General features: G+C 45.5%; 7 protein-coding genes across 7 annotated transcripts; 2 read left to right on the forward strand and 5 right to left on the reverse strand.

Annotated features, from left to right (window-relative positions):
* Positions 1-19,914: 19,914 nt before the first annotated feature.
* Positions 19,915-22,226, forward strand: LOC124693430 (2-(3-amino-3-carboxypropyl)histidine synthase subunit 1-like). The gene is made up of 2 exons (XM_047226906.1): positions 19,915-21,295; positions 22,065-22,226. Exons 1-2 carry the CDS (start codon positions 19,915-19,917, stop codon positions 22,094-22,096), a joined length of 1,413 nt encoding a protein of 470 aa, XP_047082862.1. The 3' UTR covers positions 22,097-22,226.
* Positions 22,227-23,430: 1,204 nt separating this feature from the next.
* LOC124693431 (alcohol dehydrogenase class-3) lies at positions 23,431-26,940 on the reverse strand. The gene is made up of 9 exons (XM_047226907.1): positions 26,848-26,940; positions 26,602-26,738; positions 26,176-26,222; positions 25,749-26,074; positions 25,326-25,408; positions 25,174-25,249; positions 24,371-24,528; positions 23,654-23,815; positions 23,431-23,567 (listed from the first exon to the last, which is right to left on the reverse strand). Exons 1-9 carry the CDS (start codon positions 26,885-26,887, stop codon positions 23,451-23,453), a joined length of 1,146 nt encoding a protein of 381 aa, XP_047082863.1. The 5' UTR covers positions 26,888-26,940; the 3' UTR covers positions 23,431-23,450.
* A 749-nt stretch (positions 26,941-27,689) lies between these two features.
* LOC124693432 lies at positions 27,690-30,702 on the reverse strand. The gene is made up of 9 exons (XM_047226908.1): positions 30,452-30,702; positions 30,294-30,353; positions 29,877-29,924; positions 29,668-29,800; positions 29,492-29,568; positions 29,002-29,097; positions 28,843-28,913; positions 27,931-27,985; positions 27,690-27,824 (listed from the first exon to the last, which is right to left on the reverse strand). Exons 1-9 carry the CDS (start codon positions 30,683-30,685, stop codon positions 27,708-27,710), a joined length of 891 nt encoding a protein of 296 aa, XP_047082864.1. The 5' UTR covers positions 30,686-30,702; the 3' UTR covers positions 27,690-27,707.
* A 1,494-nt stretch (positions 30,703-32,196) lies between these two features.
* LOC124688776 lies at positions 32,197-32,972 on the reverse strand. The gene has a single exon (XM_047222411.1). It carries the CDS (start codon positions 32,848-32,850, stop codon positions 32,392-32,394), a length of 459 nt encoding a protein of 152 aa, XP_047078367.1. The 5' UTR covers positions 32,851-32,972; the 3' UTR covers positions 32,197-32,391.
* Positions 32,973-36,471: 3,499 nt separating this feature from the next.
* LOC124688778 (acyl transferase 1-like) lies at positions 36,472-38,055 on the forward strand. Its single transcript, XM_047222412.1, has 2 exons — positions 36,472-36,912; positions 37,045-38,055. Exons 1-2 carry the CDS (start codon positions 36,472-36,474, stop codon positions 37,954-37,956), a joined length of 1,353 nt encoding a protein of 450 aa, XP_047078368.1. The 3' UTR covers positions 37,957-38,055.
* A 3,791-nt stretch (positions 38,056-41,846) lies between these two features.
* LOC124688779 (28 kDa ribonucleoprotein, chloroplastic-like) lies at positions 41,847-43,950 on the reverse strand. Its single transcript, XM_047222413.1, has 4 exons — positions 43,462-43,950; positions 43,153-43,254; positions 42,745-43,017; positions 41,847-42,425 (listed from the first exon to the last, which is right to left on the reverse strand). The coding sequence occupies exons 1-4, from the start codon at positions 43,948-43,950 to the stop codon at positions 42,372-42,374; spliced, it is 918 nt and encodes a 305-aa protein (XP_047078369.1). The 3' UTR covers positions 41,847-42,371.
* An 8,455-nt stretch (positions 43,951-52,405) lies between these two features.
* Positions 52,406-53,747, reverse strand: LOC124688780. Its single transcript, XM_047222414.1, has one exon. It carries the CDS (start codon positions 53,745-53,747, stop codon positions 52,920-52,922), a length of 828 nt encoding a protein of 275 aa, XP_047078370.1. The 3' UTR covers positions 52,406-52,919.
* Positions 53,748-70,387: the final 16,640 nt, after the last annotated feature.

Here is a 70,387-nt window from a genome sequence, read left to right on the forward strand (position 1 = left end):
AGAGAAATTATAGATGCTAACCATATCCATGTCTATCCTAGAGAATATTAGAGTAGTATTAAATTCTACTTGTTCAAACCAACCTTTAATCTTGGAGGTGAGAGCCATGTCTCATTAGTAAAACATAACCAAAGCTTATGCCATATCCCAATTCTAGTTGTGTATCATATTGGTGATCACAACTTAAACCCTAAACTACATGTGAATTCCAACCCATGGATTACTTTGGATTATAATTATAACCCTGCCATGCCTCATGCCTATTTAATACTTCAATTAGTGAAGCATCACCAAAACCCTAAACCTTTCACATAGGAATCACTTCACATAAAATATTAAAACCCTACCTTTCCATCCAAGTAGACCAAATGAAGTAGTGCTCTATAAATTAAACCATCATTAGCAAATGCATTGCTAATTATAAACATAGGATCCATCTTAATTAGTTCAAGCTAAAGTTTACTAAAACCAGATTAGTGATTATAGAACTTTCTTAACCATCTTCTTAAAACCTAAGAAATAATCCTTCACATAAAATGATGAATTCATCCCATTCTCATTACCATTTAATTTAAAACTCTAACCATAATATAAAATACATGGGAACCCTCAATATTGTTAAGTAATAACAAAAATTAATGACATGTTTACCATGCACTGGTTATAAACTTCAAATCATTTAAACAGATTTTGTTCCTAAATAAAAAGGAATAAACATTTAAACCATATCAAATTTTCAATTTAAATGCACTTCACAATAACACCAAGTTAATCATTTATTAATTAGTTGTTTGAATAAAAGAATTGTGCAGTGAGTATTATCATGAAGTAATGTTGATATTCAAGTATTTTAGAACCTGTAAAACAAAACAGAATTCAAATTTGAATTCAAATAGAAATATCAAAATAGAAAATAAAACAGAAAATAAATAGAATAGAGAGGAGAGGGAAACTTACCCGGCAGCCCATTACTACCACGTCGCGAGCCCGGATCCGCACCGGCACGAAGCAGGCCAACGCAGCCCGGACGCGGCCCAGCCCAAAGTCACTTACCGTTTCGGCTTGCTTCAAAAATCGTGCGAGGCAAGTCGTCGTCTTCGTTCTCTTCTCCGGCATCGACGAGCGCGGAGGAAGAATAGGCCACCTCACCGCGATGGATAGGGACGCCCGGACGTCGCGGACCATCTCGTAACCGCGCCCAACTCTTCTCGCGTCCGAGCTTATCTAGAAACATTTTGATTCGTGCTCGTTTGCAGTATCAATGTCACCGCCACATCTCGGCCGTCGCCGGCGGTGAACTTACCAATTTGACCTCGCCGAGCTTTATAAATAGGCCCAGAGCTTCTCCACGAAACCCTAGAACCTCGCCGCCCATCCATTCCCTCTCAGTCATCCTCAATCTCTCGCATTCTTCCATTCTCTGTCGCCGGCGTCGATCAAGAACACGGCGGTAGGAGCCACTTCAGCCTCCGGCGTGTGGACGAGGAGGTGCGCCTTGGCGTATAGATCATCTGGGAGCAAGCAGGCCTCAAGGGGAGCTCGGAGCGGGCGAATTTGATCGTTCCTTTCTCAGTACGTCGCCGGGAATGGCGAATTCGTCACCGTCTCCGTCGACAATCGCCGGAGATGATCGCACCTTGAGCTTCAAGGTGAGCTTGCGCTTCTTCCGAGCTACCTATCGCATCATAGCTCGTCTCTATCTCGATTTCGATACCTCGCCGGAGAGCACCGCCGCGGGCCATTGTTTCCGATGAAGTTCCGGGCACTAATAGTAGATTCCGCCACCACCAGAGTGTTCCTCATCCTCTTCTCGTTCGAACGCAATTCACGGGGGGCTCGGGGAGACCCTGTAGCGGCGGCGCCGTCGTCTACTGGCCGCCGGCGTCAAGCCGTCGTCGTAGCTGACGTGGCGGTGGGGTCCCAGATGCATGTTGACTGGTCGTTGCCATCGTGGCAACCGACCTAGTCAACGGCCCCACTCGTCGATCATAGTGGCTAGCGGTGAACCGGTACCTTTAGTATTTAGTATTAATTTCAAATTCCGTAAAATTGCGAAACTTTGTAAAATCATAGAAAAATAATTTCAACTCAGAAAAATATGAATAATATATCAAAATGCTCACAAAAATAAACTCTATTCAAATAAAATATAAAACAAAAATGTGTGACAAAATAAAAATCCATTTATTTTTAACCTTATTAATTATGCCATTTCATTTGTTTACAATACAATTTCAATTCAATAATTAGTGAAGTTTCAAAATTAAATTTTAACTATTCGAGTAACTAAGTAAAATGTTAAGCTTAATTTTCTTTATCATATTTGCATTAACTTAATTATTAGTGGTAATCCATAAACCCTAATTAACAAATTACCATTTACCATTTTCTTTAAATAGTAATAACTCAAGAAAATATTATAAGCCAATATTATTTTGGTAAATCAAAACTTATTTACTTAAACATTCTTAAGTTAAAAATTAAATACTTTAAACCTAATAACAATGATTAAACCCTGATTCTTAATGAAACCTAAATATAAGTTGCTCTAATTATTAAATCTTATGAAAATCAATAAAATGTCAAACCATTACTAATTATGCTTCAAAGTAATTAGTTACCACATCTATATTTTTAATCATCATTTTAGGAGTTGTACCATAACTTAAAAACCCTAGTTTCAATTTGAGTAAGACCTTGATCTCATTATTTTATGTGTTCATCCTAAATAGTTGAAATCCTAAAACCCTAGGGGTTTAGCACATGTGATCATGTGAATGTCACCTTACATAGAGAAACATATTATGTGACCAACAAATACAAGTTATGATCCACTAGCATAAACCAAGTCACATGAGATTATCATTTCATGTCCATATTCTTAGTTTAAACCTATATGATCCACTAATGTCACCTAGGTAGAAACCCTAACTTGTTAATTGAATTAGTACCATTGATCACCACTCCTATATACCATACCATTAAGATCAATCTCAATCATTAAACCCTAGTAGAACCATAATGATAAACCACTTAGCTTAGAAACTATTAGAGATTATTTGGTAAAGCAAATATGAAGTCATAATAAACCCTAACTCATAGCAACACCTTGATAACCATCCTTTGATATGATGCTTAGGAGAAACCATAGTAATAAACCTACTAATACTTGCTACATGTAGATCACTTCTACTTAAGCACCAACCAGTCCTATTAGTAAACCCTAATAGCACTTAGCTCCTATGTATAGTAGTTCATATTCTTATTCAACTTCGTTCTTCAAAAGTTATTCTTTTGTAGTACAAATGTCAATCAAACCTTAGAAGCCCTATCCTTCTTTGAAATACTTATTATCACTTAATCAACATGTTCTTCAAAAGTTATTCTTTTGAAGTATAGTGTAAGTAATCATCAACCATGTTCTGTAGAACTTAAATTTGACAACTGTTCTTTACATATTATTCCACCAATATTCTTTATATGTATGATTGTTATAATGTCTTATATCACTTGGTTATGATGCTAATATAACCAAACCCTAATAAGAACCTTGTTTGAGAACCATTCTAAAAGTGCAACCAACCCTAAAGAAATCTTTACAACTCATACATCCTAAATCATCGAGGTTAGGTTACGCTCGGGACGATTGCATCTCATATTATGCATTATAGCATCTTTGCCGCTTCTTTAAACATTGTCCTTACCGGACGATGATGGTATTTCAGCATTTGGAGTTATCACGTATCGAAGCTTTTGCTCGCATAATCTTGCAGATCAAGAAAGGCAAGTTCATCGCTTGCTCATGTCATTTGATTATTTTTATCAAACTATATGCAAAGTACTATACTTATCACTCATGCATTGAAAAGCAAAGTATTATTTTACAATTATGAATATGACTATGTGGTGGGCAATGGAACCATGGTATGTGTTTATGGTGGAGGTTCCATTGCAAGGGTACTACTCATCTAGGATTAAGTACCAATGCCGTCCAGTGATTCTAGCGCCGTACATATCGCGTTAACCATAAGATCTATAATGGCTCAGGGGAAGTCAGTTGTATCTTTTCCCTCTCGCATACCAACGGACTGGTGATAAGGGTTGCCCGGATCGGTCTATCTTTGGTAAAGGTGGGGACATGTGGTCCCGCACGGTCTACCATTAGATACGGGAGAGGGTAGACTTATTATTGGTCTATGAAGGATTGTAAGGGTTGTCCGGATCGGTCTATCTATGGTGTATAGGACAGGGCATATTAATTGTTCGGAACGGTCTACCTTATTGGTAAAGGTGAGAACAAAGGCCCAGGTCGGTCTACCCATAGATATAGGAGAGGACGAGACTTACAATAGGGTGGGTCTGCGGGGTCACGGAGAAGGCAGTGATTGGCTTGGTTCTTATACTGGTCCTCACACCAAGGAAGTGTGGACGAGCACACGGCTCGGTTGGCAACAAGGATAAGTTCTCTTACGGGAAAAGTACTGCACCTCTGCAGAGTGTATCAAATTGTGGTTGTCACTCCCTGTTCTATGAAGGGAACTGCGAACGCGGCAGGAAAGGAACTCCACGAAGTTCTGGTCAACCTGTGAAGACTGACGGGCATAGTTTTCAGAATAAAATAAACCTTTTGAAGAAATGATTATGAAAACCTGCATTGGCCTATGACTTTCTGGTCTATGGCTGTAGCTAGTGCATGATACACCTATTTCCTAATATGAACTTGCTGAGTACGCTCGTACTCATTCTATCTCGTTTGAACCCCCTTCTTAGAGCAAGGCACCGAAGGAGAAACTACCGTGGAACTCGAAGACAAAGGAGTCAACTGCAACGAGATGAAAAATCCAATCAAAGAAGTCAATGGAGTCAACTTACGTATCAGCTATGATGGAAACCTAGACTAGTAATAGAAGGGAACCTTTCCCTAATCCTAGCACCTAAGTAGCTAGATTTCTATAGCAAGCCAAGTAGCTCTTGAACTTGAGTTAGCAATAAGATAGACTACGAGTCGTTCTTCGGAGCTTTATTTGAAGTTTTACCTCACTCGTAAAGTAGGAGGTTGTGTTGATCTTATGTAAACAGTTCGTGTGTACTTCTATAGACATACCTTGGACTCGCATATGTTTCTGTTGTACCACTCTGAGAGATGTAATATGGGTGGAACGGTGTTTCACTTGTGTTATGTCAACGACTTGTGTACTACACCATGCAGTGGTACGCTGGGTCATCACACTTTCCATCCACAAATTGCCGCAAGCCGAGCCTAGCTCGGCTCGAATTTCAGTGAGCCTGGTTGAGCCGAGCCTCGAGCCGGCTTGGCTCGGCTCGATTCCAGTGCGTCCAGAAGTTCGGGATCATAACCTTTATTCTCCACGCTTGCCACAAGTGTAGAGACAAAGATTCACCTCTTGTTGAAGCACTCTAGCTAGAGCGCCCTAGTTTTGGTGAAAACTAGCCGACATTCGACCATGCATCATTAATCTCTTTCCTTAACCGCGTCCAGTCGCTGTAAGCCTGTAACACAACTTGATCATTGTTAACGCAGAGCTGTACTTCGCGAGGATGCTCATCCACCCAGATGTTCGTCTGCAATCTTCATACTATAATCTCAAGAGAACATTTCAGTTGTCAGCAATTGCCAAGTGGATGCATATGTTATATGGAGTACTATTCGTCTATAATTAGACCACCACTCACAAGAGTTCATTTTATAGCTGTTAAAAGCGACCTGCCATCAGAGTTGACTACTGGATGAATTCCCGATACAGAATTTAGATCACAAAACAGGGTAAAGATAAAGGGTTTGTGAGATCTTTGCAGGCCTCCTAGAAATCGCAACTTGCTGGCCATCCTCGAACCAACTCCGAAATGACAACATGCCACTATAGTATGCCGATTGCAGATGAATCATCTCCCCTGAATATGAAAACAGTGCTACTCACAAGTTCACCCAACTCGGTAAACCTACCATGGAGTACCTAATTAAATGTGTTGTTAGTGCTCCAGTGGAGTATTCTTTAGAATTAATTTTAATTTTGCTGTCAAAAGCGAGGAGTTGACTATGAATGAATCATCGATACAGAATTAGATCAAGATAAACAAGATGGGTTCCATGTAGCTACCGATTGCAGACGAAGCATCATGTACTCTAAAACAAATATCAAAACAGTGCCTCTCCACCCCAGAGCATGCTGACCAGGACGTACGCATTCACCCGCGTCGGGCAACTTCGCGAGACAACGCTAATACAAATATCAAAACCCTACTCACAAGTTGACCGACCTCGGTCAACTCCTTAGAACAACGCTAAAATATATATTGAAACTGCGTCTCTCCACCCGGAGCACACCAAAGAACGCGTTCAACCGAGCGCATCGGTCAACTCCCCGAAACAACGCTGAAACAATGATCCAAACAATCTTTCCATAACACCTGCAGAGGTCCACCTGACCCAGTGGAGTACCTAAATGTGCTGTTAGTAGTGGCCCAGTTGAGTACCTAAATTGTTCCAGTGGAGTATTCTTTAGAATTGATGTTAGCTGTTAGCATCATAGGTAACTATGAATGAATCACAGATATAGAACTAGATCTATATAAAAAGGGTGGATTCCCAGTAGCTACCGATTGGAGACGAAGCATCATTTTAGGGTACAACAAGAAGTTGTGTGAGATCTGAGCAAGCCTCCTAGAAATCGCAAGCCCAGCCACACAGAGAGCTCGAGAGAGCACCATTGAGGCAAACACACACAAATTAAGAGGATCGATCAGGATGCTTCCTGTGTTGGCATCATCGAAATTCTTCGCTTTCCGAACAGAGGTCAACGGCAAGTACCTGCAGTCCGTGTACCGCGAGGATGGCGGGAGCCGCATTGAGGCAAGCGCAGGCACCATCGTCGCAGATCCGCGAGCTTGGTTCTTCGTGGAGCCATCGCGGAAAGGAGGGTTCCTGCATGTTAGGTCCTGCTACAACAACAAATACTGGCTGCCCGTGCAGGACAGCGGCCGCTGGATCATCGGCACCACAGATGAACCAAAGGACGACATGTCCAAGCCCACATCATGCACCTTGTTTCAGGCACTCCCTTTCAAGGACAAGGACAACTCCATCAGGTTAGTTATGTTTCCTTACCTCGTTACCTCGTACGCCGGTTGCAAAACTTTTGTCTCGGTTCCTCTTCCCGTATAATTCTCGTGCATGTATCAAATCCAAGAAAGATATAATTTCCTAGATTTTTTTCGTGGTATATCATGATTTTTAAGCTTCCAAGAATCTAAATATTTTAAACGATACTAATTATCAAAATCTCAATTTTTTGACTGAAGATATATAAAAATCACAAATGGAGGGACAATGGCAAACAAAAAAGGAATCATTATAAATGAGATTTAGTTAAACTGTAGTGCGGATCAGGCAAGTGATTTGAGAGAGAAAATATTCATTTTTTGTAATTAATTAATAGAATCTTACTCTATGAGGGTATAACGTTGGTTGCACCTAGCATATCCTGAACATTGGACGAGACAGATTATAACGTTAGTTGATACCATGACCAGCAAAATATGTACAATTACTTTACGCCCAAGTTGATACCCAGTACTATATAATCTGGTGTGGGCTACTGCCTCATTGGTGCTATGCTGACATGAAAATAAATAATTGCATTGAGGGAGAAATTGTTAGTGGCAGTTTTGGCGGGTCTAAATTATGGTGTTTCCTAAGCGGTGTGCGTTGAAACAACACTTTACCATCCTTCTATATATAGTATGGGAAGCTAAGTACGTTTTTTCAGATCTTACAGTTATTTGTTTCTTTTACACAATAATAACAGGTTCCTCCATTGTGGCCTACAAAAATTTGCTTGTGTCGTGTCCATTGGTGTTAAAACCTACATGCAATTAGATGATGGAGATGATCACGGAAACAAGTGTGACAATTTTACTGTTAGTTTCCCACAAGAATTGCCTAAGCACGTTGCTTTCAAAGGCATCAACGACAAGTACCTCAGCATAAGGCCCCTGGGCACAAAGGCAACTGTTGGACTTATGACACTTCATATAGTTGTTCCCATTCTGTTGGTCCCGTCTCTTATGAAGATGGTCGTATTGCAAAAGAATATACGATTTCAGATGAGAGAAATCAAAGATGCAAGAGCGATTTTCACTACTTTCGCCAATGCTGATGGGTCGGTCCGTATAATGTCCAACACTGGAGGTTTTTTGAGGCGCTTCACGGATAACACGATTCAGTTGGTACAAGAAGACGACAATGACCCTAACTCATGGTTCGAGGTGGTCACTGGGGACGGCTTCGTTGCACTCCGGAATCTGGGCAACAACAAATTCTGCAGAAGTATTAGTCCTGGGGATGTCCTCTCAGCTTGCGATGATTCTATATCGCAATGGTCAAAGCTGAAGTTGGAAGTGCCAGTTAAAGAAAGTGAGATCAGTGTTGTCAAGTTCCACTTGGATGAAGCAAGGCTTTATAACAAAGAGCCTACCAATGCTGTCACTATTACTCGCAATAACAAAACCAGCAGAGAGGTCAAGGCCACATTTTCTTTCGCCAAGAAAGTAGAAATGGTTAGTACATGGGAAACAAAGGTTGCATTGAAGAGAGGCCAGAAGTCGACATTCAACTTGGGCCCCTTGACGCCAATGATAACAGGTGCACATGTTACAACTTCCCGTGAAGCCACTGTATCACTGTCCAAGACAACATCTGAAAAAAGTACGGATGAAGTAACGGTAATAGAGGAGTATTATATTCCTCCTGGAACTAAAGTTGCAGGAACATTTCATGCAATGAGAGCTTCGTGTGATGTTCCCTACTCATACAAGCAAACAGATGTTCTAACCACCGGAGAAGAAGTAATTACCATCCACGACGATGGCATCTATACTATTGCCAATAACTACGATTTCCACTTCACTGTCACTGATGATGAAGAGGAGATCAGAAAGCTAGGAGGATAATACTGGTGAGTAAGCTCTAGCTGATGCTTTTTTTTAATGTTTGTTGTCGGAATAATCTTGGTGTTTAGAGTTAAGCTGCACGTAGTAGTACTCCTATTTTTTCGGCTTGGTCTGTCATGTCACCATGCTAAACGTGTTGCATGGGTCGCATGTATGTAAGCCTGAGATGTGCACATTCACATCGAGGCGTTGTGTAGTCAGTTGCCCAGTCCCCCACCTTCGGATCGTGGGATGGCACGACAAGATGGAGCTGCAATCAGCGAGTGTTATTATGTATTGTAATTGTGACCTTTTGCTCCTGAATAATAAAAGAAAAGCTACAATAATTGTGTGGCACAAATCGCGCGAGTTCTCTGTCTGTTCTTATACAAATTCGCTCTCCAAGCCACGTACTATGCATGAGTTGAAGCTGGAGCTTGTTTCAACATTACTCTTGTTGCAAATTCGTAATTTAAACCAAGAGGCAAACTCCTTCTTATAAAATAGTACTGAACAAATAAAGACCGTGCGCTACGCGATTCGACAGTGACCATGCTCCCACCGTCGATATTTTCTTCGACCCCAACTAAGGGTTTTCCCTCTTTATCATCCAAAGATTTGATGATCATTTGCTCTTAAGTACTACTGCTTAGTAGAACTAACTAATCGGTTAGTTGTGAACAATCACCAACGGATAGAACCTTTTGGAATGAACCTTTTGAACTGAACCGCTGAAAAGCAGAACTAAACTACTTGATTTGGAAGCGGGATTTTCACCCCTCCGGCTGCCGTCTGCAACGATCGCGTGTCTTCTTCCCGGACTACAGCGGCTCGTTTGCGGTCTCGGAGCGTTCCTCCACGGTAAGTCCCGGTTCTCCTAGATTTCGGTAGCGGTTAGGATTTGCGGCGGAAACCACCATTAATTTAGCTTTCTCCGGTGAGCGGCCAGAGGGTCGTTATGGCTGAAATGTTGATTGTAGGTTAGATTCTCGTGTTGTAGGTTAGATTATCAAGCTTGTACATGTGGATTGAAGATTTCTCAATTTAGGAAATGCAAATATTGGTCTATCAAATGAGTGCACTCTCCAATTTGAGAAATTGGAAAATCATTGCAGTTTGATCATGACAGTGTCTTGTAAATGTAGGTCTGGCAATAGCTTGATCTTGCCAATGGCAACACAGTGGTATGAAACCCACAGATCGTCTGTTTAGGGTTGCAAGTGTAGGATATGTCAGGCCCACAAAACATGATGTGATAGTATAAAATGCACTGGACCAGATGCTAACTTGCAACCCACAAAACATGACGTGATAGTATAAAATGCACTGGACCGGGCACCGCCTTGCAACCCTAGTTGCATGGCCAGTGGCCACGCATTAGGCAGATGGCGCGAGCGGTGACCCGGAGGATCACCATCGTCGGTTGGTTGCATGGCTAGTGGACACGCGGTAGGCAGCTGGCAGTGCTGTTCTAGGAGGCCTCCTATATAAATTGCCTACACCGATCCAGCACCCAGCCACAGCCCAGAGCCCCAGAGGCACCAGAACTTGATCGAGAGCAAACCACAAACAGCGTCGATTCAAAATGCTGCCTGATGTGTTGGCGTCGTCGGAGTGCTTCGCTCTACGGGCGGAGCACAACGGCAAGTTCCTGCAGGCCGTGCACCACGCACGACACGGTGGCAGCCGGATCGAGGCCAGCGCCGACACCACCGCCGGGAACGCGCGCGCTCGGTTCTTCCTGGAGCCGTCCAAGGAGCACCAAGGGCTCGTGCACATCAGGTACTGCTACAACAACGCGTACTGGGTGCTCGTGGCCGACAGCGACGACGACCGCCGATACGTGAGCGCCGCCGACGAGCCGCACGAGGACCTGTCCAGGGAGTCGTGCACGCTCTTCGAGCCCATCCCTGTCGAGGGCAACGAAAACAGCATAAGGTTAGTTAAGCAAACCCATCACCAGGGACGAAGCTAGAATATTTGGGGTCAGCCTGAACCCAGCGCCCACAAGGGAGCTCCGTCCCTGCCCATCACCGTTTGTACACTTGCTATCAATTGGCATATATAGTGTACACCTTCACATGGATAAGGATGTCTGAGATTGGCATATAGTGTACCTTCGCATGGATAAGGATGTCTTAGATTTATCTAAATTTAGATGTATCTAGACACTGAATCCTCTATGCGACGGAATGAGTATATAGATTTTACTTTGGAAACAAGAGTATTTAGTTATTGTCACAATATTCATACTTAGCACCATGACTACCCGGCCTGTCCAAATTTAGGGTTATTTATTTTAGTAATTTTGTTGTCCAAAGCATAGATTGCATAAAGAAATTGCTAAGGCGAATGCAAAAGTTCATTCATTTTAATTCATATTTGATAAATAACACTAACAAATGTGTACGGCGATGCTAAAATTTAATGCATTAATAATTCATATTCGAACTCAAGTGAAATGAAGGAAAAACGTTTATCAATAAAATTTTGAAACTAGGTTCTCTAAGTTTATGAGCACAACCGGGTTAACTAAGTTATCTTGGCCCAAAGAAAGAACAGAACTCAGATTGACGTTGTTTGCCTTAGAGTGACAATAACCTGCCATGATGCTTTGCTCCTCCTTTTGTCTCTCGAGCCAACTAGGTCTTGATTCACCACCTATTTATGGATTTATTCTTTGCCACAAAAAATTTCATCCTCTGCGTTTTAACAAATATGCAAATCCAAAAGCTTTTACACCAATATGAAAAGTTTGTGCCACGTTGGACATTCAATTCCCATCTTAGCCATAAAATAAATGTATTCTAAATTCCCATCAAAAGTTGTGCAGATATAACTCTTCGCTAAGCACCCCAAGGAGTGCATATTTAATCCCAGCAATATCATGTTCTCCACATTTGCTTTCATTCCCTCCTGCTTATGCACAAAGCCTTATCTACACCAGCAATTCATACACTTCCATATCTCTCTTTCCTCACTTCATTGTAATGCAACCAATCCTAAAGAAATGCCGTTGTTACGGTGAGCACCTTTAAGGTTCATATGCCAACTTTCTTGTTACTGGGTTTCATTAATATACTTGCCCAAATAATGTTGCTGCAAAAATAGATTTATGATCATGGTGTGAATTCTATATGTATGTGTTTTACTCGCGTGTTCAATGATTTTGTTACAACTTCTTTGCAACATCCCTTTCTTAAATTATGTTGCATTATGTTGCTTGTTGCTAGTACTAGTTAAAAGACCTATTTCTCCACATCCCTTACAATTATTCATTTACATGGTCATAGGATTCGAATTCCTCAAAGTGGATCAAAGGGAGGATATGCTTCCATGGTTCCCGTGTTTGATATATCCAAACCCTACTTGCAAGTTCATACAAATGCAGAATCATCCTTCACTGTCATTGGTTTGTTGCGTAAGAATGAATTGCCTACATTAGTTGCTTTAAAGAGCGACAATGGATTTTATCTCCGACATGTGGACACATGGCTGAAATTTGACACACAAGATATTAAAAACGAAGGTGTGGCTCATAGTGTTCACACCAATGACGACGGCACGGTCTTAATAAAGACTGACAAAGGGGGGTTTTGGAGTCGGCGGTCATCGGCTTGGGTCTCGGCTGATGGTACATTGGCTCAAAGCAAGGACCAGAACCCTGACATGGTATTCAAGGTGATCACTGGTGATGGCCAAATTTCACTTCAAAATTTGGGCAACCACAAATTCTGCAACAGGTTAAATTATGAGGGGATAAGCTACCTCAGTGCTAGCGCGGATACCAAATCGTTTTGGGCACGCTTTGTGTTAGAAGAGCCAGCTGCTCGTCGAGAGATCTCTGATTTCGTTTTCCACTACGATGAAGCTAGGATTTATAAACATGAAACCATTGCCGTGGACACTCATCAATATACCAATTACACTACTTCAGAGCAGACAGGAACATTTTCCTTCAGGGCGAAAAAAGAGGTTGTGACTACATGGGAAACGGTTGTCTCATACATCACAACTATTGACAAAAAATTCGCCTATGTTCCAACCGTAGAGGGTGGAGAAGTTAAACTCTCTCGTAAACCAGAAGGTGGTTCAGAGGAAATAACTGTAACACAAGATTATACAGTACCTCCGGGGAAAACAGTCACCGCAAAATTTGTTACAATGCGCGCTTCATGTGATGTTCCCTACTCGTACTCGCAAAATGATGTTCTGACCAATGGAGAAGAAGTTACTACGTTCCACCAGGATGGCATCTATACGTGTGTCAATACATACAATTTACCAATAGCTGTAACTCAATCCTGAAGACAAGGTCATGATGAAGTACCGTTCACATAATCCTGTTGTCGGCAACAGGCTGGTTTTTCTTCAGTTAAGTTGCAGTGTTAGTTTCTTTCAGTAGGAGAATAAGTCAGGCGTGTAGGCACATGTCCTAGTTTGTAACTAGATTTAGTCCGTTGCTTTGACTGATCCGTGGTGGGATGGCCCGATCTGAGGTCATGGCAACGAGTTCGGTGCACGAGCGACGCCGTGGGATGGCACGGCAGTAGGAATCGCTCTGTACCCGTTTTCCCCGTTTTCAGTTAGATCCTAGCGACTCGTTCCATGAGTTTGTTAGAGATGGAATAAAAGGAGAGAAACAAGAAAATCAAACTTCGTGTGTCGTGTCTCTTCTACTTTTCTGTTCTACACAAAACGAGAGAGTGAGAAGAGAGATGGCAACAACAAATGGTATCAGAGCGAGTATCGATCTCGACAACCATGTCCAAAACTCTGATGGAGAAGAACAAGGGGACGCAGGTGGGCACGGGGGCGGGTCCAAGCTGCCGCCGGGTCGTTGCACCTCTGTTCTGGAGCTCCGGACATGGGCGCACCCTGACGCTCGGCAGCAGCAAGGTCGTCGTTCATGAGCGCGCTGTCCAAGAGAACAACGGCTTCAACCCTTCAGTGGTGTTAGTGGTGTATAGTCCCCTGTAGTCCCCTATACTCCCCTATACTGTATATTCCCATAGTGTGAGGGGTTTTCCTGCATATTGTACTCTTGTACATGTACTGGCCTTTGGCCCACTGTGAATACTAGTTGCTATTCCAACATGGTATCAGAGCTTTAGGTTTAGCTCTTTGCACGCTGCAACTCCGTGCTTGATCCACGCCGCCGCCGAAGTTTATTCCGGCCCCCACTACTCCATTTTCTTCCGCATCTCCGGTCATCTCCGGCTTCTCCGGGCCGCTGCCGCCCGCTGCTGCCCCGTTTCTGCCTGAGGCAGACACTGATCCGGCCATCTCAGCCCGCAACCGCCCGCTGCCGGCCCTACTCCGGTCGTCCTCGCTTGGAGCCGGCCGCACCCGCCCGCTGCCGGCCGCTGCCAGCCCGGATCCGCCCGCTGCCGGCCAGAGCCGGCCGTTCCCGCCCGCTGCCAGCCGCTGCCGGCACCGATCCGCCCGCTCCCGCCCAGATCCGCCAGCCGCCGGCCCTACTCCGGCCGCTCCAGCCCGGATCTGCCCGCTGCCGGCCTCCTCTGGCCTGCATCGGCCTCTGGTCGGCCCTCATCAGCGCCGCTCGCGCGGCCCTCGTCCGTGCTCATTCGTGCCTGCAGTGTGATTCTGTCTGGCTACAAAAAAAATGATGTCGTCTTCGTCTGGATATGTCAGTATTCCTCGGTGCCCAGTGATCTTTGATGGTACCAACTATGGACAGTTTGCTGCCTTTATGCGCATTCACATGTGTGGTCTTCGGCTGTGGGGTGTTATTACTGGCGAGGTCTCTTGTCCGCCGCACCCCACTGCTCCTGTGCCTCCTACTCCACCGTCCGTGCCACAGGCTCTTGTTGAGGATGCTACTCAGGCTGATCGGGATGCAGCCAAGTCTACTGAGGCTACTGCTGATGAGGCATATGAGGAGCAGGTACTTGCTTATTCAGAGGCTCTTGGCTCTTACCGTGACAGTTTGGCTACCTTTACTCAGTGGTGTGATGAGGATGCCAGGGCTGCCGTTCTTTCTCAGAGTGTTCAGCCACAGTTTGCTTCTGAGTTCATGGGCCTCGCCACTGTTGCCGAGATGTGGTCTCACCTTCGTCAGCGCTATCAGCCTTCTGGGGATTCTCTGTACTTGTCTGTGTTGCGTCAGGAGCATGATCTTCAGCAGGGTGACTCTACTGTTGATGAGTTCTACACCCAGAGTGCGGCGATCTGACGCCAGCTTGACTCCCTTCGCAGTGTTGTCTGTGGTACTTTCCAGTGTTGCCGGACAGTACGTTCAGATATGAACTTCCAGAGGATCCATGAGTTCCTGTCTCGACTTCGTCTAGAGTTTGAGCCTCGTCGTGCTCAGTTGTTTGCTCGAGGCCGTGTTCCTATCTCAGAGGTGCTGACTGAGCTTCGTGCTGAGGAGACTCGTTTGCGTGGTGCTGGACTGCTTGGGACACCCTCTGGTCTTGCTGCTCGAGTTCCCACTGCTCCTGCACCGCCACTTCTTCCTACACCAGTGTCTGCTGCTTCTGGAGGAGCCCGCCCTTCTCGCGGTGGGGGTCGCTCTCGCCCTCCTCGGTTCTGCACTCACTGTCGGAGGTCTGGTCACCTTGAGTCCGACGCTGCCGGAGCGGCGGGGTGTGCCTCCTCGTGCTCCACCTTCGAGCGCTCGTCACCACCGGCTTCACTGAGCAGGATATAGTGAGACTTCAGCGTCTCCTTGCCTCCTCCGGCTCTGCTTCGACGGGTACTGCTGCCTCCGCGGCTGTTTCCTCTCCACAGTCATGTACATCTTCGTGGGTTCTGGATTCTGGAGCTTCTTTTCACATGTCTCATGATTCTTCCTCTCTTTCTTCTCTTCGACCTCTTCCTCTTCCTGTTAGTGTTCTTACTGCCGATGGTACTTCTCTCCCTGTTGCTAGTCGTGGCACTCTTTCTACTTCCTCCTTTTCTGTTCCTGATGTTTCTCATGTTCCCCGTCTTACCATGAATTTGTTTTCCGCTGCTCAACTCACTGATTCTGGTTGTCGGGTCATTCTTGATGTTGATTCGTGTTCTGTTCAGGACACTCACACTCGGGCCCTGGTTGGGGCTGGCCCTCGGTGCCGTGACTCCCAGGGACTTTGGGAGCTTGACTGGCTTCATGTTCCTTCTTCCACCACTTCATCGACCACTCCATGTGTGCTTGCTTCTTCCACCACCGCCTCCTTTCAGCAGTGGCACCATCGTCTTGGTCATCTTTGTGGTTCTCACTTGTCATCTTTACTTCGTCGAGGTCTTCTGGGGCCTGTCTCAGGAGATGTCTCGCTTCAGGGTTGTCAGGGTTGTAGGCTTGGTAAACAGAATCAGTTACCTTATCCTACTACTGTGTCTATATCTCAGCGTCCGTTTGATTTGGTCCATTCTGATGTATGGTGTCCGGCTCCTTTTGCTTCCAAGGGGGGCCACCGCTACTATGTTCTTTTTATCGATGACTTCTCTCGCCACACTTGGATTTATTTTATGACTTCTCGCAGCGAGGTTCTCTCGATATATAAGCGTTTTGCTGCCATGGTCCATACTCAGTTTTCCACGCCTATATGTGTCTTTCGGGCTAATTCTGCCGGTGAGTATATCTCCCAGCTGTTGCGTGATTTTCTTGCTGAGCAGGGTACTCTTGCCCAGTTTTCCTGCCCTGGCGCCCATGCCCAAAATGGCGTGGCTGAGCGCAAGCATCGCCACCTGCTTGAGACGGCCCGTGCGATGATGATCGCTGCCTCTCTTCCTCCTCACTTCTGGGCTGAGGCTGTGTCTATTTGCACCAATCTCATCAACCTTCAGCCCTCCACAGCCTTGCAGGGTGGTATTCCTCTTGAGCATCTTACTGGTCACACTCCTGATTACTCGACCCTTCGTCTTTTTAGTTGCGTTTGCTATGTTCTTCTTGCTCCACGCGAACGCATCAAGCTGACTGCTCAATCTGTTGAGTGTGTCTTCCTTGGATACAACCCTGAGCATAAGGGATATAAGTGTTGGGATCCTATTGCTCGTCGGATGTGCATATCTCGAGATGTCACCTTTGATGAGTCCCGTCCTTTCTACCCGCGTCCCGCCTCTTCTTCCTTCTCGGTGGATGATATATCTTTTCTCGTGTTCCCTGACTCACCTCCTCCTATGCCTCAGGTCCCTACATCGCCGAGTCTCTCACCACCTTCTCCTCCTTCGCCCACCAGACCCCCCTCTCCTCCCTCACCACCTTCTCCACTCTCCACATCTTCCTCTCCCATGTCCCCTTCCTCGCCTACGGCGGTTCCTCCCTACCCTTTTCACTACTCCCGTCGTTCACGTGAGGATGATGATGCTCCTTCTGATCTGCCCTCCACCTCAGGTGCGATGCCCTCTCCGTCTGAGCCGACTCATCATCTTCGTGCTCGGCCTCGTCCTCCTTCTGATCGCTATTCTCCCACTCACTATGGCCTCTCTGCAGTCCTTGAGCCGACTTCTTATCGGGATGTTGTTACTCATCCCGAATGGCAGCTAGCGATGGCTGAGGAGATTGCTGCTCTCGAGCGTACGAGCACCTGGGATGTTGTCACCCCTCCTTCCTCTGTTCGTCCCATCACCTGCAAGTGGGTCTATAAGGTCAAGACTCGCTCTGATGGTTCCCTTTAGCGCTACAAGGCTCGTCTTGTGGCTCGCGGCTTTCAGCAGGAGCTGGCCGCGACTATGATGAGACCTTTGCTCCAGTGGCTCACATGACCACTGTTCGTACTCTCCTTGCTGTTGCTTCTGTTCGTTGATGGTCTGTCTCTTAGCTTGATGTGCAGAATGCTTTTCTTAACGGTGAGCTGAACGAGGAGGTCTACATGCAGCCACCTCCTGGCTATTCTACTCCCGATGGCATGGTATGTCGTCTCCGGCGCTCTCTCTATGGCCTTAAGCAAGCCCCTCGCGCCTGGTTTTAGCGTTTCGCCTCTGTGGTGACCTCTGCTGGTTTTGTCCCTAGCGCACATGACCCTGCGCTCTTTGTCCACACATCGTCTCGTGGTCGGACTCTTCTTATTTATGTTAATGACATGATCATCACAGGTGACGACCCTGAGTATATTGCCTTTGTTAAGGCCCGTCTCCGTGATCAGTTTCTCATGACTGATCTTGGTCCTCTCCGCTACTTTCTTGGGCTTGAGGTTTCCTCTACCTCCGATGGCTTCTATATCTCCCAGGAGAAGTATATTCAGGACCTTCTCACTCGTGCTGCTTTTGGTGATGAGCGCACTGTCGAAACTCCTATGGAGCTTAATATACATCTCCGCTCCACTGATGGTGATCCTCTTCTGGACCCGACTCGCTATCGTCACCTGGTTGGGAGCCTGGTCTATCTTGCTGTCACCCGTCCTGACATCTCCTATTCGGTCCACATTCTGAGTCAGTTCATGGCTGCTCCCACTAGTGTCCACTATGGTCATCTTCTTCGTGTCCTCCGCTATCTTCGTGGCACTATCTCCCGTCACCTTTTCTTTCCTCGTTCCAGCTCCTTACAGCTCCAGACCTACTCAGATGCTACTTGGGTTAGCGATCCGGAGGATCGCAAGTCTCTTTCTGCCTACTGCGTCTTTCTTGGTGGCTCCCTCATTGCTTGGAAGACCAAGAAGCAGGTTGAAGTCTCTCATTCGAGTGTCGAGGCTGAGTTGCGAGCGATGGCTCTCTTGACGACTAAGGTGACTTGGTTACGCTGGTTACTTGCGGACTTTGGTGTTTCTGGTGATGCCCCGACTCCTCTCTTATCGGACAGTACTGGTGCCATCAGCATTGCGCGTGACCCGGTGAAGCACGAGCTCACCAAACACATAGGTGTGGATGCCTTCTACGTGCGTCATGCTGTGCAGGAACAGGTTGTGGCCCCTCATTATGTGCCTTCCGAGCTACAGCTTGCTGACTTCTTCACGAAGGCCCAGACAAGAGCACAGCATGAGTTCTTTCTCTCCAAACTCAGTGTTGTTGATTCACCATGAGTTTGAGGGGCGGTGTTAGTGGTGTATAGTCCCCTGTAGTCCCATATACTGTATATTTCCATAGTGTGAGGGGTTTCCATGCATATTGTACCCTTGTACATGTACTGGCCTTTGGCCCGCTGTGAATACTAGTTGCTATTCCAACAAGTGGCACCTCCGCTCGAAAATTAGGGGTATCGGTTGGCACCCGTTCGATGTTATTGTTTAGAAGCTCGGGAAGTTGCCCTCCGGATTCTTCGGACGTTTCTCCAGGCCGCGAAAATTGCAATACGATGTTAGTTTGCGGTGGAGAAAAGCCTAGCAAAAGCGGACACTCTTTTTAAGTTTCTCCAGTGGAGAACCTATAAGTAGCTCTAGAAGCTCAAAAGAAGGGGGTCTAAATGCGGTTTAATTTGCTTTATTTTTTATGATTAGGAAATCAATCTTGGATGAATGAGAGGTAATTGTATGCAATCATGAATTGGTACTCTTAATCTTACCAAACAACTGTGTTTTATTTGGGTGTTGGGCACTGCTGTTCTAGCTGTATCGATTTTGCTTAAATCCGAACCACAAGGCACAAGCAAGCAAGGCAGGAACTATGATTTTAGCACTGAAGCACAAGTCAAATCGCAGCGATTACCTGTTGGCCTGAAGCTGTCGCTGAAACCTGCACGCATCACTCGCGAGGGACGCGGGGGTGGGAGCCCCGCCAGGCTTGTCTTCACGGTGGCGCCGCCATGGATGGATGGGAGTGCGACCAAGTGATGACGGGGCGAGGCGGGGGGCGGAGACGGAGGTGGAGAGGCCGATGGATGGCAACGACGGAACGAAGAAGACGGCATCGACAAGTTAAACTGGCCCAAGAGAATCCCATTTTGACCCAGTATGCTGCTGGGCTTTCAAGATGGGCTTTCTCTTAATGATGGGCTCCTGCTCGGGAAGAGACCCGTTTCGTCCACGTCCAGTGCTGCTAGCACAAAGCAAAACCCCTCTCTCGTCCTCCCCACCCGCCGCCGCCGCCATGGACGCCGGCGACCCCTCCACAGCGCTGGTCGCCACTGCGGCAGACCCATCCCAGAGCACCAAGAAGAAACCCCCCAAGCGGTTCATCCACACCCCGATCCCGCCCTCCATCCTCTCCGACCCGACCCTGGCCGCCGCCGCCACCTCGCTCCTCCCGGCCGCCTACAACTTCGAGCTCCCGAAAACCGCCCACCGCATCCGCGCCTCAGGCGCGCGCCGCGCCGCGCTGCAGCTGCCCGAGGGCCTCCTCCTCTTCTCCCTTCCCCTCTCCCACATCCTCGGCCCCTTCCTCGCCGCCCACCCCTCCAACGACGTGCTCATCCTCGCCGACCCGACCTACGGCGCCTGCTGCCTGGGCGACCGCCCCGCCAGGGCGCTCGCCGCCGACCTCCTCGTCCACTACGGCCACTCCTGCCTCGTGCCCGTCACCTCCTCCCTCCTGCCCGTCCTCTACGTCTTCGTCGAGATCCGCGTCGACGCGATCCGCCTCGCCGCGGCGGTCCGCAGCGCCTTCCCGGACGCCGCCGCGGCGCCGCGCCTCGCGCTCGCCGGCACCGTGCAGTTCATCTCCGCGGTGCACGCCGCGCGCGAGATGCTCGCGCGGGACGGGTACCGCGACATCGTCGTCCCGCAGGCCAAGCCGCTCTCCGCCGGCGAGATCCTCGGGTGCACGGCACCCACGCTGAAAAAATCAGAGGGGGTCGGCGTGGTGGTGTTCGTCGCCGACGGCAGGTTCCACCTCGAGGCGTTCATGATCGCCAACCCCGGGGTGAAGGCCTACCGGTTTGATCCGTTTCTTGGTGTGCTAGTGCTGGAGGAGTACGACCATGTTGGGATGAAGCAGGCGAGGAAGGCGGCGGTGCTGGCGGCGAGGAAGGCCAGGAGCTGGGGAGTTGTGCTTGGCACGCTCGGCCGGCAGGGGAGCGTCAAGGTTCTTGACCGGATTGTAGAACATCTCGAAGAAAAAGGGTTGGAGCACATGGTGGTGCTCATGTCCGAGCTCTCCCCGACCAGGATGGAGCTGTTTGGGGATTCTGTGGATGCGTGGGTGCAGATTGCGTGCCCTCGGTTGTCGATCGATTGGGGGGAGGGATTCAAGAAGCCGGTGCTGACGACATTCGAGTTTGATGTTACACTGGGGTATGTTCCTGGGTGGTGGGAGAAAGGTAGTAGGGAGTGTGGCAGTGGAGGTGGCAGTGGCTGCTGCTCAGGATCAGGAACTTGCGGAGATGGTGATTGCAGTAGTGGCGACTGTGGTGGAAATGATTTTGGAGGGGAGTATCCGATGGATTACTATTCGCAGGACGGGGGTGATTGGAATGGCTGCTACATGAAGAAGAAACCCGCCACTGGCGAGAGAAGGCCACGAGTTCGAATCGGTAATTATCCTCTATAGTAATTTTGCACATGGTTTTGTTCTTTTCTTTCCTTGCTCATGTCTTCTATCTAGTGTTTGTCAGCGTTAGTGGCATTTTCATATGTTTAAGTAACTAGTTGAAATAATTTTAGTTTAAATTGAGAAACTAAAATAGATACATCTTGTCATAAGAGAAGATCCGTACCATGGATGTATACAATCCGTGCCTTAATTTTTCCATGGTAATCTCATTGAACTAGTGTTGTTTTTCTGAAGAAAGGCAGGAGTAAAATACATAGTAGGAGAAATATAGGTATCTCTGTACTGTGCTCATACCAAAGAGCATACTGTAATACAGCAAAGTTCTCTCTTAAATTTATTATTCATCACAGTTGGTAATTATTAGTTAGTCTCCTGAGAGAAAAAGTCTGAACAGCTAGGCCTCTGTTGGGAAAATTGTATAGTTTCTTTATGAATCATTGTTTGAGAATTCGAGGTGTTCACCTAGGCTGTTCGCAGGTAAAGATTACCACACTTGGATAAAAAAAACACTTAGTATTTTTGTGCTTTCTTTCGGAATTCGGATGTAGAGTAATGTTTGAAAGTGTCTGTAAACATCGGTGTAGAGTAATGTTTGAAAGTGTTTGTAAATATCTCCCATGAATTGGTCCACTGCAGTTTGACTGCTGGTTTATTCAATTAGTGCTGACAAATTGTGCTTGACACAAAATTTGTGCAATTTGTTATATTGGTCCAGCACTCACTGATACTTTACTAATTCTTATTGTCAGGCAGCAGTGTTCAAGTTGAGCAGAAGCAGTGAAATGAAACATCGTTCTGAGGTTTTGGAAGCCAGCCGAATCAAGAACAGCTTCATGGCATCCAGTATTTTTGACAGCAGAGTTTACTCCTAGCCTTATCATGCTTCAGGGAATGCAGTTAAGGAACTTACCTGCGCCAACAGGCTTATTTAAGCATCAGGATACTCTGTCCTCCTCTATCGAACAAGCCAATTTACGAATTTGCAATTGCTAATACTGTAGCTGAATACCTGAGATGTATGTGTATTTATCTTTCTTGCACCACACTGTAAAATATGTATTCTTTTACTGGCTGGATCTTTCCAAAAATATGAAATATGATGTGGCTCGAGTTATCAGACTATTGGATTTGATATTGCAAATATGGATTGGACATTGCAAATCTACTTTTTATAGAATACTAATTTCTAGACACGGTAATTCAATGTTTCGAATTTCTATAAACCTCTTTCTCGTGGCTTAATCGGAGGTAGTTGGAGGGTGGTTTCCAGATGGACACCCATTTGGAAAGCCAATAGTCAGCAGTCACCAAGTAGAACAAACTAGAGCTCTTACAGCAACAACTTCAACCAACACAACATATATTATAGCCGTGCTTCTTGTTCAACGGTTTCTAAGGCAAACGGAGCTCTACTTGAAGCATGCACAAGGCTGTATTACAGTTTTGCTATCTGATATTTTGATCTCCACCTTCCATTTTAGCAGGCGGTCACGTTTAGAAGCAATCAAATGAAGCATCGTAAGTTACGGGAACCAATCAAGATGAAGAGCTTCATTGCGTCTGGAACTTCGGCACTAGCGTTCAGCCTTAGCGTTGTGATACTTCAGGCAACAGAAGTCAGTGCCAGCTGCAGCCGGTTCTGACTGAAGCATCAGACAAGCCAATCGGCAAATGCTTTGATATGGTAGATGTATATTTATCTTTCCAGCACCATGCTGTAAAATTCGAGTACTGATATATTGTATTACTCGCCAAACCTTTTGCAACATGTGAAATGTTGCCATTTTATGGAACCTAATTACCAAAGCAACAGATTTGACACTGGGACATGTGGTTTATTTTGGAGTTAACTGGAGAGGGTGCGTTCCACCCGATATCCGACTAAGCTTAATTGTTGCACATATTTGCAGGAAGTCATCGACAGGTAAAAGATACTAAAGCTTTGATAGGAACAATTCGAACCATCCAACACAACACATTATTATACCAGTGGTTCACGTTCAAGACTTTCTAGGCCAAACCGGGCAAACGAGTTCTAGTCCCAGGTGGTTCATGGTCAAGACAGGATCTGCATTACAACTCCACATGATGCGAACACACTGGCTTCAAAGCAGCCACCGCGCGTAGCACAGTCCTCAGTGCTCCATCGCCAACACACAGCGTAGGCAACCGCCTTCGTGCAGCAGGTCAAACGCCTTGTTGATGTCGGACAGGTTCATGTTGTGGGTGATGTACTCGTCCACCTTGATCTCCTGTGGATGGTACGAGGTCAGGTTTTGTTTGTCATGAAAGAATACTCCTAGCATGCGGTTTTGGGCTGTTTGAGATGGTACGGTACCTTGTTCATGTACTTCTCAACAAGCCATGGAACCTGGCTCCGGCTCTTGAAGCCGCCGAAAGCTGTTCCCTTCCAAACACGGCCCGTGACAAGCTGGAATGGCCGTGTCGAAATCTCCTGGCCAGATGCAGCTACACCAACAATAACAGAGGTACCCCAGCCCTACAGGTAAAGCATATTCAGCAACGGCAAGATATTATACTTCGAGATGACTGGTAAACTGTAACAAGGCAATATATTTTACATCTTAATGACTAAAAAACAAGAAACAGAAGGGATGCACGAATGCGAATGTGAAAACAGATAGATACACCAACACCATGTTTCCATTTAAAAGTAACAGCATAGAAGAATACCATGGAATTTATTCTTTTCAGGTCAAGTATATTACATTTATTCAGAAATAGACACAGCAATACACTGATAGCATCATTTCAAGACTGAATTTCTTAGGTATAACATACTTGTAGGCACTGGCGGAGCTCTGTTGTGGCCAAACTGGGCTGTGGCCCGCCCAGCTCAGCCCAAAACATTGAAGAGCCAGGGAAAAATTAAGCCTATGAAAGACAAAAACTGGCCTTCTCTTTGGGCTGGCCCGCCTAACAATTTGGCTGGAGCTCCGCCAGTGCTTGTAGGACGAGTTGCGTATTAAGATGTGTGTTATCAGTTTGCAACAGTCCAGAATGTTCATAAACATAAGCTGCAAATCTAGCTTACCTTGTGGCAGCATTCAAGTGCAGCTCTCATGATAGAAACATTTCCGATGCATTCAAAGCTGTAGTCCACGCCACCATCTGTAAGGTCAACTATGACCTGCTGGATTGGTTTGTCATGGTCTTTTGGGTTAACAAATTCTGTAACGCCGAATTTCTTAGCTGCAAACAGCAAGGGGAGAAGAAAAAAAATATGAAACGAACTTTGTCGCTAAATGATTGCATCCAGTACTAAGGGCAATGAGATCAACAAGCAAGGTAACAAGTACAACATAAAGTTAATACATACTAGCATATCAACATGAGAAGAAAATATATTCCATGACATCAGATATCTAGATCTGAATTTGCTTGAAAAACAATGTTGTACATGGCGCATTGCCCTGTGCATTGAAAAAAGGCATAAAAGCCTGGGAATCTTCTGGTTTATATTAATCAGATTCTAGATATTGTATGTGGGATCTAATCATCTAACCCAACCAAAAGTTTCAGCTTCTACTCAGAGCAACCAAAAGTTCAAAAAAGGCTTCCATCTTCTGGCAGAGAACGCAAATGTGAGTTGTTCTCCTTCAGCAATTGAACAAAGAGATCGTGCAACTTAAGAGGAAAATAACATACTTCCTCCGTCCGGAAATAAGTGACTCGGATTTGTCTAGATTCGCATGTATCTACACCTAAAACACGTCTAGATACATGTGAATCTAGAGAAATCTGAGTCACTTATTTCTGGACAGAGGTAGTACTAGTTTCAAAGATTTCGGGGAACAAAATGTACGACGAAGAAATCTACAGAAACTTGAACCATACCAACATCAAACTTGTTGGTATCAATGTCAATGCCAATAATCCGAGAAGCACCAGCTGTTTTTGCCCCCTCAGCAACCTAAAATGGAAGTTCAAATGTCAAGCTAACTTTCCAGACTCAGTTACACAAGTACGTCGAAATATATTTCCCTTACTGCAAGTCCAACTGTGCCAAGGCCAAAAATAGCAACAATGGAACCTGCTTCAACCTTTGCGGTATTCCATACTGCTCCAAGGCCTACACAATTGTAATTTGTAAGATATATAGAAAACATAACTATTTTTGGAAATTATGTAATGGATAGTCACAAGATCGTCAAAGTGCTACAGGTGTAAACAACAGTATGGAATCATGTATCCAGATTGCCAAGAAAAGAGTACGAACTTTGCGGCACCATGACACAAATGAAGAAAAACCCACATTCTTACGCTTTACTATCTAGATAAAGGAATCCTAAATTAAGAAAGTGATCCTAGTAACATGTGAAATTATACAACAATCCTATTTGGTGGCAAAACTAGACTGCTGACAAACTAAAACACGGGATCTGCTCAAGGAAACTGTGGCGAGAACCTACCAGTAGAAACACCACAGCCAAGCAGGCAGACTTTATCCAGGGGTGCCTGCGGGTTGATCTTCGCGACACTGACGTCATGCACAACGGTGTACTGGCTGAACGTCGACGTCCCCATGAAATGGTAAATGGGCTTCCCATTCACCGAGAAGCGGCTCTTGCGGTCGCTCATCATGACCCCCACCCCCGTGGCCGCACGAACCTTGCCGCAGAGGTTGGTCTTCCCACTCTTGCAGAACTTGCACTCCTTGCACTCTGCTTGGTAGCAAGGGATGACGTGATCCCCGGGCTGCACGTCAGTCACCCCTTCGCCGACGCTCTCAACGATTCTATCAGCATAAACGAAAGCGAACTCATCAGTGTGCAGTTGCCTTTAGCTTAGCTAGCTATACATGAACGTAGATGAAACGGCGCAAACTTATAAACTTACCCGGCAGCTTCGTGGCCGAGAATGCAAGGGAAGAGGCCCTCGGGATCCTGCATAGAAAATCTGAAAATGAGACCTAGAAGTCAAGCAATCCTCAATTACTCGGTCAACCCGCTGTCACCCATCCAGTTCACAATGATAATCTGGGGAGAAACATCGGCAAAGTTGCAATATAATTTGCCACGATGTTTGAAGATCGTCGGTGTGGTGGACTACTAAGGAACGGAAAATCCAGTTCCATTCGGTGGAGCCACTGAACTACTACCAGCATCGGATAAGTGTTGGGGGACGGGTGGGAGAGTGACGGGCGGTAGTACCAGTGCAAGTGACAAGCCCTGCCCTTGGAACACCACCACGAAACCTAGATTCAGAGAAGCGCACGGCTACACAGCACGGGAGGAAGGGGGAGCGGAAGAGGGGACGAGATACCTTGCCGCTCCAGGTGTAGTAGTCGGTGTGGCAGAGCGCGGTGGAGAGGACCTTGATGCGGACCTCGCCGGCCTGCGGCGGCGCCACCTGCACGTCCTCGATCACCAGCGGCTGGTTCGCCTCGTACGCCACCGCCGCTGCAACCCCACCCACCCGCCGCTCCAGATCAGACCGAATAGTTCCAAAAAAACACCGGCCGGGGCTACGGCGGCCCCGGTTACCTGGCGCCGGGGTCGGAGGGGTTACCTTTGCAGGTGATGACCTGGCCCGCGGTGGAGGACGCCATTGATTCCGTCGGCTTGGGGTGGATGGACAGCGGCGTAGGAGTGGTGGGGATTGAGATAGGGGAAGGTGGAGACGAAGGAGAGGTGTGGGGTTTTTGCCTGGTGAAATGGGCCGGGCCGGGCTGGGCTGGGCTTGCAGTGGGTTTGGGCTGGCGAAATTATTGCGAGGCCAGGCTGGCAGATCGGTCTGAGATACTGACGGAAGATTCTCCGAGATTCCCTCAAAAATGAATCCTGAAGTTTCGTATGGAACAAAATGGAACCAGGATTACAAGGCGTTCCACTCTGCTGTCCCTAGGGAAGAACACTGTGCCAGGCATCCAAAATGGAATGAGATTGGCTAAGAACAATAATCTGGAACGTTGGAACTTCAGATAAAACTTAACTCCAAATTCTTCTCTTTGAAATGACATTGAAATTGGGATTACGGAGCAATAAAATCCCCAAAGAAGAAAAAGCATTAGTGTTCGTCCCCCAGCCATCACGTAGGAATTTGAGTTTTCGACAATCCTTGTAAATTCTTTTGGTACATCATAATAGTTCCCATAACAACAGTTAACAGAAATGTAGGGGAATAGATAGCATGCCATAAGCTGTAAGTAGTCAGTGCCACCTTTCCTCCACTTCAGTAACTCGGGCTAGCTTCAGACGAACACACAAAACTTGATCTTGTTTACAAAACTACACAAAACTCTATGCACCCAAGCGCATATGGTTCGCCTTTTATTTACGAAAGGGCAACAGAGATTTTTATTTAACTCATGGTAGCATTACAGTCTTCTAGGGTACGACACCTCAACAGTTTTAGAAACCGGAAAGTAGTTACTTCGGTTTGTCCTCGGGGTCAATCTGCTGGGCTAGCACGACGAGCCCTACAGCCGCGGCCACCGAGAGGGCGGTAGATGTGTAGCCAAGAACAACTAGCGCCACCTTGAGCGCCTGCATTGGAAAGAAAAACAAGTATATTGAGAGAAGGGGGCAGGATGGTGAACACAAAATCCCCATGGAACCAACATATATAGCCTTCAAATTCTCACGGCATTACCTGGGTGTCATCTGGATTGCTCTGCACGCCTTGGGCTAGTTGCCAGGAGAAAAACCTATACCGGAAAGTAAATGTGGGATTTAAAACAAGCAAGTCTTCGGTGGGATATTTAGTACATGAAGCATGATGACACAAGTCAACAGTGACAGGTGCATGCTACCAGACTTGCAAACTTGCATAAAGACAATGGCATATCTGTAAATTTAGTAAAACCTGCTGCAGATGAGCAATGATACTTCATTCCCGGTGCTACTTGCAGTTACTATATCAGCAATCTGTACATAACTATTTTCTTCAATAATTCAACTTGATATAGTGACTCCCATCACAAATCCAGAACAGTGGATGGTTTGGAAGGCTTTGACCTGATCTTTCGATTTATAACGTGTGAAAATCCATAGAAAGAGGGAAGTCATCATCATCCCCTTTATCGATCACTATGCATGTCACTACCATGGCAAGTGGGAGGACTGGCAAACCCAGGTTTTTTTTTATCATGATGTGAGAGCGCGCATGTGTAATGCACACGCCTGAGTGTCGATTAATTAAGTATATGAAGCATGATGTGCATGGATCCTTGATTAACTTATAATGCATGTTCATAGAATGGTATTGACCAACATATTGCATTAACATTATACTGGATAAGATAAGGAATCATTCACACAGAGTTAAATCGGCATAAAACATGATTGTATGAGATGCCTGCAACTAAAATATAAGGAGCATCCAGTAAAATACTTCTGTGAAATCGGTAACTATAATACCGCAGCTACTTATTTATTGATATTGGTCAGAAGTGCCACTACAAGTAGCATGTCGCATGTTTCTTATAATATTGTAAGTGATGCACAGCAGCTGACCAAGAAAAGGACTGATTCGATGACATGCAGTATGAGTCTGGAAGTTTACCCGAACACCAGTCCAATTGCAGCACCGATATAGGCATTTTGTGCTGTCAATTCAAATTGAAGCTCTCCAAACTGACAAGGTAAGGGTATGAGAATTAGACCATATACACAGTTCACCTGAAGGTGAATAGGTGATCAAAGTGCAGAGGGGCAAATTTACCTTCAGCTTCCTTTTTTCTTTCATGGCCTGTACTTCAGCCTGAATCACTGGGCGTTTCGACAAAAGCTTACCAATCTTGATCATTGTTTCGGAAATCTACAGAAAACAATGAGAGATAAATGCCTGGCTTAAGTCCACCTTTTGAAAAACCAATTATAAAAACAGGATGCAAGGTAATGTAGCAATGAGAATAAGCATGAAGCCATGCTGATGCATGGTGACACAATGAATCTGAGAGTTTTCTGCTGTCCCAACAGGTCAGACTCCTGTCAGTAACACACCAACATTCAGATGGTTTTAGCCTGCTGCAACCAATCTTACACAAGTACTGGACATGCAACTAACCCGCTCACTGGCATGGGCCACCAATTGTATGGTAACGACATGAACTCATGTTTGTGACATAACCAATTCATAATCCAGCACTAGGAAATGTACCTAAAGAATTTTTTTAATAACAGCATGGATAGATGATGAGAGAGTGGCTAACCTTCTTGAACTCTCCATTGCCGTACTGCCCCATAGTTTGAAACTTCTTTCCAGCTGACCCAAGACGCTTGCCAAATGCTACGCTATGTAAAGAAAACAGCAAGGAACACAACCTTCAATCAAGAAACCACGCCACGTAGAAAACAAAATCCTGACAATATCGGATGAAATCCGTGCCTGATTTGGCGCTGGCAGTCAAGTAGGGCGCCATCGTCGGCAGCTGCTTGGCAAGGTTATTTGATGCCGATGTGTCGGCCATCTCCCATGCTTTTGCCAGGTCCAGCAACAGATCGCCGACTTCTTGGCCACACTGTCTCTCAGCAGACAAACAACAACAGTGAACACGATGTTTATTAGATCCAATCAGTGAGTTCTGAGGTACATACCTCGTTGAGAACAGGCCCGTTGGAGAGATCGAATGCCGCATCATTGAGCTTCAAGAAAAAATCAAACAAAACTTGTTGGACGGAATTAAAATAGAAATTCTTATAACAATTCAAACTTGCCGTAGTGCTGCAATTTTAGTACGCGTTGTTTGGCATCACATAGGCACAATTCTGAAGAGCATGATAACATTGTATATCCAAAATCAAGTTTCACATTTGTTTAGCCACTAAGCAGTCAAAGAATAAAGGGGCGAATCAGTTCAGTTAAGCACAAGTTAGGCAGCTTTTGCCAGTTACATTCTGACGCTTACTGTGATTATCCCCAGTGAGTGTACATTCATTAACTGATTATCTCAGCTTATAACCCAGATAAATATGAGTTTGGGTCGAGTTGAGAAGGGGGTAGTGAATGCTTACGTCGAGCCGAAGGTCGCGGGGCAGCAGAGACAGGAATTTGGGAGGGAGAACCAAGCAATCCTACCAAAAGAACATCTCAATCAGAACCTCTCGAATCCACAGGCCGCACCAAATCTTCAAATCAATGCAGACACGAGGTGCTAGATATATCGGCTTACCGCGAGTTCCTGGAGGAGCGGCAGGACGGGCTCCTCGTCGGGGTCGGTCGAAGAGGAGGCGATGGGCTTGGAGGAGTCGGAGGAGACGGCGCGCACCGGAGGCGGAGACCGACGCCGCCGGAGATGGAGGCGCGTGGGGAGGTAGGAGCTGGAACATGAAGCGGAACCGGCGCCGGCAGCGGCGGCCGGGAGAAGCGAGGCGAGCAGTGGGCGGCGGAGCACGGCGGTGGCCATTCCGAACGGCTGAGCTATTTTTTCTCGTTTTTCTTTTCTTTTCGCTCTGTTTTTTGTTTTCGTGTCGGAGACGTACCTGGGCCCACGCTATCGCTTCTCTTCCAATGGAATTGGGCACAAATCTTGTTGTTTCTTCTGAGTTAGCCACGTCAGAAATACAAGAAACATGACACATAATATGTCTAGTAGGTTCGAGAAAATGATAGAAAATGCGTGCACCATTGATGTGTCAGATGTGAAACCGTAATATAACACGGACTGTGTTTTCTTGGATACTCATTTTTGAAGCAACTGTTTTTCCTTCGTGAATACGCTTGATACTTTTCTAGCTATAAGTCATATGGTTTTCGGCACTGAAACTAAAGAACATATATTAAGGCATAATTACACCAGGTCTCGATGGGATTACCCATGTGCATTTCAAGTTAGATAAATAGATAAATGAAATATAATCAAATATCTAAAAAAAAATATCTAGACAAGTGGTGCATTGCAATACACCCTATATTCTGGAATACTTCTCAAAAACTATACGGCTTATATCTAGAAGCGGAGGGATTATTTCGTAGGAACACCTTTGTTTTTGTAGCAGTTTTGAAATTCCTATAGTGCAGAGTGTCATAATTTCGCGTTCTAATGCAATGTGCAACTAGAGTGAGGAAAACGTAGTAGGGAAGGAAGAAGTCAAAGGAAAAAAAATTGAGGGATGGAGAAGGTATACGGGTGGAGGGATGGAGTTCATGATCGGTGAATTTGATGGATGTTACAATGATGATGACCTCCACCGATGTAGGTTTATACCTAGCTGGATGGGTAATGGGCATCCCTTCGATCTTGGAGGAGGGTCTTCTTGGTATGCTATGATGACCGAACACAACGTTATTGGTGTCAATGATAGCGGTTGTTGGGACGAAAAAAGAAGGGAGAGAGTATGATGAGCGGCGCAAAGACAAAGGTGGTGACGAGGAAAGAAGAACGTTTGATGGCATCTCAATGGGACAAAAGATGGGAGGTGGGGGAGGGGAGAAGAAACAGGTGGAGGAGTCGGCCGTTTTGTAAGATTAGATCACAACATAGATGCTCTTGTTATTCATTTCTCGGGAAGTTCTCGTTATTTTTTTTCTTCAAAATTCATGTCCATATAAAAAGAGAAAAATTGCTACAAGGCAACGTTATTTTACGTTGTTTGCTAAAATACGCCGCTCAATTGTGTCCTTATCAGGTATCATTACAATTTTCTGGTGCATTTACCAAAACACACCGTTTGTCCAAAAAAAAAAGTTTTGCACTTTTTCTTCAAAATAACTCATAGCATGGTCATCCCAGCCAAAAGTGTAAATTTTTTCACTTTTGACAGTTTGTGTGTTCTGGCCAATATGTCACATAATCGAACGACGTGTTTTGGCAAATGCTAAAAAATAACTGTGAAAAACCCCTAGAATGGAGAGGAGAGATTTCCCGTTGGTTTTCGGACATGCTCCATATGTCTTTATATACGGGCATACGATGGATTTTTCTCCAAACAATTTGTATGATTTTGTTGCATTCAAAACATAGTGGAACCATGAGCATCCATCACTATATATAAAACTTACTCATATTACACCACAAAAGCCATGAACAAATAACGAGATATCCAGGTAATAAGCACTAAACCCCAAACATCGCATGGGCCAAAAAATGCCACGGGGCCGACCCATCTCTACCTAGACCTCGGGCTTGAGGATGCCATTGACGACGGACAAGCCGACGAGCACCCCGAGCGCCTCGGCGCCGGCGACAGCCCCGGCCTGCACGAGCGCGTCGCCGGCGAGCCCCGCCTCGGCCACCAGCTGCATGCCCTCCCCGGCGACCTCCTTCCCGACCTCCGCAACCGCCTCGCCGCCGGCCTCCGCGGCTTCCACCACCTCCCGCGCCGCCTCGACCGCCGCCTCCTCCGCCCGCTCCAGCCTCTTCCGGACGCCGAAGAACCCGATGCTGCCCGCGGCGTTCGCAGACGGTGCCACCGCCGCGATAGACGACCCGGCTCCCGCTGCAGACAGGAGGAGGAGCACGGCCGAGCGGCGGTCGAACCGCGCCGTGGAGGCTGAGGCGACGACGTTGCGGCGCCGGGCGGCGGATGGCGCGGCGTGGAGGGCGAGGCTGGACGCGGCGGTGATGGCCATGGCCGTGTGTGGGGGCTTGGTGGCCTCGGCGCGATCGGCTCGGGCGTGCGTGCGGTTCGGAGTGTGGTGGTAGTGGTGTGTGTGGCTGCTGCTCCCGTAGTGAAGCTAACGAGGAGGATGTGGTGGTGGTTTGGTAATTTGGTTGCCTCTCGTGGCGCCAACGAGGAGGAGACGTCACGCTCACATTAGTGGTGCCCGATTGATCTGTTTGATTTTTGTGAGCAAAATCTCTCTATTTTCCTTTATGTTTCTAGCATCTTTAGGGGAAACTCTGCCATTTTCTTTTGTCTATTTCGATCCTAGAATCTTCATAAGATTTGAAGCCTAAAAACTTACAGTAATCCTTTTGGATTATCGTACTGAAGTACTAATCAAATTTCTACATACTGCATTCATGTACTCCTTGTTGTTCTTGAGTCTCGTCGGTTTTTCTTTATCTCCTTATTTCTCGTGCTTCTTCTATATGTATGTACAATTTAAACTCATCACTTATTCAACGATGCATGACATCTCAGTCATATTTTTTCTTTTGTTTCTTCATTTTTTAATTTTTCCATTCAAAGAGTACATTGTGTTCTTTCCCTCCAATGGTGCCTATGGTCACCGTACCTCTCAAAGAAAAAAAAACCGTTAAACATGGAAAAAATCAACTTCAGGTATGATCATTCAGCTATGATTGTATGGCACCCACATAATAACTAAGCTATAGTAAGAAATGGTATGTAGTGATATTTGTAAGTTTGTTGGTGATCTAGAGTTTGTCAACAGTTTGAAAAGTTGTTTCTGTTTTTCTTTTTGATGCAATATGGTATGTCATAAACTCAACATTGTGGCAAGTTGATCCTTTTTTTCTTTTTGGTGCAATATGGTATGTCATGGATTCGACATTGCAACGAGTATTTGCAAGCAATAGACAACAACATTATTGTGTTAAGTTGCTAATGAGTAGTTAAAATTGCACATTTGATCATCATGATTAATAGTTTCACCGAGTTGAATAAAATATAATAACACGCCGTATGGGTGAATAAATAATCAAGATGTAAAAGAGATTTAAGAAACACTATTCAAAGAGTACCAAACAATGAAAATATTTGATTTCACCTAGCTGAGAACTAATAAGTTAGTGCTCATTCAAGCCCTACACTACATCGTAATTTGTGCATACAAGTTGCAAGTTGGATTGCAACTGAGTCTTTTTAGTTGAAAGTGGGTTGCAACTGAGTTTTTTCATTTGCAAGTGAGCATGCAACTAAGAAAAATACTACGGACCGTTAGATTTGCTTTGTGATTTGTGCTACTCATGAGTTGCAACATGGGTTGTAACTGGGATTTGATGATTATCAGACTAAGAACTAAGTTTTCTCAATCGACTGAGAAGTAGTCACAAAATATTAGATATACATCAATTAGATATTCAGATATGTAGCTATATATTTTAGTTTTTGTAGTGTGCTCTAAAGAGAAAACAATTGTCTTCGCTCTCTAGTTCACATCAATGATGGTATCCACTATTGTTGTGTAATTAACATTGTAGTAAACTGCCTGTAAGTTTTGCCTTTGATTTACTGTAATAAGTGTAATTAGTAAATTACATTATGTTATCCTTTTGTGTATGAGATGTGAACATTGAATTTCCAAGAACAATTCTACTAGTTCGAGATAATGAACATCATCTTGTAACAGACATCGTGTATGGGAAATTGCACATTGTTACATTTTGTAGTACAAATGTTTAAATATACATTGTTGTTATGGAAATATTAGTATTCCACCATAGTAGAAACTTAGATGTTTGTATAAATTTACCCGTGCATGTAGAAAACCAAATGGAGATCATAAGAAACTTGGCATTGTTTACCATTCAATTGAGCGTTTCGATATCATGGTCCATCTCCACCTTGGTGGAGTAGCAGACGAAGTCATAATGGAGGGCCAAGGTGTCTCACCGTCCTAGAGAACTTAGGCGCCGATCATGTTCCGCGTGATATGTGATACGGGCATGGAGGCCTATGTGGAGCCCAGATTCGGGACTCCACCAGCTTAATTATCTTAGTTTATGTAATGATCATATGTGGGCCAATTAGGGTTTTTATTGATTTGAGTCAGTTTGGTTTGGGCCTGTCCAAACCAAGTTAGGGAGGCCCACTTGGGCTGGCCGGCCACCATCCCCTCATATAAGGTGGAGGGACGGCTAGGGCTTAGTAGACAAGTTTAGACTAAAGATTAGGGTTTTCCCCATTGCGTGTGTTCACGTGTATCATCCCTCCGGGGGTACGGCGCTGCCGTTTATTTATTATATCCGCTGCGAAGGTTCTTGTGTTCATCAAGGATTGTCTAGCTCAAGGTGTGAGGCGTATCGTTCATCGATCCGTTGCTTGCTGGATTCGTTCCCTCTTCTCCAGGCTGCGTTCATTGCGTTGTTGAGAGGAATTACTACCCTAGGTTCTCGCTGTGAAAGATCGGGCAACACTCTAGGAGGATCTGCTGGGATCCCCCTTATCAATATGTCATAAACATATCTATTATTTTTTGGTTTAGTGTCATAGTTCTAATGTTATTACTATTTTTATTAGGCATTGGACTGAACTAATAGTTCTAGAAGACACACAAACTATCTTTTCTTTGGTCGTGAATCCTGGGTCCTCCCGGAACAAGGGAAAACTAAGAAAAATAAAAAAAATCTATTTTGAAACGAGGTAATGAAAGACGCTGCGAAATGTGCTGGCTGAGGTAGAGCACTAGGGGCGCACCATTTGACCATGTCGTGGTTGGAAGACCAAGACAAACTATACTCCCTTTAATGCACTTTGTGTAACATCAATCTCCCGCATGTAAATCTAATGTTCTAGCTTTCTACATATGCTAATTAAGGACAAATTGAACAATTCATCCATCTCAAGGGATATTGCAAATGACCTAATACATACTGCCTTGAAATGCGATTTTCGCATACAAATAAACACAAACCATTTTTCAGTGTTTTTAGTGCAGAAAATTCGTAATGGTTTACAATTTGACTGATTTACAGTTGCAGAATTACGATATTTCCATAAAACTGAATTTGCTAGACAGACGTGCGGTATAAATAGATATATTTTGCAAGTGTAACTGAAAACCCATCATCGTTTGAGAAAAAAAATGCCATGAATGAATAGCTAGCTAGTTTCTAGAATATTCTTTATATGTAATAAAATATGAAAAAAATTGTGGAATGAAATTTTACAATAAGAATGGAAAGTTTGGTTTCTTCCCGTGCCATGCAATATATAGTCATAAACGACTGTTGTGGACATGGAATCTTTTCAACTGTCAAGATGCATGAACCAATCAAGGAGGAGGCGGCTAGACAAAGTGATCACCAAGTTAGACTTGAACAAGTACAAGTGACGTATGGGATGGCATATGGCTGCCTCTGTTGGTCAAATCATTTGCACGTGACATTGTTTCATTTCAATGAAATGGAACGGATGTCTTTCGTCTAAAGATAATCTTTTGCATGTAGAGTAGCTAGGTACTAGTTTCGTACGTACCCAACTTCCTTGCACCTTCCTTTGCCTGTGAGCTGTGATGCCAATAAAAGCAGAAAGGAGCTCACAACACGTCAACCTTTTCTGCAAGATGGCCACCACGGTGAGGTTCACGGCTCGTCGGAGCAAAGCGCAAGTCGTCGCACCGGCGCGGCCGACGCCCCGTGAGACCAAGGCCCTCTCCGACATGGACGACTGCACCTACCTACGGCACTACATCGGCGCCATTCTGTTCTTCCGTCCGGTCCGTCGCGAGCCGGCGGCGACGGACCCTGCCGAGGCCATCAGGGCGGCGCTCGCGGAGGCCCTGGTCCACTACTACCCGCTCGCCGGCCGCCTGCGGGAGATGCCCGGAGGCCGGCTCGCGGTGGAGTGTACCGCTCAAGGGGCCGTGTTCGTGGATGCCGACGCCGACGTGCGGCTCGAGGATTTCGGGCAGCCCGCGCTGCCGCCTTATCCGTGCATCGAGGAGCTCGTGTGCGACGTCGACGACTACACCCCTGTCCTTGGCAACCCACTGATCTACATGCAGGTGCTCATCGTTGATCATCATCTACTTAGACATTCCCGCCGTTTTTACTACTCCCTCAGACAGATTTTAGCTACACTTTGTCTAAATCTGCGAAATTGTTGCTTATGCTTACGTATCCATCTGCGCATGCAGCTCACTCGGCTGAGATGTGGGGGCTTTGTTCTATCTGTGCACACATGCCACAACGTCGCCGACGGCTTCGGCCTGCTCCAGTTCGTCAAAGCTATCGCCGACCTCGCACGCGGCGAGTCGCGTCCGGCCGTCTTGCCCGTCTGGAACAGGGAGAGCATGTTCAAGGCACGCACGCCAGGTCGCGTCAGGCAGGACATCTTCCCGGGCCACGCTTCCGGCATCGTGACCGCCGACACGCTGCCGGCGCCGCCGGCAGACATGGTGACCCAGTACTTCCGGTTTGGCCCGGAAGAGGTCGCCGCTCTCCGAAGCCACCTCCCGGACCGCCTCGCGCGGTCCTGCACCGTGTTCGAGCTTCTGTCGGCGTTCCTGTGGAGATGCCGCACCGTAGCGCTAGGCTACGAGCCTGGGCTCCCCGTGCGCCTCGTGTTCCGCATGAACGCCCGGGGCAAGTACCCGCCGATCCCCAGAGGGTACTACGGCAACTGCGTCCTCCGCCCGATGGTGGAGGCCGGCGTCGACGATCTGTGCGGGAGGCCGCTTGGGCACGCGCTGGAGCTCGTGCAGAGGGCCAAGCTCAGCACCACGGAGGAGCACGTGAGGTCGACGGTGGACATGATCACCGCGCTGCGCGCACACCGGCATCTCGACGTCGACAGGGCATTCCACGTCGTTGACACGACTCGGCTTGGAGACGAGAAGATCGACATGGGTTGGGCCACGGCGGTGGGCGGCGGCGTGCCCTACATTACGGACCCGATGAGCTACCACATGGCCTTGAAGAACGGGGATGGCGAGGTGATCACCGCTGTGTCCATGTTCTTGCCCAAACCTGCGATGGAGAGGCTTGAGAAGGAGATATCCATGTGGATAAGAGATGATGCAAAAAAGCTTATACCCAGCTCCATGTAGGGAGGCTTGCAAAGGAGATATTTTAGAGTTGCTCGAGGTTTTGGCAGTGTAAAAGACTTTAATTTACTGGACAAATAAATGAACAGTTTTACTAATTCAGTTCCTTTGCTGTTGGATGCTGCCGTGGAGATTCCTCCTAGGGCCGCCACTGCCCGTAGTCAAGCTGGGAGGATGTGGCTGCCTCTCGCGGTGCCAACGAGGAGGAGACATGTCAAACTCACACCCCCGGCACCTCTTCGATTTGTTACTTTTTTTTATTAAAAATTCTTAGTGGAAAAATATCGTACTTTCTTAGTTTCTCTTTGGATCTTAGGATTATCATCAAATATGAATCACAAAAAATTCTATAATTCTTTTTTGGATTATAGGGTTTGGTAGATTCCTATAATTATGTGTTCATGTATCATATACCGAAGAAATATGAACATTAGCTCAAAACCTCCCGTTTGTTGCTTAACTCTTTCAACTCCATCTCATCAACCTTCTAAAAATATTTTGTTTATGTCATGTTCATAATATAAAGAACTAATTCCATTGTTCCTACGTTTGGCATTTCTGAATCCACATTATGTAGCATCTCACTTTCGTTCATTCCTATTTCTATAATTTTCAGTTCTATGCTCCAAAAATGTCCTTATAAATCCGTCTCTCTGCTACTGTGTATCGTCACCATCAAATTAAAAGGTAATATTTTGGTCATGTATGATCGTTTAGTCGCCACTTGATTTGACTAATCCAACGTCTAAGATACTAAGTAACAATTTCTAATAGTACTTGTAAATTTAAAGGTGTTCTAAAGTTTGTCATGTTTTCTGAAATTTGTGTATTATTGCTTTTTTATGTAATGTGGTGCTTTAAAATATCATTATCACAACGATAATTTGCAATGAGTAAACAATATAGTTGTTGGGTTAATTTAACATGTAATAGTTCAAATTCTAGATAATTGTGAGATCATGTGTATACAATTGTCAAATAACTGAATATGTTAAACATTTCCACTAAGTTATGTATATATAGTTTTAGATAATCAATTTTCTTACATGTCGCACTTTTGAATGAATAAATTTGGTGAACTCGATGGCACTGTTAACAATTCTCCATGCTACATGGAGTAATTTGTGGCTAAGTTTAATTTCCATTGCTGGCATTAATCAATGATTAGATGCAGCTCTGTAATAGCAGCACTGGAGTACTACATCTATTTCAATGAATACGGCATATATGTATTTGGAGACGAGTTTTGACCGAAAAATTGAGCAACAAAATCTTGATGATATTATACGGTATCGTTGAATTAGTACTAAAAAATATTTTCTAATGATGCTAATTTTGTACCAACGTAATTTTATGTATCTAAAGTAATTTTTAGTCAAAGAAAACATGTAAAATGAATATGCCGTATTCATTGGAATGGAGGGGGTACTAGTTGTGATGGTCTCGTGGAAGTTGCGTTGTCAGACTTGTAATATTTAATTCTTAACTTGCATGATGAGACTTGTGATGGGGGTGAATTCAGAGTAGGTTTTTAAATTGTTGGTTATTTAGGCTGTTCGAGAAAATAAGGGAGGTCATGCGCATGCCCAAAAATTGAGTCGATACATTAGTAGTAGTTGATTATAATATATGTAGTGCAGCTTTGCTCCAAATTCTTTTGTCATGTAACTTGCTGGGTATGAGTGGTGACAATTAAGGTCTCAAATGATGGTGTGCAAATTCAGTTGAATTTAATTGTCGTCAGGGCAGGCGGACTCGGCACAGTCTGGTCAGGCATGCTCGTGGATCCAATGACGAGCGCACAAAAAAGCTGTTGGGTGGGCACGCCCCTCTTTTTTTTTATTGTTCATATGTGATAAGTTTACACAAATGACTAAAACGTGTTAAAAAAATTCAAGATGATCCCCGATGCGTCCGCCACTAAAAAGCAATTCTTAATCAGGATTATGTATGCAAAATACCCTGTTGTAGCATGGCTTAGGGCATGTACAATGATATCTATTAGCAGTCCGTAAGATATGCCAACTAGGATTTTTTATGAGGTGGAGGTAAATTAGAAGGAGAGAGAAGAAGTCAGTCGGTAGGATTATAGATGGTCGGTACGTTAGGAATTTCGGTCGCTACAGACGACTTCTACCCATTGTATTGACGTTATCTGCAGCTCTAGTCAGTTTTCCCTCTATCCACGATTGCTATTTTAGTTCTCTTCGGTGTATTGCTGTATGGCTAGATGTTTACGAGCGGAGGTAGGGGTCAACGCCCGCGCTAGTGAGCCCACTAGCGATGATCTACAACAAAATGATCGGTCTAGATATGGGGCGGGCGCCATAAGGTCCGGTCGTTGTAATTATTGCATCTATGTCGCCAAACATGAATCCGTAGGTGGTTAAAACCACCAGATCAGTGGCGGAGCTAGGGGGCCTTGCCCCCCCCCCCCCCCCTCCTAAGGACATATACAATAGTTTAGACACCAGCTGTCTGCAACAACACTGTATGTTATTTCTAGCCAGACAAAAAGACAGTTGGTACAGTGGGGTAGGAGGCCAAATATAGTAGTTTTCACTAAAAATTAATTCTTAATCAGGATTATGTATGCAAAATACCCTGTTGTAGCATGGCTTAGGGCATGTACAATGGTATCTATTCAGCACTCTGTAAGAGGTGCCAACTAGGATTTTTTATGAGGTGGAGGTAAGATTAGAAGGAGAGAGAAGAAGTCGGTCAGTAGGATTATAGATGGTCGGTACGTTAGAAATTTCGGTTGCTACAGACAACTTCTGCCCATTGTATTGAGGTTTTAACCACCTACGGATTCATGTTTGGCGTTGGCGACATATATGCACACAACACGCACGTACACATCTACATGTAGGTGCATAGCTGATGATATATTTGTTTGTAAATCAGAAAAGAAAGGAAAATAAGAAACCCAAGCAATTTGCGGATCGAGCAGGAGGGCTGAAGTAGATACGAGCGTCTTGTTTCAGAAAAGATAGAGAGGACAGAAGTAGATACGTTTTGTTGTTCGCGTTGAGGAGCGGATCGATCGAGCGAATAAAAATCCTGAACCGAAGATACATCCTTGAGCATGTCCATCGCATCGGGAATTCGTGCAAAGTGCGTGACCGTCGTGGGCCAACCCTGAAGTGGGTCTAGTTACATTGCCACGTCACCTTTATATGTATCTTGGACCGTATGTGGATATCGAGAACAAGTTTTGAGGTTGTTTTGGTATATTTTTAAAATTTTAGGACCATTTCAGATATTGCCGGTAACTTCTGGAACCGTTGATGCATTTCACTCAATAATTCTCTAAGCAACATGAGTTGTATGTACATACTCATGCACGACCACGTTATGGGATTGCCTAAAACTTTGTTGGATTAGAAATTACATCAAATTGGTGACCCTGGTGACCAGCAACACCTACTTTGCAAGGCTCCAGTCTTTACACCTCACTATGATTTGCATTTAAGTATACGTTAGATCCTAATAATATCAAATGTTTGAATATAGAGAAAGATATGATCTATACAGGCTTTAAAAAAAAAAAGATATGATCTATACAGGGAATAAACAATCCCTACATTGCGGACCCAACGATGGATCATTTGAAGCACCTACAAAACACCCCTCTCTTGACCATCAAAATCAAAGACTCCTTTCATGTGTTGGTATTCTAAAGCAGCATATATAATGTAATAAGTTTCGATATGCATAGCCAATTTAGGAGATTTATCATTTTAACAGGACTATGCAAGCAGTGGTGAAGCCACGTTAGGACCTGTGTGGTCAATTGACCATACATGATTTTCAAAAATCCTTTGTACATAGTTATAAATTATGAAAAATACTGTAAAATTAGTAAGAACACGTGTATTCGACATCACAGATTAAAAATAACAACACATAGTTGAACTCCTGGCATCGCCACTGGATGCCAGATTGTGCTCATGAAAGTAGCTCATTAATAATATAGGCTTCCCCATGTTATAGCTAATACATTGAAGATTCTAGGCAACCACGCACTGAAGTTTATTACACACAACTTGTATCTGCTGATTATAACTATATTTATGAGCAATAATTTTATTGTTCCTTCGCAAAAATATGTGTATTTTCAGCAACACATTGTGTTATCGCATAACAAGCCTACTTGCGGGAGGATCAAAATGATGTGATTCCTAGAGCGTGGAACCATGTAAATATCTGTTTTCACATAATTAAGTATACACTTACTCGATACAGAAAAAAATGAATGGTGATATAGTTCAGAGTGATGTCTTCCCTGTTGGGGCTTTTGGAGTGCGTTCTGACGAGCAATGGCCGTCTCCTCTATTGCTCTGTAATTGCCAACAACCTCTGTGCAAGTCATGTTGTAGACGAAGTATCGAATAAACCTTATGGAAGGTTTCTCTCTAGTATCTCTTTCCAAGGGCCAAGTTGACCCGGATCTCCCTGCCTTCGATTTCCTGCAATATGTGTCATTGTTCAGTTCAAATTTGTTTTCAGTTTGTGTTTCAGATATGAACATTGAATTTCCAAGCAGAAGTCCTACTAGTCCAAACAATAAAGTTCATCCTGGCAAGGAATTCTTCAGTTTTATTTGAAATTTCCCGTTGCTACATTTTGGGTCACAAAGGTTTAAGAATGCACGGGTTTTTGGTACTCCTAAATATTATGTCTTTCATAATGGGAATTTTAGAAGTTTGCGTTTGATCTTACACATCTACAACTTTTCATGTACTGGCAAACAGAAGAGAGATGGTGAGAAGGTCGGCCCTGACATACCGTTCCATTGAGCGTCTCGATGGCCTGGTCCATCTCCTCCTTGGTGGAGTAGCACACGAAGCCGTATCCACGGGACCGGCCGGTCTCGCCGTCGTAGAGTACCCGCGCACCGACCACATTCCCGCACTTTTGGAACGCCTCGATGAGCATGTCCGGCGTGACAGTCCAGGACAGGTTGCCGACGAAGAGCTTGTGCTCCGTCTCCGGGTACAGCGGCAGCTTCGGCTTGGGCTTGTCGGCCATGTTCACCCTCATCGTGCGCCCACTGTACATCTGAAACAATTGAAACATGGGAATATCGGTCATGAACTAACTTGTTCGTGGCATTGAGTATTTGCGTTGCCTGCAATGAGTGGCACATGAGGAATTCTTGGAAGATAGGTGGATGATGAGGCTGGGAGCACTCACGGTGCCGTCGAGGTTCTTGATGACCCGCTCGCAGTCCTCGAGCGTGCTCATCGTCACGAAGGCGAAGCCTCTGCTCCTCCCTGTCGTCCGGTCGTACAGCACCTGATAATGCAAACGTTTGAGATTGAACCAACCAATGGAATGTAAGTTTGATGATCTCCAACAAAGTTACTGGTTTGATCAAGCATGTATATGTCCTAGATGTTCAATTGTTCACTAATATTCTGTTCTGTTCAAGCATTCCGAATCACAAAACAAGGAGGTTACTGAACAAAGTGATCCATTTCAGCAAACAGCATGGAGGCGTACCTCGACCATCTCCGGGATGGCGTGATCCTGCACAATGCCGGCGAGCAGCGCGCTGTCGCAGTTGTACGGCAGGTTCCCGAAGTAGAGCTTGGTGGCGCTGCTGTCCGCCTCCGCCTCCGCCGCGCCAGTATCACCGCCAGCAGCGTCGTCCGAGCTCGCCTCCGCCTCCGCCCCCGCGGGCGCGCCCTGCTCCTCCTCGACCTCACCTCCTGCTGGCTCTTCCTCTTGCACGTCTTCCTCGACGGCCGTGGTCATGGCCTCCTCCTGCGACGCCATCGCAGTCGCCGCGCGCCTGCTCCGTCGAGCCACCGGCGCGACGGGAGCCACAACGTGGTCGGCGATGAGGCGGTGCCGGTGGTGGCCGGACGGCGCGCGCGCCGGGCGGGGGAGCAAGGACGCGTAGAAGAGGTGCGTCCCGGAGGCGCCGTCGGCGTGGAGCGTGGGGCGAAGCGCCGCCGTGCGCGCCGTGGAGAGGCAGGAGCGGGCCATGGCGCCGCCCAGCCGCGCTGCTGCTGCTGCTGCGAGCGCGAGCGAGCGAGCGAGGGAGATGCAGAGGTGCGATGTGGTGCGGCAGAGGGCCAGTGGGAAGGGATGGCGGAAGAAGAGGCCCAAGAGGGGATAAGGGGTGGTTTAGTACGGGACATTGACACGTGGGTCCTTGGCTGTGGTTCTTGCAGCTGCTCCTCTTCTTTCTCTTTTTGAAAATGAACTCGTTTCATTTCAAATAAATTTACAGCCGAAAGCTTGACATGGTTGAATCGAGTTTGCTTTCACTCTTGTAATATACTCGTATGGAACTATAGAAACACATTCAAAATGCGACCCCCCACGTAAAGCGTCCAACGTTAAGTGCATCTCCAGTCGCATCTCCCAACCCGTCCCCAAAGCGTGCCGGATCGAGCGTTTGGGGACGTGTTTTGTTCGTGTCGCGTTTGAGAGACGTCGCTCCCCAGTCGCGTCCTCCAAATAATATTTTGGAAATTTTAAACTTGAACGAGATTCGATTAAATTCATCCAAACTTTGCATATATTACATACATTCGAACGAGATTCGACTAAATTTAAACTAAACCTAATCTAGAAGCACTTGCGGCGGCCGGAGACGTCGTAGTACTGGTGGAAGTTGTACATATCCTAGTACTGGTGGAAGTTGTACATGTCGTCGGTGACGACCTCCTGCTTGATGCGCTCGTCGGGCTCGTCGACGGGCTCGTCCTTCACCAATCCGCTTGGTCCTGCCTCGCCGTCGTCGCTGAGGTCCACGAGCGGCTTGCCGGAGTCGCGGATCGACATGGCGATCGCCATCTCGAGGTCGCCCCTCCAGGCGTCCTTGTCGTTCATCGATGCCAAGCACGCCGCTCGCAGCCCTGGGCAGTCCTCGGGGTCGTCCCTGCTGGCGATGAGCCGCTGCTGTTGCTCGTACTCCGCCAACAGCACCGCCTGCGACGCTTCCTCCGGCTCCTCCTTCACCTCCGACTTCGGGATGAGGAGGGCGTCGCCACGCCTCTCTTGCTGCCGCCGGCTGCCGCTGCCGCGCCTCGGATTGACGGGCGTCGTCGGTTCCTCCTTCACCACGCGATGTGGGATGGTGTAGGGCGCCGAGCGGTACGACGAGGACGGCGTCGATCGAGCCGGTCCTGAGGAAGAAGAGTTCGAGGAGGACGAGTACGTCCTCCTCACTGCCATTACGCTGCGGGAGACGGTGCCGGTGAGGACGGTGCCTCCAACCTTGGAGCGCTGTTGTGGATGCCGTGGATGACGCTCTCCAAGGTGCGCCCCGGAATGCCCCAGAACAGGAGGCGCCCGTCCCTGTTCCAACTGTTCGGCCCGTCGATGAGGCCGGTGGTGTTGTGCATCTCCACGTCGTACTTGGCCTTGAAGTAGGTGCGCCACCAGTCGTCGTTGTTCTTGGCCGCCCAGGTCGGATCCGCCCGCTCCTCGGCGTCGAGTTCAGCCCGCCGGGCCCTGATGGCGTCCCTCCAGCGCTCCATGCCTGGCGTCGGCGGCGGCGGGACGCCAATGCCGTTCACGGCCATCCTCTAGCCGCCGCCGCTTGGCAGGCGCATGTCCGACGGGACGGGATATCCCGCGTGGTACAGCGCCCACGCCTCCATCACGGTTAGGCTGCCGCGGCCGAAGCCGTTCGACGCGGCGATCTTGCGGGAGGACGAGAACAACATTGCTTGGAACGGCGAGGAGAAGATCTGGGGGCGGCGAGGAGAAGGTTTGGGAGCGGCGAGAGATTGGGACGAACCCCAAGGCCTCTTAATTACAGCGACAGCAGCGGGTGGTTGCACGCAATAACGCAGGCGCGGACGGCCACGCGGCCATGCACGACGAGACGTGTCCCTGCGTCGCCTGGGAAAACAGGGACGCCATTAACGTCGCTGGACAAAAGGTAGGCGACGGGGTTTTAGGATTCCGAGCCGCTGATGGGTCGGGCCCGCGGCGCTTCGCCTCGCTTTTCATTGTGTCCGGCGTCCCCGGTGCGTTCCCTGTGTGGCGAGGCCGGGCTCGGGGCGCCGGACATCGTATCGGGCCGCGCCGGACAAAAAACGGGTTTGGGGGACGCGGCTGGGAAGGTTTTTTTTGTCTGGCGCGCCCCAAATCGCTTTGGTGGACGCGACTGGAGATGCTCTTATCCTTCGGAACCGAAAAAAGTTAGTTCAGTCTCCCGAAAAACAAAAAGCGATCGGTTTTGAGCGTGGGGCAGAACAACACCCGTATTCGGAACCGAAAAACGCCGAATTCAAAATTTGCCGGTAAAGTAATCATCGCAAACAAACAATAGAACTGAAATTCAAACATATTTAGGCATAATTCGATAGATACGATCGATATATACATTGCATTTGAGGTGGTAGTCGGCGACCACCTCCAAAGCTAAACAAATTTCACCGGCGGCGACCTACTATGCGTGCCGCGGAAGACTACGCCATCGGCGGCCTACTCAGAGTCGAGGTCGGCGACCTCCTGCTTCACGCGGCGGATGGTCGCCTCCTTCTGCGCGCCTCGTACTCGTGCACGGCACGAACGGCTTCCGCCTCCTCGCGGTGGAAGCGTGCGCGCCTCGGCGGTGGAGATGACGGCCACCTGCTGCACCATCGTCGCCTCCTCCTCATCGTTGAGGACGAAGTCCCCCGACTGCAGCTGGAGGGTGCGCACCGGCACCTCCTCCTCCGACACCTCCTCCTCCTCGCTGCTGTCTGTGGCGGGCCGCCACAGCGCACGGTCGGACGCGGCCGAGGACCACCCCTCGCTGCTATTCGCTTAGCGCGCGAGCTTCCCCGGCGGCGTCAGACCCCAGTTGGTCCAGCGCCCGCGCTGCGCTTCTGAGCGCCTTCGCTTCTGTTCCATTTGCGCCGCTCGACCTCGGACTGGAAGACGGGGGGCGCGGCGGAGAGTTGCTCCCGCCAATCCGCCCACCTGCCCTGCCGCCGTTGTTCGCCCCGGCCATGCGGTCACGATGGTGGTGGAGAGAGTGGAGAAGCGGCGGCAGTGGCTCCGCGATTGCTCGCCGGAAGTCCAACCATGCGCGCGGCGGAGGGGGCGGACGCGTTGGATGGAGTAGGGTTTTGGAACCCTACTCCCCTCCGCGGCCTGTATATATACGGGTCGACGGTCCAGTTTCTCGGGCCCCCGAACTTCTTATATGGGCCGGCCCACCGATTCGGGTGCTGTTCTGCGCCACTTTAAAAAACCGAACCCGTAAATTCGTCGGAAAAATTCAGTTCCGGCGGGATTTACGAGGTCTATTAGAGATGCTCTAAAAGCGTAAAAGCGTCGAAGTCTTGAACTTTTTTTTCAAGGACAGACATGTGTCAATATATTAAGATAGGAAGAGAGTTCATCTAAAAAAAGATAGGAAAGAGAGTTCAATTGCTAGAATGCTGGTGCCACATACAACAGCGCACAGCTTGATCCACCTCGAGGATCCCTACGGACTACTCTTTGTCTGGTCTTGTAGTCTAATGTGTTGGTCTGAGTGGATGTGTGCCTCTTGATTGGATCTTTTGTTAGGTTTGGTTGTTGATGAGTGTGGCAGTTGGTGTTTGGATGGACCTAGCTTTATTGTTATTGGTTTTCGTCCGATTTTTTCCAAAAAAAAAATATACACCTTCTTCTTAATCAAGGATGAGGTAAAGCTTTTGTCTTCGTTTTTTCTTTTAAAACTCTTGTTAACCCAACGGGCTCCACTGCCTACATGTCTACTTACGTTGGAAAGTGTAGTTCCAATAAAAATTGACCCACAAACTTCCAAATTTATACATTTTTTTGGAAGAAACTAGTAAATGAGAAGTTGCTAAGAATAAAAATTGCGAGTCAGATATTGCAGATGTTAATACGAAGTTCGAGAGACCTGTAAGGGGTGCACACAGGTCCGAATTAAGGTTATCCATTATGGAAATAAATAGTACAACAATTCACAACCAAGACATCTGGCTAAACATAGTAACCAGAAAATTATGGAACAACTAAGCTCCACTTACACAGTTACACACTTCGACGCAGTGGCAGACGCAGGCAAGAATTTGAGGGGGAGGGGGGCGGGGGTGGTAGGGCACACCTAAAAGAAAAGGATTGCGCCTCCCAAATTGTGAAAAACGTTTGCCAATGAACAATATATAAGACGAATGGAGTGCCACCATTGAAATTCTATACATATATCAAATGTGCGATAGCAATATAAATATTTCAAAACATGAAAAGAGCTTACATGATAGAATATCTCATAAATAGAAAATTACATCATTTTTTTTAATCTACGTGTCTACACAATTGAAACATTCAAACATATAAGTGACTTTGTTTCTATTAGTGTCAAATTATTAATTTTAACATTAGCACATAGAATAGCTGAATAAGGAAAATTTTATGTCTTAAACACTTGAGAGTAAGTCAGTGCATGTTAACAGTACATAGGATAGAGTGTGGGAACGCCAGAGTGGACTTGCTGCCCTGTTGACTTGCTTGACTTGCTGTCATACTGGATTGTTGGAGCACCGGCGGGAATATCCGGAGAGAGTGGCGGTCGTGTGGCGGCTGACGGTAATAGTTGGTGAGAACGGCGTCCGGCGAGAAGAGCGGCAGCCAAGTCCAAGAACGGCAGCCGGCGGGAAGGGAGGCAGCCAAGCCAGGGAGTGCTGCAGCAGAGGGGTTCCGGGCAGCGAGCGTCGAGGGCCCAAGCGAGAGAGCGGTGGGAGGCGGCGACATCGGGACGACGGGTGGGCGGGGAATCACAGCTGACCTGGTTCGTGACCTCATTTAGTTTCTGCTTCTCGTTATGGTTGGAACTTTAGTTGCGATTCTGGACCGAGATTGGACTTAAGATTTTTTTCACAAATTCTGGCCAGGACACGGCCCTCCTGCCCCCCCCCCTCCTCCTCGCTGCTTCCGCCCATGCTTTGATGGGAGCATGGAGCTCACTGAAACTGCTCGAGAGCTGTGATGCTATTTTATTTATTGAATTGCTTATTTTGGGAATGGCACCCTCTCATGTTTCTTTTAGGTCAAACATTTTGCAGCCTAATGTGCGCGCACACAGGTAAGGGTCTGGAAATCTTGTGTTACCAATCTTGTCAACAATTCCATGATATCTTCAAGTAGGAAGGGTTTTTGAGTAGTTCTTGGCTGCAAGACTGTATGGGAATCTCCGGGATTAAAGAAATGTGATGATGCACTATGTGAGGATCAGAATGTTGCTTCCCTTGCTATTTTTTTTCTTCTAAAAACGTAAAAGCCTTAGTACAATACGATGGAAATAAGCATAAACAATATGTATAGTTAGAATGTTATTTTGAGACCGTACGTTGCTCCTGCCTACTTACTAGTAGTATATAATGCTTGTTGTCGTCGCACCACTGAACAAGATATCGTGAACTGCAATATCGAAATCGGGGGTTGGTATGGGCATACATATGTCCAACTAGATTTTGAACCCTCGGCAAGTTAAAGTAAATACACTTACACTAAAATTTTATACTTATCTATATTTTGTCATATTAGGATTTAACAAATGAAATTTTATATTACGGAGTAAGCTTTGTTAACATATCCAAGACACGACAAATTTTTATTTTTTTGTGATATTGACCTCAACAAGATCTTAACCATCTTAAATGTGAAAACCAAAATTGGGAAACACATGCCTCCTTGATTCTTATTTGTAAATGTTCTTATAAAAAAATATTAGTAGATATTCCAAAGCATGCGGCCTAAAAGATCTCTTAATAGAGGTGTGTAGTGTATGGTAAAGTAAGCAAATACACTAGAACTTGTAAAGTATAATTTTAACAGTTGGCAGTTTGGCGCAATCATTTTAAAATGTGTCTTACAAGTTACACTGGCTTCAGTAGTGACAAGGTTCAGCTAACACAGTGCCAATTAAGAGAGAAGTTTTCGGAAAGCTTTGGAAAGTACAATGCCCTCCAAAGGTACATCATTTTCTGTGGAGATTAGCTCACATAGTCATCCACTGTATATGAACATAGCCCGGCGTGGAGTTGAACTTGAAACAAGGTGTGCTGTATGCCACAAATATTTTGAGGATGGTGGTCACTTGTTCCTTAATTGCAAATTCGTGAAACAAAGGTGGAGTGCTTTGCTGCTAGAAGATGTACGCCTGAAGTTGTTACCATGCCAATCAGCGCTAGAAATACTACATGAGGTACTAAATCTGTCGGAGGAGGAAAAACTGTTGTCAATCTCTTTGTTGTGGAACTGGTGGCAAGAGAGAAATAGGGGGAATCATGGAGAGAACTACCAGAATGTGGAGTGTTTCCAATTCAATGTACGCAGGCATGTTAATGAGTGGAAAGCTAACGTGAAGAAAGAGAAGGTAGCAGTCACGAGTGAGACAAGGATTTGGGAAGCACCTCCAGCTGATTACATTAAAATCAATCTAGATGCCTCGTTCAAACAAGAGTCTTGCAGCGGTGGGTGGGGTGTCATTGGCCGTGACTATATTTCAGATGTATGTGTCGCTGCGGCGGGGCCTCTCAAATGGATCAAGGATGCAATGCATGCAGAAGCAATGGCACTATCGCATGCCATCGACATAGCTGATCGATTGGGTATGGGCAGAGTTATTTTTGAGACAGACTGTCTCAATCTGAAGAATGCGATGACAACCTCAGACTACTTCTTTTCCCCTCTCGGTATTTTGATCAGTGATATGAAGTTTAGACTTCAAATGAATTTTATTGAGGCTAGAGTGGCTTTTGCGCCTAGAACCTGTAACAAGCCGGCTCATGAGCTTGCGGCTAAAGGTTTAGGTGAAGTTCAAGGAGACCATGTCCTTTGGACTATGAACTTCCCTGATGATGTAATCTGTTGGGTGACCGGCGATCATGCCGTGTTTTAATGGAATACGAGTGTTCCATGTCAAAAAAAAAAAAAAAAAAAAACTTACAATATGTTAAGAATTGTACTTGTTGAAATACTATCGTAATCTAGTAATCATTGATGAATATAACTTTTTATGGGTTCTACAACTTTTGCAGACCAAAAATCAATTATTTTATATGCTTTCCGCAGTGCGCCTGCGGTGTATACATGGAGATATATCTTGCGAAGTTTTTAATAGAACATTTGTAAGGCATGCATAAGGGATGCTAGCAGCCATACTAAATCAGCCACCACCGATCTAATTGGTTTGTTCTTATGTGGTACATTTGTCCTGATCTGTCATGTGTTGTTCAGTAAACTTTATGGTGTTTAATAAATAGTCTATAGCCTCTCCTACATGAGAGACAATATTATGAGAGTTACACATATAGTATGACCCTCCTCATCTTGGGGCCAAGGAAATCGCCTTTATTTGTCTGCTCACATATGACTACATCCCAATCTTGCGAATTATGAAACAAGGTACGAAGATCATCACACCGACAACAATGAAATTGTCAAAACTAAAGGAGCATATCAATATCAAGAAATCTTGGCCAAATTTACGTGCAAACGAACTCCGACGGGCATCAACATATGATTAAAAAAACTAGTACTGACATGTAAAATTATTAGTGGAAATTCCAAAGCATACGGCCTAAAAAAATCTCTTAATAGAGGTGTGTAGTGTATGGTAAGGTAAGCAAATACACTAGAACTTGTAGAGTATAATTTTAACACAAATGAAGATATATTTTGCGAAACTTTTAATAGAACATTTGTAAGGCATACATAAGGGATACTAGCCACCATACTAAATCAGCCACCACCGATCTAATTGGTTTGTTCTTATGTGCTACATTTGTACAGATCTGTCATGTGCAATTGTTCAATAAACTTTATGGTGTTATATAAATAGTCTATAGCCTATCCTACATGAGAGACAATATTATAAGAGTTACACATATAGCATGACCCTCCTCGTATTGGGGCCAAGAAAATCGCCTTGTTTGCCTGCTCACATATGACTACATCCCAATCTTGCGAATTATGACACAAGGTACAAAGATCATCACACATGGAACAATGAAATTGTCAAAACTGAAGGAGCATATCAATAGCAAGAAATCTTGGCCAAATTTACGTGCAAACGAACTATGACAGCCATTAACATATGATTAGAAAAACAACTAATAATGACATGTAAAATAGGTTTCAAGAAAAATAACACACGGGGTGAACATTATTGTGTGTGTGTGGGGTGTGGGGGGGGGGGGGGGGGACAACACACCAAATCACCCCAACCCCAATACATTACCTTTCCGTCCTCCAGTACTTTCGGGTAACCCTTCCATCGACAATGATGAATTAGAGTAGGTGCCACCATCACAAAGAATTAATACTTGAGGCAAGAACACCATCTAAGCTTTGTGGTATATGGACTAATTAGAGTTGAGGTTAGACCATCCTATCCCCCATCGTATATAATCATAAAAGATGAATAAGAGGTAGAGAGAAATGAGTGGAGAAGGATATACATGAAGGGAATACACATTTGAAAAACACACGAATAAGCAAAAAAGGAAATATCGTGTCATGTTTTTATAACGTGAAGTAACTTAAAATTGGAAAAATATATGTAGCGCATATGTACGTTCAGAATCTTGTCCCACGGAGCAAACTCATCCGTTGTACGGAGTATCTTCTCCGACTCACGAAATTTATCAGAGATTTGAATGTATCTAAACAACTGGCAAATCTTAGACAACTTTCGTGCAACGGAAGGAGTATATTGGATTAAACGGTGGATGCCAAGTTGGAGTCGAAGCATAGCTTACTAGCTCACGTTCTAGAATGATTGTTAATGAATTTTCTCTCCTCGCTCCTTCGTGCTACTGAAGCTTTATTATTGACACGAATAAATAATACGGAGTGTAGTAAAACAAATTAAACGGTTTCAAAACGAGTCCACTATGCAAGAAACAAACTAATTTGGCAAGCAATCTCTGTGGTTATGACGAGCAACCATGCAGCCATATGCGGCCGTCTGACCCGGCCCGATTGATCACGAGTTACCTTTCCCACTCCGCGCCGCCGAAGCATGAGGTCCGGCGCCGCCACCTCCGCTTCACTCCGTTGCCGTCCTTGTCCACACGGTCCGGCGACAGGTCCGCCCTCCACTTCTCGAGCTTCATGGCCAGCTTGCTCTGCTCCACGGCTGCGCGCCTCGGGTCCAGCGGTCCGGAGTACTCCACCACCGGCTTCTGCCGGCGGCGCCCGTAGTCCAGATCCTCCGCGTCCTCCGTGATCGCGCAGAGCGCCGGCGCCGGCCTCATCGCCACGAGGTCCTTCACGGCGAACGCGTCCGTGGAGCCCGGCGCGCAGTAGGTGGGCGCCACGGCTTGCGCCTGGGCGGCGCCCAGCAGCGCCACCGCCACGTTCACCAAGCCCTGCGGACGCAGCGAACGCGGGCGCCGCAGCTGCAGCGCCGCCACCTGCCTGCCCGAGGGGGCCACGGCGGACCGGGACGGGCGCACGAAGGTGCTCACGACGATCCGCGTGCGGCCGAGGACGGCGTCGCGGCCGAGCACGCCGCCGGCCGCGCGCACCTCCACGGCGACGGCGGCCGTCTCGGAGCGCAGGAACTCGGCGTCGACGCGGAAGAGGAACCGGTCGTTCCACGTCGGGTCGGCGCCGCCGGCGAGGTCCACGTCCGTGCGCAGCTTGCGCGCCGCGCCGTCGGTCCACGCCACGGCGTACGCGCGCACGCGGCGGCCGAGCTTCTTGCGGTGCAGGTCCTGCGCGGAGATGACGGTGACCTCCAGCAGGTGGAGCGGGGCCGGTGGCGGAGGCGCCGGCCAGTCGTCGTCGTCATCGTCGTGCGCGACGATCGCCGACATCTCGACGCCGAAGGCGAGTCGGTGAGAGAGATTAAGGAGGAATGAAGCAACGAGAATTGAGTACGTTGAGCGAGGTCGGTCGGAGTCGATCGGAGAGGAGGCTAAATTTAAGGGAGAGGTGGAGAAGACGCGTCCAAGTTTAGGAGGACAGCGCTGCGGCGTTTTAATTTCGCGCGTTTTCCGGTATGATTCAATTTGGAAGGTGTGCTGGAAGAACGACGGCGATAATATTTTCCAATCTTTTTTGATGTATATCTTTCCTATTCGGCAATTTTTAATTTTATTTCATAATACTCTCAATTTTTGCTGGACTCTAGCAGACCTCTGTTAGTTGGTCTACACTCTACCGGCTCAGATCTGGCCTAACTACGTTAAGGGGAGCGGGGTGAGACTGTACCATGTGTTTGTGCCTCTGTCTTATCAAACTCTTTCACCCCGTGCGAAGAGAGTAGAAATCAGAGTTACAAAGCTGCCAAAGAACAAAGAAACCTCACCCCCGGAAGGGGTCTGGAGTGGGAACTCGCAAAGGGAATCCATCGCCGCCACTGCTTGGATCTTGGAGGGTTCATCATGATCGGCAGCATCATCATCATCACCATCAACGCTCGCTTTCATCTCATTGTAATCACAAACCCTAGTGTGGCTTTACACATGTACTTGTTTGATCCCTTGTACTCTATTTATATAATCATCATGATGATGTTTGAATCCATGTGTGAGTAGTTCCATTTGTTCAACCCAAAATATATATCATGCACTGAAATATAGATTATGATGTCTTCATTTGTAACATGTATGTAGTGGTTTTCTTCAATGATGTTGAACTCAGCCATACAATAGTTTGCCTCTGCAGACGTTGGAGGAAATCATCTTCGTACATAGTTGGTGGTTTGGGGTGAAAGTGAGAGAAATCCATCATATCCCATCGACTTCTGTCAATGAAGGTGATCCTAGAGCTAAAACGGTAACCATGGGGTGACCTATAATCACTGGTGAACTTCACGCGACATACTAATATAGGAGGACCGGTGGTATTTACGCGGGGTGCATAACACAATGCGCATGTGGTGCACCTTTATTTGACTCCGTCCATACTACAAGAACATTATAAATCCTAATCATGTTTTACAACTATGGTAGCGGTGAATCTGCAAATCCCAGAAAACTCTTTACCCTTACTATAGTCTCGAATACTTAATCCTAATTCGCTCCGCTCACTTTCGCTTTCGTTTGATTATTATAAACTTTGTTGACACATACATCCAATCATTCTACGCACTCTTGCTTTGGACCAAAGATAAATGGGATTTCTAGTTTCGTGCCCCTGGTTCGTTAGTTGTACTCAGTTTTCCCCAGCCTCTTAACTTTTCCTCAGTTTTCCCCTCCCTCTAGTTTGAAACCCCTTTCAGAGGCTCGGACGGGAGGGTTGCCGTCTGTTCAGAGGCCTTCCGTTACCGGTGACGGCTAGGGAGCCGCGGTGGTTTTGACTTGACCGTTGCTTTCGAAATGTGTTGACTATTGACTGGAAGAGCTGACCCAAAGCTTTCCCCTCCGTCCGAGACTGGAGGAGCTCACACACCGCCCCTCCGCCGCCACGCCATCCTGCCCACCTACCTTATGGCATCGTCCGCCGCCGAGCCGGCCCCGCCCCCACCACCACCCCCGGGCTCCGCCTCCACCAGATCTGGATCTACCCCTGTCCTCTTTGTAATTCCGTATGGTGTGCAGACTATTCCCGCCAGCCGTGGAGAAGATTGGGAATCGGAGGGATCTAACGCATGGATTCCATCTGGGTAAGCATCGTCTGCCTATCCCATGTGAATTAACAATAGGCAGTTTTTGAGCGCCAATCGTTGTTGCTCAACTAACTGCGTTGCTTTTCGAATAGGATGGATCCAGCGCTGGCTTTTCGGCTGGTGGTTAGGCTGGATTCTAGCTTTACGCGTGATTCTAAACGCTGTAAGACTCGGGTTTAACTTCCCTGCGGTGGTTGCAACCACCATCTCGTTAACGGATTTCAAAGCTAACATCTACGATAACTACACCGGAGCTCTCTCGATGCGGTTCATTTCGAATATTTCAACAGCTCGGAGGGAAGATTTGTTCCACTAATTTCCGAAGACGATCCGGGATTTCTTTTTTGCTTTGAATGCTTCTTGCCGGTTCGGTAAAATTCGTATCCATGTGGACGAGGGCCGGCATCATCCGGTGTTGGGGCATCATCGGTGGTCGGGCATCATGTCTCTCTACTGCTGCTGCCTCTGCTAATAGTGTGTGCCGTGGCGCTCCTTGTAGGTCCACAGCAGCACCATCCGTCCCCGGTGCTAGTGGTAGCCGATCGTTCGTACGGTCGATGTGGAGGACGATGCAGACATTGAGGATCCGCCTCCTCAAGATGATGAGGATGAGTTGATGTTTCCTGAATTGGTAGATCGATGCAGTAAGCAGGCAATGGAGGATCAATACATGGAAGATATGGCTTTTGGTGCCAGATTTGATGACACTGATGATGAAGAGAAGAATGAGAATGATGACAGCCTCGTTTTAGCCGATTACGAAGGTGAAGACTTGCCAACAATTGAGTGGAACAGGGAGAATCCCCAGCTTGTAGAAGGCACCGTGTTTCAAATGATGATGGACTGCCGTAATGCAATTACTACATATCACATTCTCACTAAGAATAATTTTGAGGTTATTAAAAGTGAGCCAGGTAGATTCACAATTAAATGCCCATACCTAAGGTGTAAGTTTAGGCTGCATGCATCCACAATGCGCAGAAGCAGCTTGGTTCAGGTACTACGCCAACCAGTTGTGTATTTAGATCACGGTGTAAAATATGTTATCTATTACTGACATCCCTTATCATTATGTTTCAGATAAAGAAGAATAAGGAGATCCATAGGTGTCCACCTCTAGGGGGAGAGCCAGAGCTGAAAACAAAGCTAGCGAAGACTAGGTGGTTGGCAGATGTAATCCTAGATTGGCTGAGAGAAAATCCTTCACTTGGTCCAACAGCACTCGTAAAAAAGGTGGTTGAGAAGTATAAAATGGAAGTACCTTACATGAGGATGTTCTATGCAAAGGAAATGGCTCTTGACAAGATCAATGGTACATGGAATGAAAGCTTTCAGTTGCTTTACACTTTCAAAGCTGAAGTGGAGATGGCTAGTCCAGGCAGTGTTGTAGCGATAGACAAGCATACGAGTTCCTACAAATTGAAAAGCGGGAAGGTAATGCAAAAGGAATGTTTTAGAAGGGCTTTTGTTTGTTTCAAAGCTTGTTGGAAAGGCTTTTTGGACGGTTGCAGGCCTTATTTGGCCGTGGATGCATCAGCTCTTCATGGCAGGTTTAAAGGACAGCTAGTTGCTGCTACTCGCGGTTGATGGACATAATTGGATGTTCCCCGTTGCTTATGGGGTTTTGGAGGTTGAGTCACGGGAAAGTTGGACTTGGTTTCTACAGAATTTGCGCGACCTTATAGGTCATCCACCAGGACTTGTTATCCACACGACGCTTGCAAAGGTTTGGAGACTGCGGTAGAAGCGAGTATTCCCCGGAGTGGAGCATAGGGAATGTATGCGACACTTGGTACGAGAATTTTACAAAGAAATTCAAGGGTAAAGTTTTTACTGACAACCTATGGCCAGCTTCATACACATGCAGCTCTAGGAAGCATCTGTTTCATTTGGATGTGTTGTATAAACAAAAACCTGGGGTGAAGGAGTACTTGGATGAACATCATGGTAGGGTGTGGTCAAGAAGCCAATTCAATGAAATTTGCAAGGTAGACTATGTAACAAGTAACCTTGCGGAGAGTTTCAATTCAAAGGTCAAGTCATTGAAAGGCCTTATGCTTCGTGGCAAATATTTGATAAGATTAGGCAGATGATCATGATAAAGATCGATCTGCGTCAAAGAATTGCATCCACAAATTATGTTGGCCATCTCATGCTCCCATCTTTGATTAAGTCTTTGCATGCCAGGGCAAAACAATTGAGGATGCAGTGCGTCAGAAAAGGAATGGAGGCTGAGGTAACCTACACTGACAAAGAAAACAGGCAGTGGAGGTATCCAGTGAGTTTGGTTGATAGGACATGCCATTGTAGGGGATGGCAGATCCGTGGGATACCCTGCATACACGCATTGTTTTTCATGAGTGTTTGATACGTCTCCGACGTATCGATAATTTCTTATGTTCCATGCCACATTATTGATGATTTCTACATGTTATATGCACACTTTATGTCATATTCGTGCATTTTCTGGAACTAACCTATTAACAAGATGCCGAAGTGCCGGTTCTGTTTTCTGCTCGTTTTTGGTTTCAGAAATCCTAGTAACGAAATATTCTCGGAATCGGACGAAATCAAGACCCGGGTTCCTATTTTCACCGGAAGCATCCAGAACACCCGAGAGCCGCCGGAGGGGGCCTCGTGGGCCCAGATGATAGGGTGGCGCGGCCTGGGCCCTGGCCGCGCCAGCCTATGGTGTCGCCGCCTCTTCGACCCTCTGACGCTGCCCTTTCGCCTATTTAAAGCCTCCGTCGAGAAAACCCTGATACGAAGAACGAAACCCACAGAAACCTTCCAGAGCCGCCGCCATCGCGAAGCCAAGATCTGGGGGACAGGAGTCTCTGTTCCGGCACCCTGCCGGAGCGGGGAAGTGCCCCCGGAAGGCTTCTCCATCGACACCGCTGCCATCTCCACCGCCATCTTCATCACCGCTGCTGCTCCCATGAGGAGGGAGTAGTTATCCATCGAGGCTCGGGGCTGTACCGGTAGCTATGTGGTTCATCTCTCTCCTATGTACTTCAATACAATAATCTCATGAGCTGCCTTACATGATTGAGATTCATATGATGATGCTTGTAATCTAGATGTCATTGTGCTAGTCAAGTGAGTTTTACTTATGTGATCTCCGGAGACTCCTTGTCCCACGTGTGTAAAGGTGACGAGTGTGTGCACCGTGTGGGTCTCTTAGGCTATATTTCACAGAATACTTACTCACTGTTATGAATGGCGTAGTGAAGTGCTTATTTATATCTCTTTATGATTGCAATGTGTTTTGTATCACAATTTATCTATGTGCTACTCTAGTGATGTTATTAAAGTAGTTTATTCCTCCTGCACGGTGTAATGGTGATAGTGTGTGCATTCGTGTTAGTACTTGGCGTATGCTATGATCATGATCTCTTGTAGATTGTGAAGTTAACTATTGCTATGATAGTATTGATGTGATCTATTCCTCCTACATAGTGTGAAGGTGACGAGTGTGCATGCTCGTGTTAGTACTTGGTTTAGTCGTGTTGATCTTTCTTGCACTCTAAGGTTATTTAAATATGAACATTGAATTGTGGAGCTTGTTAACTCCGGCATTGAGGGTTCGTGTAATCCTACGCAATGTGTTCATCATCCAACAAGAGTGTAGAGTATGCATTTATCTATTCCGTTATGTGATCAATGTTGAGAGTGTCCACTAGTGAAAGTCTAATCCCTAGGCCTTGTTCCTAAATATCGCTATCGCTGCTTGTTTACTTGTTTTACTCGCGTTACTACTGTTGCGTTACTATCGCATGCGTTACTACTGCTCATACTCATTCATACCACCTGTATTTCACTATCTCTTCGCCGAACTAGTGCACCTATTAGGTGTGTTGGGGACACAAGAGACTTCTTGCTTTGTGGTTGCAGGGTTGCATGAGAGGGATATCTTTGACCTCTTCCTCCCTGAGATCGATAAACCTTGGGTGATCCACTTAAGGGAAACTTGCTGCTGTTCTACAAACCTCTGCTCTTGGAGGCCCAACACTGTCTACAAGAATAGAAGCTCCAGTAGACATCAAGCACTTTTCTGGCGCCGTTGCCGGGGAGGAAAGGTAAAAAGGCACTCATACTCCGGTTCCAGGTAAGAGTACTTTTCTGGCGCCATTGTGTTTGTGCTCGAAGCTATTTCCTTTAGATCCTGCAATTGCATCTTTTTGTTTCTTGTTTACACTAGTTTGGCATAATGGACAACAATGAGCTTCTTATTCTATTTCCTGATTTAAAACATGGATTGTTTGATGCGAAAATTAAAAAACCTATGAAATCTTATTTGCATGCTGGTAGTAATATTAGTATGAACGCTTTGAACACCATTGTTGATAATGATATATAAAGTTCTAAGCTTGGGGAAGCTGGTTTTCATGATCTTTTTAGTCCCCCAAGCATTGAGGAGAAAATTTTCTTTGATGATACTTTGCCTCCTATTTATGATGATTATTATAATAGTGGTCTTTTGGTACAACCTACTATGGAGAGTAAATTTTGTTGTGATTATACTATGCCTCCTACACTTGATGAGAATAATAATGATAGCTACTTTGTTGAATTTGTTCCCACTACAACTAATAAAATTGATTATGCTTATGTGGAGAGTAATAATTTTATGCATGAGACTCATGATAAGAATGCTTTATGTGATAGTTATATTGTTGAGTTTGCTCATGTTGCTACTGAAAGTTATTATGAGAGAGGAAAATATGGTTGTAGAAATTTTCATGTTACTAAAATGCCTCTCTATGTGCTGAAATTTTTGAAGTTACACTTGTTTTATCTTCCTATGCTTGTTACTTTGCTCTTCATGAACTTGTTTATTTACAAGATTCCTATGCATAGGGAGCATGTTAGGCTTAAAGTTGTTTTGAATTTGTCTTTTGATGCTCTCTTTTGCTTCAACTACTATTTCTTGCGAGTGCATCATTAAAACTGCTGAGCCCATCTTAATGGCTATAAAGAAAGAACTTCTTGGGAGATAACCCATGTGTTATTTTGCTACAGTACTTTGTTTTATATTTGTGTCTTGGAAGTTGTTTACTACTGTAGCAACCTCTCCTTATCTTAGTTTTGTGTTTTGTTGTGCCAAGTAAAGTCTTTGATAGTAAAGTAAGTACTAGATTTGGATTATCGCGCAGTTCCAGCATTTCTTTGCTGTCACGAATCTGGGTCTAATTCTCTGTAGGTAACTCAGAAAATTATGCCAATTTACGTGAGTGATCCTCAGATATGTACGCAACTTTCATTCAATTTGGGAATTTTCATTTGAGCAAGTATGGTGCCTTAATAAAATCCATCTTTACGGACTGTTCTGTTTTGACAGATTCGGCCTTTTATTTCGCATTGCCTCTTTTGCTATGTTGGATGAATTTCTTTGATCCATTAATGTCCAGTAGCTTTATGCAATGTCCAGAAGTGTTAAGAATGATTGTGTCACCTCTGAACATGTTAATTTTTATTGTGCACTAACCCTCTAATGAGTTGTTTCGAGTTTGGTGTGGAGGAAGTTTTCAAGGGTCAAGAGAGGAGGATGATATACTATGATCAAGAAGAGTGAAAGCTCTAAGCTTGGGGATGCCCCGGTGGTTCACCCCTGCATATTCTAAGAAGACTCAAGCGTCTAAGCTTGGGGATGCCCAAGGCATCCCCTTCTTCATCGACAACATTATCGGGTTCCTCCCCGAAACTATATTTTTATTCCGTCACATCTTATGCACTTTGCTTGGAGCGTCGGCTTGTTTTTGTTTTTTTTGTTTTGTTTGAATAAAATGGATCCTAGCATTCACTTTATGGGAGAGAGACACGCTCCGCTGTAGCATATGGACAAGTATGTCCTTAGGCTCTACTCATAGTATTCATGGCGAAGTTTCTTCTTCGTTAATTTGTTATATGGTTGGAATTGGAAAATGATACATGTAGTAAATTGCTATAATGTCTTGGATAATGTGATACTTGGCAATTGTTGTGCTCATGTTTAAGCTCTTGCATCATATACTTTGCACCTATTAATGTAGAAACACTTAGAGCTTGCTAAAATTTGGTTTGCATAATTGATCTCTCTAAAGTCTAGATAATTTCTAGTATTGAGTTTGAACAACAAGGAAGACGGTGTAGAGTCTTATAATGTTTACAATATGTCTTTTATGTGAGTTTTGATGCACCGGTTCATCCTTGTGTTTGTTTCAAATAACCTTGCTAGCCTAAACCTTGTATCGAGAGGGAATACTTCTCATGCATCCAAAATCCTTGAGCCAACCACTATGCCATTTGTGTCCACCGTATCTACCTACTACATGGTATTTCTCCGCCATTCCAAAGTAAATTGCTTGAGTGCTACCTTTAAAATTCCATCATTCGCCTTTACAATATATAGCTCATGGGACAAATAGCCTTAAAAACTATTGTGGTATTGAATATGTACTTATGCACTTTATCTCTTATTAAGTTGCTTGTTGTGCGATAACCATGCTTCTGGGGACGCCATCAACTACCCTTTGTTGAATATCATGTGAGTTGCTATGCATGTCCGTCTTGTCTGAAGTAAGAGAGATCTACCACCTTAATGGTTGGAGCATGCATATTGTTAGAGAAGAACATTGGGCCGCTAACTAAAGCCATGATTCATGGTGGAAGTTTCAGTTTTGGACATATATCCTCAATCTCATATGAGAATAATAATTGTTGTCACATGCTTATGCATTAAAGAGGAGTCCATTATCTCGTTGTCCATGTTGTCCCGGTATGGATGTCTAAGTTGAGAATAATCAAAAGCGAGAAATCCAAAATGCGAGCTTTCTCCTTAGACCTTTGTACAGGCGGCATGGAGGTACCCCATTGTGACACTTGGTTAAAACATGTGCATTGCAAAGATCCGGTAGTCCAAGCTAATTAGGACAAGGTGCGGGCACTATTAGTATACTATGCATGAGGCTTGCAACTTGTAAGATATAATTTTCATAACTCATATGCTTTATTACTACCGTTGACAAAATTGTTTCATGTTTTCAAAATAAAAGCTCTAGCACAAATATAGCAATCGATGCTTTCCTCTTTGAAGGACCATTCTCTTTACTTTTATGTTGAGTCAGTTCACCTATCTCTCTCCACCTCAAGAAGCAAACACTTGTGTGAACTGTGCATTGATTCATACATACTTGCATATTGAACTTGTTATATTACTCTATGTTGACAATTATCCATGAGATACACATGTTATAAGTTGAAAGCAACCGCTGAAACTTAATCTTCCTATGTGTTGCTTCAATGCCTTTACTTTGAATTATTGCTTTATGAGTTAACTTTTATGCAAGACTTATTGATGCTTGTCTTTAAGTACTATTCATGAAAAGTCATTGCTTTATGATTCAGTTGTTTACTCATGTCATTACCATTGTTTTGATCGCTGCATTCATTACATATGTTTACAATATGATCAAGTTTATGATGGCATGTCACTTCAGAAATTATCTTTGTTATCGTTTTACCCGCTCGGGACGAGCGTAACTAAGCTTGGGGATGCCGATACGTCTCCGACGTATCGATAATTTCTTATGTTCCATGCCACATTATTGATGATTTCTACATGTTATATGCACACTTTATGGCATATTCGTGCATTTTCCGGAACTAACCTATTAACAAGATGTCGAAGTGCCGGTTCTGTTTTACTGCTGTTTTTGGTTTCAGAAATCCTAGTAACGAAATATTCTCGGAATCGGACGAAATCAAGACCCAGGTTCCTATTTTCACCGGAAGCATCCAGAACACCCGAGAGCCGCCAGAGGGGGGCCCTGTGGGCCCCAGATGATAGGGTGGCGCGGCCTGGGCCCTAGCCGCGCCAGCCTATGGTGCCGCCGCCTCTTCGACCCTCCGACGCTGCCCTTCCGCCTATTTAAAGCCTCCGTCGAGAAAACCCTGATACGAAGAACGAAACCCACAGAAACCCTTCCAGAGCCGCCGCCATCGCGAAGCCAAGATCCGGGGGACAGAGTCTCCGTTCCCAGGCACCTGCCGGAGCGGGGAAGTGCCCCCGAAGGCTTCTCCATCGACACCGCTGCCATCTCCACCGCCATCTTCATCACCGCTGCTGCTCCCATGAGGAGGGAGTAGTTCTCCATCGAGGCTCGGGGCTGTACCGGTAGCTATGTGGTTCATCTCTCTCCTATGTACTTCAATACAATAATCTCATGAGCTGCCTTACATGATTGAGATTCATATGATGATGCTTGTAATCTAGATGTCATTGTGCTAGTCAAGTGAGTTTTACTTATGTGATCTCCGGAGACTCCTTGTCCCACGTGTGTAAAGGTGACGAGTGTGTGCACCGTGTGGGTCTCTTAGGCTATATTTCACAGAATACTTACTCACCGTTATGAATGGCGTAGTGAAGTGCTTATTTATATCTCTTTATGATTGCAATGTGTTTTGTATCACAATTTATCTATGTGCTACTCTAGTGATGTTATTAAAGTAGTTTATTCCTCCCGCACGGTGTAATGGTGACAGGTGTGTGCATCCGTGTTAGTACTTGGCGTATGCTATGATCATGATCTCTTGTAGATTGTGAAGTTAACTATTGCTATGATAGTATTGATGTGATCTATTCCTCCTACATAGTGTGAAGGTGAGAGTGTGCATGCTGTGTTAGTACTTGGTTTAGTCGTGTTGATCTTTCTTGCACTCTAAGGTTATTTAAATATGAACATTGAATTGTGGAGCTTGTTAACTCCGGTATTGAGGGTTCGTGTAATCCTACGCAATGTGTTCATCATCCAACAAGAGTGTAGAGTATGCATTTATCTATTCGTTATGTGATCAATGTTGAGAGTGTCCACTAGTGAAAGTCTAATCCCTAGGCCTTGTTCCTAAATATCGCTATCGCTCGCTTGTTTACTCGTTTCTATCGCGTTACTACTGCTCCGTTACTACTGCTACGTTACTACTGCTCATACTCATTCATACCACCTGTATTTCACTATCTCTTCGCCGAACTAGTGCACCTATTAGGTGTGTTGGGGACACAAGAGACTTCTTGCTTTGTGGTTGCAGGGTTGCATGAGAGGGATATCTTTGACCTCTTCCTCCCTGAGATCGATAAACCTTGGGTGATCCACTTAAGGGAAACTTGCTGCTGTTCTACAAACCTCTGCTCTTGGAGGCCCAACACTGTTTACAAGAATAGAAGCTCCCGTAGACATCAGTGTTATAGGGGGTGAAGATGGTGAAGTTGATCAGTATGTGTCAGAGTATTTCTCTGTTGCCAAATTTAGGGCTACATATGCTATGAATGTTCCTACCTTGTTGGGAAAAGACCAATGGATGAAAGTCGATCCAGGCTTCAAACTGTACTCTCCAGTATTGACTAGACCGGCAGGTAGGCCGAGGAAGAATAGGATCGAGCTAGTGCGGAGGGTGGTGCACCGATTCGAAAACGTAAGTGCAAACGTTGTGGAATCCCTGGCCACATTGCTAGGCTTTGTAAAAATGGAGTTGACCCAGCTTTTGGAATGGAAGATCGAGGCGGGAGCGAGAAAATGCGAGAGGAGAATGAAGCAGCAATTCAACTTGAGATTGAAGCAGCAGTTCAACATGAGGAGATTGAAGCAGCAAATGCAGAGGAGATTGAAGCAGCAGTTGAACATGAGGAGATTGAAGCCGCAAATGCAGAGGAGATTGAAGCAGCAATTCAACATGAGGAGATTGAACCGATGGATCGAGAGCGGGGGGAACAGATGGATGTAGAGCTGCTTGAACCATTGGATGGAGAGCAGAGGGAACAGATGGATGTAGAATGGCTTCAACCGATGAGTCTAGAGGAGAGGGAACAGTATAGTCGAGAATGCCACGAAAGTAGTAAGGCCATGATAGAAGCTAACTTCGAAGAGTACATAGCAGAAGAAAAAGCACAAGCTTTGCAGAAGAAGAAGAACAAGAAAGAGGGCAAAAGGAAGGTAGACACCGGTAATATCCCCGTTAGGGTTACCCGAGTAAGGTGGTGGCCCCGCGAGTCACACCAGGAGCAAGAGAAAGATTTTATTCGAACAACTAATTTGAATTTGTATGAACAATTTGTATTGCGGTTCCCTTTGTATTGGCGATCCCTTTGTGTTGAACAATTTGTATTGGGGTTCCCTTTGTATTGAGGATGCCTTTGTGTTGAACAATTTGAATTTGTATGAACAATTTGAATTTGTATGAACAATTTGTATTGGGGATGCCTTTGTGTTCAACAATTTGAATTTGTATGAACAATTTGTATGCCACATTTAAGCCACATTTATCATTTTCTCTAGGTTTTAGGGTTTTAGGGTTTTAGGGTTCAATTCAAAATAATTCAAGACATGGTGGAACCTTCCCATGGAGCCTTGTTATGTTACCTACAACCTAGAGAAATAATAATGGAAAAGGAAATATAGAGATATGAAGTTTTTATGCCAAAAGCTTCAAAACCACTTCCTAGTCCATGAGCTACTAGATATGAAGATGCAGGGCTTTCTGCTCAATACACCTCCCAAATACCCACTATGCTTACAAACTTTGTCCAAATGAGTCCAAATTCGTCACACTTGTGTATCTTTGAGTTGCAAACAATATCTAGTCGGCCAAAATGTAATATATTGTTCAAATAACACAATTTTATAATTTTTATGCCAAAAGCTTCAATTTCCCTTAGTCCCTTTATTATTTGGGTGCCCCTGTTTTACTTAGTGTTACTCAGTTTTCCCCCTCCGGGCCCACTTGTTTTACTCAGTCCTACTCAGTTTTGCCCTTCCGATAAACATTTCCTCACTTTTCCCCCTCTTAGTTCTACTCAGTTTTCCTAACTTGTACTCACTGGCTGATCTCTGATTGGTCGAGATGTATGTCACACGGATCTTGGTTGGTGATGGCGTGTATTTCACACGTTCGTTGGGCAACCCCAAGAGGAAGGTATGATGCGCACAGCAGCAAGTTTTCCCTCAGAAAGAAACCAAGGTTTATCGAACCAGGAGGAGCCAAGAAGCACGTTGAAGGTTGATGGCGGCGGGATGTAGTGCGGCGCAACACCGGAGATTCCGGCGCCAACGTGGAACCTGCACAACACAACCAAGCTACTTTGCCCCAACGAAACGAGTGAGGTTGTCAATCTCACCGGCTTGCTGTAACAAAGGATTAACCGTATTGTGTGGAAGATGATTGTTTGCGAGAGAAAACGAGTAAAAACAAGTATTACAGTAGATTGTATTTCGAGTAAAGAGAATTGGACCGGGGTCCACGGTTCACTAGAGGTGTCTCTCCCATAAGACGAACAAGCATGTTGGGTGAACAAATTACGAGTTGGGCAATTGACAAATAAAGAGAGCATGACAATGCACATACATATCATGATGAGTATAGTGAGATTTAATTGGGCATTACGACAAAGTACATAGACCGCCATCCAACTGCATCTATGCCTAAAAAGTCCACCTTCGAGGTTATCATCCGAACCCCTCCGGTATTAAGTTGCAAAGCAACAGACAATTGCATTAAGTATGGTGCGTAATGTAATCAACAACTACATCCTTAGACATAGCATCAATGTTTTATCCCTAGTGGCAACAGCACAACACAACCTTAGGACTTTCTGTCACTGTCCCAGGTGTCAATGCAGGCATGAACCCACTATCGAGCATAAGTACTCCCTCTTGGAGTTAAAAGTAAAAACTTGGCCAGAGCCTCTACTAGAAACGGAGAGCATGCAAGATCATAAACAACACATAAGCATAACTTTGATAATCAACATAACAAGTATTCTCTATTCATCGGATCCCAACAAACGCAACATATAGAATTACAGATAGATGATCTTGATCATGATAGGCAGCTCACAAGATCCGACAATGATAGCACAATGGGGAGAAGACAACCATCTAGCTACTGCTATGGACCCATAGTCCAGGGGGAGACTACTCACTCATCACTCCGGAGGCGACCATGGCGGTGTAGAGTCCTCCGGGAGATGATTCCCCTCTCCGGCGAGGTGCCGGAGGCGATCTCCAGGATCCCCCGAGATGGGATCGGCGGCGACGGCGTCTCGGTAATGTTTTCCGTATCGTGGCTCTCGGTACCGGGGGTTTCGTCACGGAGGCTTTAAGTAGGCGGAAGGGCAAGTCGAGAGGCGGCACGGGGGCCCAAACCACGGGCCGGCGCGGCCAGGGGTGGGGCCGCGCCGCCCTAGGGTTTGGCCACCCCGTGGCCCCTCTTCGTCTCGTCTTCGGTCTTCCGGAAGCTTCGTGAGAAAATAGGCCTCCGGGCTTTTATTTCGTCCAATTCCGAGAATATTTCTTTACTAGGATTTCTGAAACCAAAAACAGCGAGAAAACGACAGAATCGGCACTTCGGCATCTTGTTAATAGGTTAGTTCCAGAAAATGCACGAATATGACATAAAGTGTGCATAAAACATGTAGATAACATCAATAATGTGGCATGGAACACAAGAAATTATCGATACGTTGGAGACGTATCAGCATCCCCAAGCTTAGTTCTGCTCGTCCCGAGCAGGTAAAACGATAACAAAGATAATGTCTGGAGTGACATGCCATCATAACCTTGATCATACTATTTGTAAAGTATATGTAGTGAATGCAGCGATCAAAACAATGATAATGACATGAGTAAACAACTGAATCATATAGCAAAGACTTTTCATGAATAGCACTTCAAGACAAGCATCAATAAGTCTTGCATAAGAGTTAACTCATAAAGCAATAATTCAAAGTAAAGGTATTGAAGCAACACAAAAGAAGATTAAGTTTCAGCGGTTGCTTTCAACTTGTAACATATATATCTCATGGATAATTGTCAACATAGAGTAATATAATAAGTGCAATAAGCAAGTATGTAGGAATCAATGCACAGTTCACACAAGTGTTTGCTTCTTGAGGTGGAGAGAAATAGGTGAACTGACTCAACATTGAAAGTAAAAGAATGGTCCTCATAGAGGAAAAGCATCGATTGCTATATTTGTGCTAGAGCTTTGATTTTGAAAACATGAAACAATTTTGTCAACGGTAGTAATAAAGCATATGCATCATGTAAATTATATCTTATAAGTTGCAAGCCTCATGCATAGTGTACTAATAGTGCTCGCACCTTGTCCTAATTAGCTTGGACTACTCGGATTATCACCGCAATACATATGCTTTAACCAAGTTTCACAAAGGGGTACCTCTATGCCGCCTGTACAAAGGTCTAAGGAGAAAGCTCGCATTTGGATTTCTCGCTTTTGATTATTCTCAACTTAGACATCCATACCGGGACAACATAGACAACGAGATAATGGACTCCTCTTTTAATGCTTTAAGCATTTGACAACAATTAATTCTTTTCTCATTAGAGATTTGAGGATATTTGTCCAAAACTGAAACTTCCACCATGAATCATGGCTTTAGTTAGCGGCCCAATGTTCTTCTCTCACAATATGCATGCTCAAACCATTCAACTCAGTGTAGATCGCTCTTACTTCAGACAAGACGAACATGCATAGCAACTCACATGAAATTCAACAATGAGTTGATGGCGTTCCCCAGTAAACATGGTTATCGCACAACAAGCAACTCAATAAGAGATAAAGTGCATAATTACATATTCAATACCACAATAGTTTTTAAGGCTATTTTTGTCCCATGAGCTATATATTGCAAAGGTGAATGATGGAATTTTAAAGGTAGCACTCAAGCAATTTACTTTGGAATGGCGGGAAAATACCATGTAGTATAGGTAGGTATGGTGGACACAAATGGCATAGTGGTTGGCTCAAGTATTTTGGATGCATGAGAAGTATTCCCTCTCGATACAAGGTTTAGGCTAGCAAGGCTTATTTGAAACAAACACAAGGATGAACCGGTGCAGCAAAACTCACATAAAAGACATATTGTAAACATTATAAGACTCCACACCGTCTTCCTTGTTGTTCAAACTCAAAACTAGAAATTATCTAGACCTTAGAGAAACCAAATATGCAAACCAAATTTTAGCATGCTCTATGTATTTCTTCATTAATGGGTGCAAAGTATATGATGCAAGAGCTTAAACATGAGCACAACAATTGCCAAGTATCACATTACCCAAAACATTTATAGCAATTACTACATGTATCATTTTCCAATTCCAACCATATAACAATTTAACGAAGGAGAAACTTCGCCATGAATACTATGAGTAGAAACCAAGGACATATTTGTCCATATGCTACAGCGGAGCGTGTATCTCTCCCATAAAGTGAATGCTAGGATCCATTTTATTCAAACAAAACAAAAACAAAAACAAACCGACGCTCCAAGAAAAAGCACATAAGATGTGGCCGAATAAAAATATAGTTTCAGGGGAGGAACCTGATAATTTGTTGATGAAGAAGGGGATGCCTTGGGCATCCCCAAGCTTAGACGCTTGAGTCTTCTTGATATATGCAGGGGTGAACCACCGGGTGCATCCCCAAGCTTAGAGCTTTCACTCTCCTTGATCATGTTGCATCATACTCCTCTCTTGATCCTTGAAAACTTCCTCCACACCAAACTCGAAACAACTCATTAGAGGGTTAGTGCACAATATAAATTGACATATTCAGAGGTGACACAATCATTCTTAACACTTCTGGACATTGCATAATGCTACTGGACATTAGTGGATCAAAGAAATTCATCCAACATAGCGAAAGAGGCAATGCGAAATAAAAGGCAGAATCTGTCAAAACAGAACAGTTCGTATTGACGAATTTTAAAATGGCACCAGACTTGCTCAAATGAAAATGCTCAAATTGAATGAAAGTTGCGTACATATCTGAGGATCATGCACGTAAATTGGC

This window comes from Lolium rigidum, chromosome 2 (genome assembly GCF_022539505.1).
Source record: "Lolium rigidum isolate FL_2022 chromosome 2, APGP_CSIRO_Lrig_0.1, whole genome shotgun sequence".
Lineage (NCBI taxonomy): Eukaryota > Viridiplantae > Streptophyta > Magnoliopsida > Poales > Poaceae > Lolium > Lolium rigidum.

Bases quoted from the DNA above. Each gene is read 5' to 3' on its own strand.
- LOC124688778 (XM_047222412.1), top strand. From the start codon at position 36,472: ATGGCCACCACGGTGAGGTTCACGGCTCGTCGGAGCAAAGCGCAAGTC. The intron at 36,913-37,044 runs GTGCTCATCGTT...CTGCGCATGCAG, and splicing joins ACCCACTGATCTACATGCAG to CTCACTCGGCTGAGATGTGG.
- LOC124693430 (XM_047226906.1), top strand. From the start codon at position 19,915: ATGGACGCCGGCGACCCCTCCACAGCGCTGGTCGCCACTGCGGCAGAC. The intron at 21,296-22,064 runs GTAATTATCCTC...TCTTATTGTCAG, and splicing joins AAGGCCACGAGTTCGAATCG to GCAGCAGTGTTCAAGTTGAG.
- LOC124693431 (XM_047226907.1), bottom strand. From the start codon at position 26,887: ATGGCGTCCTCCACCGCGGGCCAGGTCATCACCTGCAAAG. The intron at 25,250-25,325 runs GTAAGGGAAATA...CTTCCATTTTAG, and splicing joins TTGGCACAGTTGGACTTGCA to GTTGCTGAGGGGGCAAAAAC. The intron at 24,529-25,173 runs GTATGGTTCAAG...TGCTGTTTGCAG, and splicing joins TACCAACAAGTTTGATGTTG to CTAAGAAATTCGGCGTTACA.
- LOC124688780 (XM_047222414.1), bottom strand. From the start codon at position 53,747: ATGTCGGCGATCGTCGCGCACGACGATGACGACGACGACTGGCCGGCG.
- LOC124693432 (XM_047226908.1), bottom strand. From the start codon at position 30,685: ATGGCCACCGCCGTGCTCCGCCGCCCACTGCTCGCCTCGCTTCTCCCG. The intron at 29,098-29,491 runs GTTAGCCACTCT...TGTTTTCTGTAG, and splicing joins GCAATGGAGAGTTCAAGAAG to ATTTCCGAAACAATGATCAA. The intron at 27,825-27,930 runs GTAATGCCGTGA...TTTCCAATGCAG, and splicing joins GCAATCCAGATGACACCCAG to GCGCTCAAGGTGGCGCTAGT.
- LOC124688776 (XM_047222411.1), bottom strand. From the start codon at position 32,850: ATGGCCATCACCGCCGCGTCCAGCCTCGCCCTCCACGCCGCGCCATCC.
- LOC124688779 (XM_047222413.1), bottom strand. From the start codon at position 43,950: ATGGCCCGCTCCTGCCTCTCCACGGCGCGCACGGCGGCGCTTCGCCCC. The intron at 43,255-43,461 runs GTACGCCTCCAT...TTGCATTATCAG, and splicing joins CCATCCCGGAGATGGTCGAG to GTGCTGTACGACCGGACGAC. The intron at 43,018-43,152 runs GTGAGTGCTCCC...CAATTGTTTCAG, and splicing joins TCAAGAACCTCGACGGCACC to ATGTACAGTGGGCGCACGAT.